The sequence below is a fragment of the Pinus tabuliformis genome, chromosome 8 (genome assembly GCF_031772625.1).
Source record: "Pinus tabuliformis cultivar Carrire ecotype Pingquan chromosome 8, CPIR1, whole genome shotgun sequence".
In the NCBI taxonomy this organism is placed as follows: domain Eukaryota; kingdom Viridiplantae; phylum Streptophyta; class Pinopsida; order Pinales; family Pinaceae; genus Pinus; species Pinus tabuliformis.
The window spans coordinates 551619858-551691946 of NC_142294.1; the positions used below are offsets into that span (position 1 = coordinate 551619858).

Below are 72089 nucleotides of genomic sequence, written 5' to 3' on the forward strand. Positions count from 1 at the left end.
TGCCAAAGGAAAACTTACAAGGGGACCATTCCCCTCAAGTAATAGAAATACCACAGATATATTGTAATTGATACACTCCAACATATCTAGTATGATGTCGTAAACTCTTTGGGAGTATACTTATATTATCTCACCTTTACGGATGGTTATTCCCACAAGACCTGGATCTAATTCTTGAAAAAGAAGGATGAAGTGTTCACCTGGTTACATCAATTCAAAGCCTTGATCAAAAGCCAATCCGAGAAGAAAATCAAGATATTGAGGACTGATAATGGGAGACTACAACACCATACACTCCTGAGCATAATGGTGTAGCTGAAAGGAAGATTTGTACTATTGTAGAAGTTGTTCATGCCATGCTTCATGATCAAGGGATTATGAATTTCCTATGGGCTGAAGTTGCAATTACCACTGTGTATGTTCAAAACTGATGCCCTCATCAAGCATTAGACTCCAAGACTCTCGAAGAAGTGTTCATTGGTAAGAAACCTGATGTCTCTGATTTTAGAATTTTTGGAAGTCTCATATATTTGCATGTGCCGAAAGAGAAAAGAAGCAAATTGGGTGCATCGGGGAAGAAAGGAATCTTTGTGGGCTACAGTGAAAATTATAAGGGTTATATAATTTATGTGGATGATCAAAGGGAAGTTGAGATAAGTCATGATGTCACCTTAGATGAAGATATGGCCCTCAGCAAGATCACCAACCTTCCTATCCGAAGGAAGGACAAAGAAGCTCACACCGGAAAACAGGGTGCAAAAGAAGATGAAATGATGATGAATGTTGATGAAACTATGGATCCTATTGATCCTCCTCTTCAAGAGCCCTCCTCCTCCAAGAGGAGACCCTCATGGCTTAGGGAGACTCTCGAAGATGTTGAGAGACATATTGCACCAAGGGGGACTTTTCATGAAAACAAGAAGCTGAACAGATATCAAGGATACTTGATCATCATGAGCACTATCATTCAAAATGAGCCTTCATCATTCGAAGAAGTCATGAAGCATAAAGTATGGAAGGATGTTATTAATGAAGAATAAGAGTCAATTATGAAGAATGATGTATGGGATGTGGTTCCTAGACCTCAAGACAATTCGGTTATCACCTCTAGGTGGCTCTACAAAATCAAGCATGGAGCTGATGGAAGTGAAAACCCTCTCATTCACAAATGTAAGAGGAAGTTGGCTTCTGCATTTGAGATGAAGGACCTAGGACCGATGCACTATTTCCTAGGGTTGGAGGTCTGGAAAAAATCAGGTGAAATTTTCCTCTCTCGAGGAAAATATGTTGTGAAGATATTGGAAAGATTTTGGATGGTGGACTGCAAGCATATGACTACCCCGATGGAACTTAACTTCAAGAAGTTATGTGGTAGTGTTGCTAGACCTGAATTAGGAAATGCTTCTAAGTATCATCATTTCATATGAGCACTGATGTTCTTGTTGCACTCTCGTCTGGACATATGTTATCCAGTTAACACATTGAGCCAATATATGGTTGAGCCTCATCATATACATTGGATTGGTGCCAAGAATATTCTGAGATATCTTTGGGGCACAATCACTCATGGATTAAGATACACTGTCGGAGATGTGATGTTGCATGGTTATTCCGATGTTGATTGGGCTGGAAGTGTGGTGGATCGCAAGAGTACTTCTGGATGTTGTTTTACTTTGGGTTCTTCTTCAATATCCTGAATTAGGAAGCAGAAATCGGTTGCCTTGAGCACCGCCAAGGCCGAATACATAGCTACTAGTATGACCTCCTGTGAAGTTGTCCAGTTGAGGAAGCTATTTAGTGAGTTGTTTGGACATATGCTGGATACCACCATGATCCTCTGTGATAACCAACGTGGGATCCGATTATAGAGAATCTCGTGTTTCACGATCGCTCCAAGCACATAGATATTAGGTACCAATTTATCGGAGATATGGTACAACGAGGAGTAATAAGGATCCATCACATTGGGACTAATGAGCAGGTCATCGATATTTTGACAAAGCCTCTAGGGAAGGTCAAATTCTTGGCCTTCCAAGAACGACTTGGAGTCGTGGAGAGACCTTCTTGTGAGGGTCTTGTATGATATGGACATTGAGCTCTGGGAGCTCCGGGGGGCTTGGGGTACTTCTTGGAGCGATGAGAAACCATAGGGCAAGTGGTTCAGCCTTTCCCTAGTGGTTTTCTATTTACAGGGTGAGTGGTTCAGCCTTCCCCTGTGATACCCTTTGCAACATGTCGTCTGGATGAGTGGTTCATCCTTCCCCTGCTGAGACATCCTACCCATGCAGTCTAGGACCCGTGGGAAGTACCTCTCATCTGGCCAATGAGTAGGGAAATGAGGATAGGGACCATAGTATTACCGATGGACACATCATGTACTACCGTACTCCCTATGCTATGATGACTGATATTGATCTGGGATCAATTGGAACTGACTTCAGGTCAGTAAGAGTGGTATGAGACACTCTCTTTTGATTGGAATTGACTTCGGGTTAGTAAGAGTGGTATGAGACACTCTCTTTTTATTTAGGACTGACTTCAAGTCAGTAGAGAATGGTATGATACATTCTCGATCACTTCTTCTTCTTCATAGTTTGGCATAGCAGTGCAAAGAAATGCATTGATGGCATATATAGTATAGATTGGCAAATGGATTAGCAGATGGAGTTCTCCCTAGTTGAGAGGGAGTGTTAAAATTGGAAACTAGGTCCAAACTCTACATGGGTCATCTTATTTATGACATATGATATTTTTCTTGGATTCCTCTCTCCAAGAGGTGTAGGAATGATCTAAGGATCATCTAATTCTGACATGTACAAATGAAGATATGAATTTACTTATATTATGGACAAATTGTCAAGGTCAGCCAGCAAGCAAAACAGACATTCAAACCCCTAACTCATCCACAACGTTGCATATAAAAGGAGGAGACCTCAAGTCATTTTCATCATCATCTCATCTCACATCTCTCTCTCTCCCCTCTTGTGATTGGGTACTCATATCTGGGCAGCGTTCTCTCACACGTGCGAAGGAAGAAGCATGAATTTTTGTTGACTGCGTTGACCAAGATGCAGGGAGGATGTTTAACTGCATTGACCTCAAGCATTTACCTGTTTTGACTTCGTTTTGGGTGAGGTGTCTCTATCCTAGCAGGCTGTAGATCTGGGCACTAAAATCGAGGCAATCTGACTTCTCCTTTTACTAGCATTGACTATCCTAGGGTTGGTCGCAAAGTTGACTTTCATTGACTAGTTTTGACTAGAATTTTTTGGATTGTTTTGGGCTGATTAGACTTGTTGTTGGAGACCGAAGTTGACCGGGTTTGACTAAGCTGAATAGGGGAAGAATTATTCCATTTTTTACCAGCGTTGACTTTTTTGGTTAGGTATTTTTGCTGCTATCATAAATTATCATATTTGTAAATTGTATTATCTCTCTCTCTACTGAACTATTGAAGAATATAAGAAGAATTGATCAACGGTTTCCCCACATTGGGGTTTGTCCCTCGCTGGTGCCACATCTTGTGTCCTCTTATCTTGGCTTGTCTTCTACTATTTATGTTTATGTTCTATCTGCATTTTACTATCATGTTGATGTGATTGTTAAACTGGATATTGATATTGGGCTAATAAAGAAACTGAAGTAAAATTGCTCTTAAGCATATAACATACCATTGTTCCCTAAAATTAACAGAGATGCTATTACAGGTGGATGATGCAGATCTACAGGAGTTGGAGATGATGGCTCAAGTGTCATTCATTTTGTTGAGTTGGCATCCTAGTTGAGTTGGAATCGAGGTCTTCATGCTTATGCTCATGGAGATGACTTGTTGCAGTGATGGTTTGGCCTCATGATGATTATAATTATGGTATTGAGATGTTACAATAGTGTACACATGTGTTGCAACTTGTGCAGGTGTTTGTGGATAGTGGAGGACTTATTAGCATTCATGTCAAACCTTGTTTGTTAGCTTCTAGGTCAAAATGGCAGTGACACTTGGGAGATGTGCTTAGGCTATTTGGAGAGGTGCCAAAGGAATTGACAAAGGTTTTGAGGCTTGTAAAGGAGTTATAGGAAAGGTTCCAACAAATGGTTGAGGTATTGAGTAGAGGATCTTTGGTTTTGACCATCCTCTGCCCCAATTTCACCCATCCAGGCTTGTGAGTGTGATTGAAAGGCTCCAATCACATGGAGAGAAGCCTATGCATGTGGTTGCATCTAGGATCATATAGTTTAGTGTGTGTGGTTGAGCTCCTTCACAAAAAATTCTATGGATTCCTCACACATATCGGATGTATTTCAACACAAAAATTCCCAAAAGCTTCTAAATAAATTAATTAAGGTCATGAATGGTTTAAAAAATTCCTCCAATGATGTGAACACCTTTAGTGCATAAGTAGTGTTGGTAGTGGTTGTATTTCGGCAAATTTGTGCACTCTTGATCCCAATCCAAAAGAGAATTTCACCCTACATGTTTTATATTATTCATTTTGGAGTTGGTTGAAGGTTGGATGACTGATGTTGTGAGTTAGAGAAGGTTTCATTTTGTGAATATGCTTCAAATCTATTGGTGAGAAGGATTTCTTCAATGTATGAGTTCTAATGGCACAAAAACGAGAAAATCTATTTGCTAAAGCAGTGTATTGATTCAGAACTCTAGATTAAGATTAGAGATGTAGAGAGTTGTAGCAGAGTGTGTTGGTAGATATGGAGAGCTTGGTATAGCTCCAAGTTTGTGACTCTCACATTTGTTTTGGCAGGAGTTGTTGGTGCATTTGGCACATAGCCATTGTGTTTTATGTTGATGATTATATTATGTAAAATTCATGTTTTGGAGTGAGGGTTTGATGTTCTTCTGAGTATGAGTTGTCTTTTAGTTGTTGATGATTATGTTATTCATATTTGATGTTTGCATTGTGGCCACTATTTGCTTGATTAGAGAGAATACTTGTTGTGGTGTTTCTATTTGTTGATGTTATCTTGTTGTTGGAGATTGTATTGCAGAGCTAAATCGAGTTGAGTAGAAAGTACTGGGATCCAGTATGAAACGAGGTTCGCATAGAGTAGAGGAGAAGTTACTTCATGAGAGTGGAGAAATGATTTCAAAGCTTCAGCGAAAGGAATAGTTTCTCCATCTAGTCGTAGTTGGATATTCCAATTGGAGTTAGGCAAGGATCATTGGACATGGTGGCTTTCAACGGATGGTAGTTTGTAGATCTATGTGAGAACATAGTATTCTGAGATGATCAGTAGAATCGAGTCTCATAGTTGATTGGGGTCATGTTATTATATTTGAGATCCAGTCTCCTAGCTGATGGGAGTTATCAATTCTATGTAAAAGACATATTTTGTTTAATAGAAGGTTTAGAGCAATGCAATAGCAGCAAGGGTGGTTTTTTTCCTGGAGAAGGGTTTTCCACAAGATATCTTGTGTCTCCTGTGTGGATGTGTTTTTAATATGGTGTTCATTGTTTCTCTCATGGTTATCTAGTTTAAGCTACTTATATGGTTTATGTGTATGAGACAATATAATGTGTTTTTGGTTAATACATGTGATTTAGTAGAGAAGTTTAAATTGGTGAAAATTGATAATAAGACACTATTGATTAAACCACCCCCCCCCCCCCCCCCCCCCCCTCCACCCCACCCCCAGTAGTGCTAAAAGGTTCCAACAATTGGTATTAGAGTGAGGATCTTGGTTGCAACTTGATTGTTGGAGAGTAGATATGGGATTTGTTGGCTAAAAGAAAATGATTTTTTTTTCTTAATGACTTCTCAAGGAGTGGTTGTCCTTACTACTGCAAATTTCAAGGTATGGAGAAAAAATGTTAAATATCAGTTTTTGTCTTGTGGATCTAACATTTGGAGACTGGTATGTGAAGGATGTGGCAAGGATCTAATTGCACCTAAAGTTTTATAGCATGATGCTCAATATAGATGCATAATCTACAAGAATATTCATGATGATGATTTGAAGAAGCTAGTAGGTTTGAAATACGCCAAAGAAATGTGGAACAAGTTAGAGTCCATATATGGAGATGGTACCCAATAACAATAAGGAGTTTGAGAAAAAGAGCAAAAAGAAGAATAAGAATAAGAAGGGACTACAAAGTCAATAATCTCAGCCAACAAAGTCTCATTATTCTAGTGCAAATGATTCAGCTAATGGTGAGAAGTAACCAAAAAATCTTGAATCCAAAGTTATAAATATTAATTATTTTCTATTAAGTTATAACTTTGATGATCCAAATTTTGATCATGTTGAAGTGCATAGTGAAGATGAGAATGATATTAAGGTTCTTAGAGCTGAGATTTCTAGACTAACAATTGCATGCAAGGATCAAGAAAAACTATTGCAGATTTGTGATGATAAGGAGGCCAAGATCAAGGAAGATATTGTTAGCTTAAAGATTAAGTTGGGATAATAATAAAAAAGTAGAGGAAGGTGTGAGGAAGTAGTACCAAGAAAAATAAAATGAGTGTGAGATATTAGAAGCTAAAGTGGTGTCCTTGAGAAAGCAATGAAAGATGGAGAAGAGCATTGTGGCCTTGGATAGTTTTCTTGAGATCCAGAGATCACCATTGGATAAATCTAGTCTTGGATTTCAAAAAGGTGAGTCCAGTTTGCATGCAGGAAAAAACAACAAAGAAGAACCCAAGAAGCCTGTAGCAAACAATACCAGTAGTAAGAGTGTGAACCAAGGAAACAAGAAGCAGAACCAACAATAGATCAAGCAATGAAACCAAAAAAAGAAAAGAAGAAAACCTCAGGGAGAACCTACTTTCAAAAAATATTTTTCTCCTAGAGAGGATCGTGGCAAACGTGTGAAGTTAGAAAAGGAATCAAAGTATTTTCATTACTATTGTGCATAAGGTAGAATGTTACAATTGTCACAAATTTGGGCATGTTGCAGCCAACTGCAAGAGAAAAATGAATAGATTCAGTCTGTTAACACCTAAAAAATGATCACCTAACCATTTCTAACTAGGTGGATCGAAATACACCATGTAGGATTAATTTTACCATAGTAAAATCACTTTCACCATAGGAAATGATTTAGTAAACCAATTTTATTAAATTATTTTTAATTAAAATTAGAAAACCTCGTGAGAATAATCGAATAAATCATTATTTATTTAATTTTGTATAGGAATAATTATTAAATCATTATTTGATAATTATTCCTTGTCACATTTGACTAAAATCACCTTGGAATAATTCAATAAATCATTATTTATTTATTATTACTTAATTGTGCTTTTGGAATAATTGTTAAATCACTATTTAATAATTATTTCAAATTCACACCTTTCTTAATCCTCATGAAATGATTAATAAATCATTTTATTTATTAATTATTTCTAAATAAAGATATTTGACCATTTTGAATATCTTTTCCCTCTTCAAAAAAATATAATAAAGTATTCCTAACATTTAGATTTTGATTTGGTCAATATTATTTTATTATTTTCCATTTTCAATATCAACCTAATAATTTGTTATAAATAAGAGATTTTTCCATTCATTCTTCACCATGATCACTATCATCGTCACCATGATCACTATCATCGTCACCATTATCATCTCATGTCATTTTAGCTCCCACTTGAGTTATATATTTGTTTGGGTTCTTATGCATATTGAGACAGAGAAACATATCGTTGAAGCACAAGGAGGGGGATTTATAGACCCATGTTGTAGATCATCTTCACCAAGTGTTATTAATAAAAGATTATTCATTAAAGTCTTATTTTAATTATTTCTTGTTGTTCTATGTTTTAAGTTGCACAAGATCTTTTTGTTGCAGGGTTTTCTCCTTTTGTAATTGCAAATTTGAAGCGTAAACAACCACATCTTATTGTTAGGGTCACTTGTCACCAGTGACTTAAGTGAAGTATTTTTGGTGCACTTGCTAAGAATTTTCATACCAACAAATGGCGACTCCATTGGGTTTTTAGCTACATTTGTCATCAACAAATGGTGACTCCATTGGTGTAGTATTTCAGATCCTTGGTGATTGTCATTTCAGTGATTTTCAATGTTTTTTCGAGCTATATTTAGCCTTTCAATTTCTATTTTTAGATCCACTTTGTTTTTTGGAAAAGTTTTTGGTTTCTGTTGGTTTTCTGCATGTTCCAGGTACATGCGAGAAGGAGACAACAAAATCTGGGCAATATCTGTCGAACGAGACTTCCGAGAGAAAAACACACTTGTTGGCCCCATACCTTCGTTATAGAACACACTTTTTAGCCAGTTTTCCGCATTCCAATGCTTTTTCCATGTCAGAAACTGTGTTTTGTGCTTTTTCAAAAAAAATTTCAAATATTTTTCAAATATGCTGACTGTGCTTTGTGTGTACTAGGAAGGGTTGTTGTTATTTCCATAGTCACCTCTAGGCCTAGATTCTCTTAGTAATTTCTCATTGAGGAATAAAAAATCCCCCTAGGGTTTAGAGTACACCTCCATCATTTAGAAGCATATTTGCTAAGTTGAGGAGTCTAGGGTACAAAGCTTTTAGCCACTAATTTATAGGGATTTTTCCATTGTTTTACAACCATACTGAATAGGTTTCTTCACCCTTTTACTCCCTTTATATTTTGGTGTTGCCTTATCCCTTAGAATACCCTTTAGTTTCATAGGTTTTTGGAGCTTCTTACTTATCTTTTGCGGCATTTTCACCTCTAATTTTTTTTTTTTTGTGTACACCATTTACAACATATTAGTGCCTCTAGATCACAATCCCTTAGACATTAGATCATTTGACCATTTATGTGTGTTTGATTATCTTGTTTGCCTCATCTCTTTTAGCTACTTGATAGCCTTCTTGGGTGGGGTTTTGTGTGCTTGATTTTTTGTTTATTTTTTGTACATTTTTAGCGTTATTTATAGTATTCCAACACTTTATTTTTAGAAGCAAATGGCATCATAAAACATGCTCAATTAACTCATCCACTTGACACATCATTTTGACACACACCCTAAGAAAATGTGAGCTTGGTTAACACCGCCAAGGAAATACTTGAAACACTACACCTTAATAATTCAACGCACATACATTAATCCCACTTGGGCACCAGGGCCAAACAACCTTTGTAGCTAGGTGTTGGATCAGTGGGATAGGCTTCCAATAACACCCATCAATCACTTACATTGAGACATAGAAGTTGACATATTAGGGAACTTAAAATCCTTCACCATCCCATGGTCCAAAGCTAGAGTGCATCAGAAACCCAATTCAGAGGGGGTTAGGCTAGTTCATCATGTGAGCGGTTCTCCTCGAGGCTACCCAACCCATGGCAGGGAATCTCGTGCGGTGGTTGATCACCAAGAAGCTCAAGACTCAACCACCCCCATGGGACGAAGGTAACCGTAGTGACTAATCTTAGGAAAACACCCTATAGGATTGGTTGTGGGTAGCAGTTGGTTTTCCACCCCACCATTCTCTGGACAACTCTTCTTGAGGGGATTGGATTTCGTCAAGTAAGAAGTCTTTTGGAAGACCATCTCAAAAGGTGGATTTAGGAATTGTTTGAGGATTTAGATAACCTATATGCTAGAGGTCATTTTTCTTTGATAGGATGTGTTTGCCTGAATTAGAGTATCATCTTAATATAGTTAGTTTACACTTGACACCATTTCACTAGGTGTTTCCTTGATTTTTTTTGCTCTTTTTCTCCTATCATCCCCTTTTAGTCTATTAAGTTGTCTTTGTCTTGACATCATTGTACCACCAGTTTCCTTTAGGACATCTTAATCCTCCCTATCAAGTTAGAGTTCATCCTTCTAGTCCTCCATTGTGTCCTCATTATGACTCTGGTTCTACTGATTCTTCTAGCTCTTCCTTTGATTCCATGTCTTCCCAACCCATTAGCGCCACTGTGTCAGGCACCAACATGGGTGCGAGAAACTAAGGTGGTAACCAAGTTGGTAACCCAGATAACCCCACAAGTGGAACCTCTACTGGTCACTCCTACTCCATTTCTTCCTTTTACGGATGGTTTGAGTCTCCCTGATTTAATCCATCTCATCAAGGACCCTCTTCTCCATGACCTCAGTTGTCCCGCTATGCCTACCAAGCTTCCTTCAAACATCCCAAAGTTCAAAGGTAATCCTGGAGAAGACCCCAAAAATCATTTTCACTCATTTCATATGTGATGTTCAGCTAATTATATCACTAAAGACTCCATTCGTCTTCATTTGTTCCACCGCACCCTTACTAGAGCTACCGCAAAATGGTATGTGGACCAGCCACATGCCTCCCATTCCACCTTCGTTACTCTCACCAAATATTATTTTTCATACTTCCTGTTATCCCTCCGCTATGACACTGGTATCGAACTATTGACCTCTTCCCGTCATTTTTCTGTCACTCGCATATCTGACCATGTTCAAGAATGGCATAGAAGGAGCATATGTAAATCTCCCAAATTTGAAGACTATGTCTATATGGATTGGTTCCTTAGATCGTTTTTGGCCCCCATTGCTAAAGATGTCACCTCTCACTTCCCCCAGTTTGAGGAATATGTGCTCCAAGTAGCTTTGAAATATGACCTGATCTAGGCGCAATCAGGATATGTTATACTGTCATTCCTTATCTTCCTGGCCTGGTGTTGCTAATGTGTCAAGGGCATCACATGCCGCTAATGGTTTCATTAGATCTATCTCACACCCTCCACCTCCACCTCCACCATGTCCTCAACCTCAAATGATTTATGGTCAACCCTAGGGGGGGAATAGTTCCACTTGCACCTATCCCCCTCCTCCTTCTTCCCAGGGCAACCCTTACCAAGGTTCAAGCACATCATACACATATCCCCATCCGCATAAATCAATTTTAGGGCTAGCTATTGCTTCACCTAGTTATCACAATTTTTATGCCACTCCTTTCTATCCTTATGCACCACCTAACACTCCATGCCCTTTAAAACCAACCCCCCAACCTCCCATGCCTCCTCCACCTCTGCCACAACAACAACCAACTCCTCAAGGTCAAGTGTATTCTCAACAAAGTGTAACCAATCCCCCCAACCCCAAGCGAAATAATAAGGGGAAGGGTAACCGAAACTATCCATCTCAAGGTAATCAAGGCAACCAGGGTCCACTACCTAATGCCCCTCAGGGTGACTTGCCTACTCCTGCAACCCAACAATTGGGTAGACAACCCAAGAAAAATAAGGCTCTTCGTACGAATAAACCTTGTGCTTGTTGCAGATTGTATGGCCAATATACTCATGAATGTCCCCTCTTACCTCAGATGCACCAAGCATGGGAAGCTCAAGAAACTTCTTCGAGAGGACTTAAGCCCATAGCTCCACCTCCTCCCCCTCCTTTTTCATCACAACCGCTTGTGCTTATCAATCATTTTCCTCATCAGGGATATATAGCCACCCAACCCACACGGGGTAATGAAACTCCTCCACCTACACAATCTAGATGGAACAATTACGAGATTATCATGATGAATACCAATGAAGTCAACACCGAACAATTCAACCTCCAGATTCGATCACGTCAATATGGCAAACCCCTTGAAAAGTTAGCATCTGATTCCCAAACCACAATATCCAATAAGCCTCTGTCATCACCAAATGGCACCTTACATATTCCTCCACCTAAAGTTTAGGTTTCCCCCAAGATCCCCAAAGTTCCATTACATCGAAATGATGCTTCTACTAAATCCCCCCATACCCATATTATAGTAGATGACTTAGCACAGTCCCCTGCTGTAATGTCAACACTAGAAGTCCTCTAGATGTGCCCATCCCAATGGAAAGCTCTACTCTTTGCTTTAGGCATTGTGGATCCTTCTGACAGTCGTCTAATTGTCTTTGACATTGACAAAGTGGAACATCCCCCCCTTCCTTCCTGAGTTGCCTTTCAAATACCAGTCTCCATATAGAATGCCACAGTCTAGTGGTGTATCATAAATGAAGGCGCCTCCACATGTGTCATGTATGCTAGCGTTTGGAAGCAAGTTGGTTCCCCTGACCTATCCCCATCCACTATTATTCTTCGTGCTTGGGATGGTCATCCCTCACAACCCCTCGGTTTGTATCGCAACTATACTATCAGCGTTGTCAGCAAGACTGTCTTAATTTATATTGAAGTCATTGATGCCCCAATAGATTATAATATCTTGTTGGGTCGTAGTTATACCTATGCCATGTTTTTTGTCTCATTTTCTATCTTTCGCAAGATGTGCTTTCCCTACAATGGAAATATCGCCACTATCGATCAATTGAATTACTATGACCCTCAGTCTCAGACCTGTCCTCATACCACTCTCTCATCAATGACTGGTAATAATATTATCACTTCCTTTACTGATGTGTCTCCTGGAGTCTATAAAGATTACACGTTGCATGGCTACTCCTTCTGAGTCTAGCTCGTATAGTGTTTGCATGCTTCAGGCATCATGAGCCACCCAAAAGCGCTATGCTACGCCTTCACAACAGCCATCTCCTCTGCAACCTCCTATGTAGGTTTTAACCTCGTACATAAATTACCAGCATACGAATTCTAAAACACAGAAAATAAACAATGCGAGATCATAACACATAAAACACATATACACAGAGATTTTCCCCTGGATCCCAAAACCAGGACTACCAGCTTGATTTTTCATTGTGTTCCTTTCAATGTTAAAATACATATTTATACATGCCGAAGCATCCAATACCATGGACCAAAAACCATCGCGTCCAATACCATGGACTGCAAATCATCGAATCCAAAAAACATGTGCAAAAATATGCACAAAACCATAGGTGGGTCCGCCCAACCTAACATAGGGTCCAAAACCAAAATTTTTCGGGCATTGCCCTAGACCCCATAAAGTGGGGTTACGGGTGCCCTTCAAACCCCCAGTTAACTATGTTTAAAGAATATAACACAACCCAACATTCTACCACTTGTTGTTTTCTTTCCACAGGGAGCCACAAGAGAGCTTAGTCATTTTCCCAACCCTGAAATGCCCATTGTCTCTCTACACCAAGAGAATTTCTCAGAGCTCACAGATTTTGTCAATGCATCTGCAGTATTCTTCAAAGTGTCCACCTTTACAAGCAACACCTTTTTTTCTTCTATCATATCCCTCACAAAGTGATACTGAACATCAATGTGCTTTGTCTTTGAATGATATGTAGGGTTCTTTGCCAAGAAAATTGCACTTTGGCTGCCACAGTCTATCCTTATAGCTTCCTGTACTAACCCCATACTTGAACACAATCTCTGCAACCAAACTTATTTCTTGCTTGCATGAGTGGCTGCCATGTATTCTGCCTCTGTAGTTGATAGTGCCACTAAAGATTGTTTCTTACTCATCCATTTGACTGCACCTCCAAATGGGTTAAAAACATACCCACTTGTAGATCTTCTCTGATCCAAATCTCTAGCCCAGTCTGCATCAACAAAGCCATGAATATCCAACACTCTATCCAATCCTGGTCTTCCTTGGTAGCACAGACCATAATCACTAATGCAATGAAAATACCTGAAAACCCGCTTCATTGTTGTCCAATGCTCCTTTCCTGGTTTTGACATAAACCTGCTCAATACTCCCACTACATGTGCAATTTCTGGTCTAGTATAAACCATTGCATACATCAGGCTACTGACTACACTTGCATATGGAACACGGGACATGTCCTCTTCCTCTTCTTGTGTCTTGGGACATTGTTCAGCAGATAACCTCACACCTACAAGAATAGGAACCTTGACCAATTTACTATCCTACATATTAAACCTCTGCAGTATTGTCTCCACATACTTCCTCTGGTTTAACGAGAGCTTCCTCTTTACCCAATCTCTTTTAATTTCCATGCCCAAAATATAGTTTACAGCACCAAGATCTTTCATGTCGAATTTGGAGGACAATTGGGTCTTCAAATCCTCGATAATTTCTTTATCATTTCCAAATAGCAACATATCATCCACATACAAGACCAAATAAATAACACGGTCACTAATTAATTTAAAATACACACAGTGATCTGCTTTGCTTCTGGTGAAGCCAAGTCCCCGTATAAATGTATCAAATTTCTGATACCACATCCTTGGTGACTGTTTTAACCCATACAGAGACTTATTTAACTTGCATACCAGTTCTTTCTTACCCTTCACTGCAAAGCCTTCAAGTTGCTTCATGTAGATTTCCTCTTCCAGATCCCTGTGAAGAAATGTTGTCTTCACATCCATCTGTTCTACCTCAAAATCAAAAGCAGCAGCAACAGATAAAAGTAATGCTTACCCCACCATTGTGCGGGTATAGCGCACATTGTCAATTCTAAAGCTTGGAAGTAGTGATCCTCAGGGACTTTGTACTCAAATTCATCCAAAAACATATCTGCATTAGTTAAACCATCATAATAGGGTAATTCCTTACCTCTAACGAAACACAGCACAACGACTTCATCATCATATTGCATCGTAGTGTAAATACTTCATGCAAGAGATTCTGCCAATGCTCCAACTCTTCATGTGAATTAGAGGTGTAGGAACTCTTCCGGTCTCATGCAATCTTCCCATCTACCGTCGGATTGATGTAGTCCTGGTCTCACGCTATTATTTTGTAGATTTTATCTAATTCATCATCACTTTCGTCATAATCATGGACTGGTTTAGTATAGTGCGACCCTTCATAGGATCCAACGATACTACAACCCGAAGCAATTTTCTTTCAAATGACATTGCCCTCTTCTTCAAATTGATGACCCCATTCATATCAATGGCCCAGTCAATTCCTAGGAGCGTGGGTATGGATTACTATCATCGACGATCTCTATAACCTCAAAGTTGGCCATCACACTCGCACCTTCTATATCAATTGTTACTCCATATAATCGTCCCATGGGGATGATTTTCTGCTGGTTCACCATTCTGAGCTGAATCAAAGATCATTGTAGCACAGGTCTCGCCATCCTTTCCCATGCTTGTTTTAGAAAAAAGTTCACATCAGACCCCAGATCCAAGATGACTTGGTCCATCTCATAATAACCTATTTGCACGGTGAGCTTCATCTCATGCTCGATTCTTACCTTATGTTTGCCAATATTTTTGACCACCTAGCGTCCATCAGGGACCTTCTCTTTGTTGGCGCATTTATTTATTAATTCTTGCAGGCCTTCCACAGCATTGCTATCGCGCAACAGTTTTATGCAGGTTTCCAAAAACTTAGTGAGGATAGAGGGATCAACCTCTACAAGCGCGCTTGTTTCTTGCATCTTGTCATGGCTTCCTGAGGTGGAGGCCTCAGCAAAGCTCTTCTTGGATTCCATAAAAGTCTCCTTAACGTGATTTAGATCAAAGCCAACTTCCTTCTCTGGGTCCTTGCGGACCTATCCTTCCTCTTTAGGTTTTTTACCCTTATCATCGCCAGTCATGATTCCACTTCTCAGCACTATATTCACACTTTGATCTTCCTTGCAGGACTCAGCTCTCATCATCTGTAAGGTCTGCATAGGATGTACTTTCTTCTCTTGCATTTTAGTTATCAGCACCGGTCATTCTTCTATAGTATGGTTAAACTGGTTGCAGTATTGACATGATGGGCATGTCTGATTCTGACATTCTCGCGCATATTGCCTTGGTTATCCATAGTTGTAGCAGATGATATGACCACAATCTCTACTAGGCCCTCATCCTCCTCGGCCCCGTCCTCATCCCTAATAACTTCTATGCGCCCCTCTGGCACCCTAATATAGAGGTCGAGTTTCTACTTGCATCTGATATGTAGGTGTTCTTTCCATCATCAGCTCGTAACTTCGACAATGGTGCTCATCGTGGCCCACAAATTTGCAGAAGTTACAAAACAACTGCTAAGGTGTCTGGATGAACTTTTGAAGTAAATGGAAATTATTTGTCACGTGTTGTCCAACAACCTGATAAATAGCACACCACAGCACAACCCCCACGCTTGGCCCTGTTGGGGCTTCTAGCTTCATGGGAATTGATCCCCCTTTGTAATATAATTCGGGTACATGATAGTGTGGTCTTTATCGTGCCCCTGGCTCTTGCACTTCAGACACTAGACTTTCATGCACATTTCTGGTTTAGTCTCCTTGTCTTTCTTTAAAAACTATGTAGTTCTAGGTGTAGGCTCTATAACTGAGAGTGGATCTGATGTACCCCCAAGGTTGCGTCTTGAATAGGTGATGCATGCAACCTCATTGTGATTTCCAAGGCTTTTGCCTGCGTTCCTATCTTCTGTTGTGGTAGAGCATATCTCAGGTGGGGTAGAAGTGAAGCTATGAACCATTCGCTATGCTGACTATATGTGAGCTACATGTTAGCTTCTCGAATTTGACACTTCAACCTTTGATCTGGTTACCAAGGTGTCTCATCGACCCTCATTGTGATTTCTTTGAATCCAATTACTGACTATGACTCAGACTTAGGCTTACTAAACACCTTGTTTAAAGCCACCTTAGTCTCTACTAGTGATGCAAGAGGCTTATCAGAACAATATTTAATATACCAAGTTAGCACACGGTCCTGCAGAGCAGTAACCAATTGTTCCTTCTTTATATTTTCATAAGTAATCTATTGCACTATCCACACATCATGCTTAACAAACCAAAACTGATCTATATCTTCACTTCCTATGACCTTGAAAATTGGCAGCTTCATGGCATTCGCCATTGAATGGTGGTGGTGGAGGTGGAGGTGTGGGCGAAGGTGCATACTGTGGAGGTGGAGTGGACGGATGATTTACTCGAGGAATCCCCTAAGTGATTAGCTGAACAGTGCTTCGCGATGGAGTCCGTTCCACCCCTTTTTCGTCACTTAAATGAGTTCCAATCAATGGACTATACTCTGGTCCTGATCCTTCGCAATTTTTAAAGAATCGTCCACTTCACGTAGCTTCGAAAATCAAGGTAAAGGCATCACCCATTTTTCACATAATAGCATTTTAATCCAAGTATTCAATGATCTTACGTACTTACCTCATGGTCCTTTGAAAAATATATGCTTTGCTTCGTTTACAAATTCTGTAACAAATCCTCCTATAATTCAATCGAGCTAGTGATCGACAACTCGCTCAATCTTGTTTTCATAGGCTTCTGACTATCGCACTAATTCTAGATTCCACACTATCGGATTATCGAGCATCCACCTTCCTTGAATGTCTGTTAATTTAGCTAACCACTCATACAATTCAATGGGAAAATTGCAGAAGAAGATCTCATCTATCTCCGTATACAGATACCTGTTCAACCACTCTTCGTTTGACGGGTGCAAATTTATGTTTTCTTGCGCCGAGAAATCGTGAATCTTCTGATCCAAACACTTTTCAATTTCTTTCTGGGCCAGATTCCAATGATGCGACATCACACATCTCTTTCAAGCAGATCTTGCTCCCAGCAACAGAACAATTTGTTGGATTAGGGCGTCCTGACCCAAGTTCAAAGTTAGTTGTGCTGACCAACAAAACCCTACACTACTGGCCCTTTCAGCAACAACATGCGTCGCGCAGGCTGTAGTCTCACCTGAAGTAGTATGGGGGGATGCAAGAACCACCTTTCCACATCCAAAGACTAGTGTGATGTCTTTCAGCGCCTCAGATTTGTCTTCGCACATATCGATAAACTCTTAGGGCACATTATCACAACTCTCTTAAAACAATCTTCATATCTTCGCGAAGGTCTACAATCAGTCTTTGTGGAGCTTTAACATTCAATTATCCACTTACGTGCATCAAATAACAACCCTAAATTAGTGTTCATGTAGATCTACTTGAGTTATTAGTAAACATAACAAAGTTCATTAGAGTCTTTGCAAAAGTACTTAAACATGCATTGTACATCATTAAGACTTATTCGAGAGAATCGTGCAACATTCGATCAACATTCCATAAAACACATTATTCATTGACATCATATAACATTAAAACAGATAAATAGAAAAACACAAGAATTCTTCAGAAACTGTCTTTAATGATCTTCAATTCAAGGTTACAGACTCAAAACCACCCTGCGCATTCAGTTGCAGGGGTCTACGCACTCAGTTGCGGACTCTACCTAGGCCTCTGCGCACTTAGTTGTGGAGCCTTTCTTCTATCTTGCCCACTTCTCTTTGCTATCACTTCCCTTTTATTATCATCAATTATCCATTACTATCCCTTAGACTTTCTAAGACACACCTATTTATATCCTTTTTCATACAATTCCATGGTCCACGGAACATGGGTGAATCTCAAAACTGACTCAAACTTTACATAAAATAAGGGGCTAAACCCCTTTGAATACTATTCATCTACACACTCTGCATCCACAAATCACAAGGACTTTACATTATTTACAAAAAATGTACCAAAACTTGGGTTATCTTAACCCCAAAACTGAGGCGGGGGACCCCATCCCAACAGAGGATTCTTTGCATTGTTTTTTCCAATGTTCATCCAAAGTGCGTTGACGACTTGGCTGGGAGGAAGTGGGATTAATAGAGGTAGTGGTGGTAGAGGATGAGAAATAACTCTATATTTTCAAAATATTTGTTCCTTTAGATTGTTGGCCTTGACGATAAGACCCAAGAGCAGGAGGAACATAGTGAAAGGGGTCATTGATGGAAGGGATAAAAGAGGAGTCTTGAATCTCAAAATAATCATACTGTTGGGTCCCTATAATACTAGTGATTACCCCATTACTATTGTAGTTATACCCCTTATTAATATTTTTGTGCCCCTATTTCCCCCATATTGTTATTATTGTGCCCCATAGAATCCCTCTATTGTTATTTTTGTGGCTTTATATTATTATTGTTAGGTCGGCTGGATTATATTGTGACTCCTTAGACTCCTATATATAGAAAGGAGGTTTTGTCATTTAAATCATCGAAGAATTGTTCATTTATGTAATGTAAAGGAGGTTTCCCCCTCGAAGAGGCTGAATTCTAAGGCGTTGATCTATCTTTTCTATCTTTTCTTGAGCTGGTTTCATAACATTTGGTATCAGAGCTTTGGATTCTAGGGTTTTGCTGCTCCAAACAGGTCATCGTGGCATTTTCGCTATAACTTTTTTTCTGTGAAGTTTCAGAAGTTGCAAAAAAAACCCATTTGAGAAGAAATTGCGTTGAACCTCAAGTCTAAATTTCAGAGCTTTTCGCACTATATTTGCGGAGATATGATCTGAGGAAGTTGGTCTTTTTGCAGACACCTGAATTACATTCCAAACAGGTGACCTGGGGAAAATCGTCATAACTTTCTTTCTGAGCATCGGATTGAAATTTCGTAAGAAGGTACAGAAAGAGGACGGACTATAGTTTTCTTGTATATGTTTTTTAGAGTCAAAGGTCAAAACAGTGACACGTGGCACTTCATACAAGTTCGCTCTACTGAACTAGTTTATAATCAGGTCACTGCGGGAGATTGTGCATAACTATTTCTTGGAGAATCCAATTTGGATCAGACTAGTGGCATTGGAAAGAGGACACAGAAGGCTACTACAAGTCACAATTTTAGAACTAGATGATTCAAAATTACAGAGATACATCAGATTCAATATCAGGCTTCTAAAAAGTGAAAAAAGGTGTGTAGTTTTTTTTAAATTTTTGCGTAAGCTTGGTTTGAAGGAATTCAAAGGGCATAGTAAAGCATTATTATCGGTAATTGATGCCCCGAGGAAAGAAAATGCAAACACCTAGTAAGCAACCTGAAAGCTCTAGCATGACTCATGAAGAAGAGGAAGAAATGCAACATGATATATCAAAATTACGAGACCAAGTGCAACAAGTGTCACTTGCACAAAAAGGAACAGAATCTAAGATGGATGGTTTAAAGAAAGATGTAGAAGCTAAGATGGATGGTTTAAAGAAAAGTGTAGAAGCTAAGATGGATGATTTGAAGATAGATGTGAAGACAGACATGGAATAATTGAAGAAGTTGCTACAAGAAAGGGTCACTAATGGTGAAAGGGTAGTAAAGGAAACTCATGATGAGAACAAAAGAAATGTTAATCATGATTCCATAGACTCTAATGTTGGATCGAAGACCCACCATATTCCAAAAATCGATATGAGGAAGTTTGATGGCAAGGATCCCGCAACATGGATATTACAGATGGAGCAATTCTTCGATCTCAATAATGTGCAAAACACACAAAAGGTAGTATGGCAACTTTATATTTGGAACCAAATCAGTTTGTATGGTATCAATGGCTTTGCTCTCGTAAACAATTTATCACTTGGGCAATTTTTACGGAAGAATTGATAGCACATTATGAGGATACAAAAAGCAACACTTTTTTTAGCCAATTGATAAGTCTCAAACAAAAGGGTTCAATAATGGAGCACATTGAGGAGTTCCAAAAATTGAACATAAGGGTAAAAGATATTCCAGAGGAGCATAGGATTGATGTGTTCATAGGGTCTTTAAAGGATAATATCCAACATGATGTTCACCTTTGGGAACCTGATTCATTAGAGAAGGCATTCAGGTTAGCAAGAAAAATGGAAAGCAAAATTATGGCAACCAGGAAGCATACCACTCACAACTATAAAGACGGAAGTGTTGTTGCCCCTAGTCTTCCACAACCTATAAGGTTGACACCACAACAATTGGAAGAAAAAAGAGCAAAAGGGCTTTGTTACAGTTGTGATAGCAAATACACTAAAGGTCATAAGTGTGCTGAGAAGAAATTATTCTACATAGATTGTGAAGAGGAAGAAGAAAAGGAGCAAGAAAGGTCAAAAGAAGAGGATATACTCCAGGAACAAAGCCTAGATGAAGAACAAATAAATCCAACCATATCTTGTAATGCATTGGCGGAATTACCACTCCTCAAACCATCAAGATAGAAGGACAAATCAAGAAGAAAAAGGTAATAGTGTTGATTGATTCAGGAAGCACCCACAATTTTATTCATTGTAAGGTAGCAAAAGAATTGAATTGCTTCCTATATCCAGCACCAGAGTGTCAAGTGATGATTGCAAATGGAGGAACAATAAATTGCTCTGGAAAGTGCCATAATATCAAGCTATCCATGGGAGAATATGTATTGACTAGCCCAATGCTTTCCATTCCAATGGGAGGTGTTGATGTTGTACTAGGAGTCCAATGGCTACAATCCTTGGGTACAATAGCTTTTAATTTTCAAGAACTTTTCATCAAATTTTCTACGGAAGGAAAGGAAGTTGAATTAAGGGGTATTGCAGGGAAACCAGGAAAGATAATCAGCTCTAATGGTATGACAAAGCTTCTAAAAAAGGAGCAAAGAGGTGTAATTGCACAATTATGTTCGCTAGATGTTTCCACATCGGAATCATCTATTTCTCCAGATCTCCAAAAAGTCCTGGACAATCATTCCAAGGTATTTGAGACTCCCAAAGGTCTCCCACCTATGCGTGATCATGATCATGCTATTCATCTGATTCCAGGAAGTGTTCCTCCAAACATCAGGCCGTACAGATATCCCTATGTCCAAAAAAGTGAAATTGAACGTATGGTTGCAGAAATGCTAGAGGCTGGTATAATTCAACCGAGTCAAAGTTCTTTCTCTGCTCCAGTAGTATTGGTGCACAAGAAGGATGGATCATGGCGCATGTGTCCGGATTATAGGGAGCTCAACAAGCTCACTATTAAAGATAAGTTCCCCATTCCTGTCATTGATGAATTACTGGATGAATTGCATGGATCAATTTACTTCACCAAGTTGGATCTTCGTTCAGGATATCATCAAATCAGAATGAAGACTGAAGACATTCCGAAAACAGCATTTAGAACTCATGAGGGTCATTATGAATTTTTGGTCATGCCTTTTGGCCTTACCAATGCACCTTCAACATTTCAAGGTTTGATGAATTCAATTTTCAAACCATTCCTTAGAAAATTTGTGTTAGTATTTTTTGATGATATACTAATCTACAGCAAGTCTTGGAAGGATCATGTTGAACATGTTGACAGGGTGCTACAACTATTGGAGGAGAAACAATTATATGCAAAAAGATCCAAATGTTTCTTTGGAGTCCAGGAGGTGGAATATTTGGGTCATATTGTATCTCATGAAGGAGTTAAGGTAGACCCTAGCAAAATTAAAGCCATTAAGGAATGGAAAATCCCCACATCCATAAAGCATCTGCGAGGATTTCTTGGGTTGACAGGGTATTATCGCAAGTTTGTTAAGAATTATGGGAGAATAGCAGCACCTCTAACAACATTATTGAAGAAAGATGCATTTTCATGGACTCCGGAAGCAACAAAGGCCTTTGAACATCTTAAAGAGGCAATGTGCCAAGCACCGGTCTTAGCTACACCGGACTTCACAAAAACCTTTATTGTGGAATGTGATGCTTCAGGAAATGGAATTGGTGTTGTTCTAATGCAAGATGAAAGACCCATTGCTTTTGAAAGTCGTCCAATCAAGGGAAAGTTTTTAAGCAAAGCTATTTATGAGAAGGAAATGTTGGCAATACTCCATGCACTTAAGAAATGGCGACCCTACCTAATGGGAAGACACTTCAAGGTAAAAACGGATCATGATAGCCTTAAATACTTTTTAGAACAAAGATTATCCTCTGAAGAGCAACAAAAGTGGGTCACAAAGATGTTGGGTTATGACTTTGAAATCATCTACAAAAAAGGGAAGCAAAATGTGGTGGCAGATGCACTCTCAAGAAAGGATGAGGATGTGGAAGCATTGTTGTGCGCCATTTCTATTATCCAACCAGATTGGATAAATGAAGCAAGGGAGGAATGGAAGAATGACGAAGAAGTGTGGGCACTTATTCGAAAGTTACAACAAGATTCCAGTACGTCTGATACATTTAGCTGGCAAAATGATTCGTTATGGTACAAAGATCGCTTATACCTCTGTAAGAATTCCCAGCTAAAACAAAAGATTCTTATGGAATTGCACACTTCTCCCTTAGGAGGGCACTCAGGATTTTTAAAAACTTACCACAGGGTTAAGAAGGAATTTTTTGGGGATGGCCTTAAATCAGATATTCAAAAGTTTGTGGCGGAATGTTTGGTTTGCCAACAAAATAAAGTTGAAACAATTAAGACACAGGGTCTATTACAACCTTTATCCATTCCAAGCCAACGTTGGGAGGAGGTTTCAATGGATTTTATCACAGGTTTACCCAAGTCTGAGGGAAAGAGTGTCATCATGGTGGTAGTTGACAGACTTACCAAGTATGCACACTTTTGTGCATTATCACATCCATTTAAAGCCAGTACAGTTTCTACTGCATTTATGGAAACAATTCAAAAGCTACATGGAAACCCAAAGATTATTGTAAGTGACAGAGATCCCATTTTCACTGGAAATTTTTGGACATAATTATTTTCTTGTCTTGGTACTCAGTTAGCTCATAGCTCATCTTATCATCCTCAATCTGATGGGAAAACTGAGATAGTAAACAAATGTTTGGAAGGATATCTTCGTTGCTTTGTATCTGATAAACAAACACAATGGGTCAAATGGTTGCCTCTGGCTGAATGGTGGTATAACACTTCCTTCCATACAGCAACAAAAATGACCCCATTTATGGCACTTTATGGGTATCAACCACCATCCATCACATCATATTTAAGAGAAAATTCTAAGGTTCAGGCAGTGGAACATCACATCGAACATCAACAACAAGTCCTCCAACTCTTAAAGGATAACCTCGTGTTGGCACAGAATAGAATGAAACAACAGGCAGATCAACATCGCAGTGAAAGAAGTTTTGATGTAGGTGACAGATATCCCATTTTCACTGGAAATTTTTGGACAGAATTATTTTCTTGTCTTGGTACTCAGTTAGCTCATAGCTCATCTTATCATCCTCAATCTGATGGGCAAACTGAGATAGTAAACAAATGTTTGGAAGGATATCTTTGTTGCTTTGTATCTGATAAACAGACACAATGAGTCAAATGGTTGCCTCTGGCTGAATGGTGGTATAACACTTCCTTCCATACAGCGACAAAAATGACCCCATTTATTATTATTGTTAGGTCGGATGGATTATATTGTGACTCCTTAGACTCCTATATATATAAAGGAGGTTTTGTCATTTGAATCATCGAAGAATTGTTCATTTATGTAATGTAAAGGAGGTTGCCCCCTCGAAGAGGCTAAATTCTAAGGCGTTGATCTATCTTTTCTATCTTTTCTTGAGCTGGTTTCATAACACATACCCACTCTCTTTCATGGCTTGTAAATTTTCCTTCTTCCTTGAAATTTCTTCTTGGATAGACCTCTCCCTAGCCTTATTCTCCTTAAACTTCTCAAACTTGGCAATGTATTCTACCCTAACAGGACCTATCACTTCCTTTGATGCATCACATGGATTTACTTGGCCTCTTATTCCAGCTAAGTGTTGTTTAAACCTAAGAATACCCCCACCTCCAATAGATTGATTGAAAAAATTTCATATCATTTTGCCATCAATCCCATCATAATGATCCCATGCATTGTCCTTGGCTTTTGGAGACATGGTGGCTAGAAATATTTGAAATTTGCAAAGAAATTTTCCATCTAAAAAATTGCAGCTAAGAAAAATGGAAAAACTAAGATAAAATTGGGAAAAAAAATGGACATATTTAGCCTACAAAATTTGATAGCAAAGAACTAGAGATTTGATAACAATGTAGCATTAAAACACAAAAAAATGAAAAATAAAAATAAAAATAAAAAAATAACATGGACAACAGTGAAATATGGATTTTTTTCAAGTGAAATCCTTACCTAGAAATGCAAACTAGCTTCCTTAGCCTCCTCTTGAAGATGCCAAGTCTACTAACAGCTCCAAACTATCTCCAAAATAGCTCCAAGTCCAACTCCAAGCCTCCAAGATGACTACTCCAGCAAACACTCAACACTCTCCAAGCTCCCAATGAAACTCACAAAAACTCCAAATGAGATGTGTGAGACAAATGACAGTGAAGACCTCCTTTTATTGGCTTGGAGGGGGTGTTTTTGGAGGGAAACAACCCTTAGTTTCCCTCCAAACCACCTTTGAAGCTGTAAAACAGCCTCCCAGTGAGTTTGCGGCCGACGTGGCAATGAACTGACCGGTTTATGATGGAACCATCTGATTTACTCATAAACTGGCCAATTTTATCATAAACCGACCGACTAGGGCCAGTTTTTGTGAAAAAAAAAGGATAAATCGACCCTCTAACCCGATTTTTCGCCTAGTCTAGCTGGGCTTGCTAGTGAACCAACTGGTTTGACCAGTTTTCAGTTTAGACCGATTGATTTTTAAAATTATGGTCTTAACAAGTGATGTTGTTCTATAATTCAGTTTGCATATATCTTTTCCTAATTTTTTTTCACCAACCTCTTCCCATTTTGCACAAAATCATACAATGGCTTCTAGAGTGTGCTTTCTTCACCAAAATTTGACCATACATTTCAAGATTTACACATCTAATCCTAATACATTTTAAAATACTATATCCATATGCTATATAACAATACCAAATATTAACCAAATTTACAGAACTTAATATTATGTTTAAACCACAAATTGGTTCAATTATCAATTAGCATGCACAAAAGGGGATGGGTAATAATATTGAATATTTTTGAAAAATGCATTCCCAACAAGAAAATAATTAAGATTGTATGAAATATCATTTTGTGTAAAATTAATTTTTGCCATGCCTTCTTGGAAAATGATCGGACCAAACCAAATAGTACCATGTTTGACAATTTCCTTTTGGATATTTTCAATAGAGTCTTTTAAGTTTTATTGCTTTTAACTTTTTGCATTTGTAATTTCCTCTGTTGAGATGCCAAATTTCAATATTAAAAGTGTTAGATCACTTGGATGAGGGGTTATTTTTGTTAGAAAATCAAAGACAAAAATATTTTCGTATTCTTGATAATTACTTGTGACATTCTTGATTTGTTATTATGATTCTTTATATCTTATTACTTTTAGTCCACCAAGCAATTACCAAAGAAATAGCACATAGAACAATGGACACCAGATGTAGGCACTATGCTAGGGAAAAACCCCCCTCGAGGGGAAAACCCAATCAAGAAAATTATTCCTTTCAATAGTATTCTTTAAGACTTTTCACCCTAGACAAAGACTAAACCTTCCCTCCACACCAAGTAAGCCTTCCAGATCTTCGACCTCTTTCCATCAACTTCGACTAGGCAACAAATTCCGACATCAAGTAACTTTCAACATCAGTGAAACTTGGAAGGCTTTGATCTCCCAATCTAGGACATGAAACAGAGAGAGAGGCACCAAAATTTCGTTTTTCTTCTTCTCCTTAGACTCCACCCAACTTGCACTTCTTTTGGCTTCCGGGCTTCAAACTTCACGCTTCCCAGCTTCCTTAGAGATATTGAACTTGCTTGATATGAAGTGCTCCAAATGAATTCGACTTGCTTGTATTTATAGGCTTCATGTGAGGTTGAATTAGTGTCCCTAGACCGACTTGATGTGGAGGATACATAAATTACATTTGACTTAATACTTAACCTTTTTACATGATTCAAAAGCCCAAGAAGGGTCTTTTTAAAAGTACAATGACTCTATTGACTCAGAATAAATCCTAGAAGTCCTCAATGGGGACTTTGACCTAAACAATGGTGACCCAAGCATGAAACCCATGCTTTAGTAAGTCACAAAAATAATAATAAAATTTATTTTCTTTATTCTTTTGACAAGTACATTATAAGATGACTCATATACATTAAATGTAGACCAAACCTAGTTACATTTTCCAACAACTTTCCCAATTGAGTCAATGTATCTGACTTTTACGCCATAAGGTGTTTTCCTTTGAAAAAAACTCCCCTAGTTGCCACTCTACATCGGTCTGTAGTGTAGGATTGAATGTTAGATGATTGAAGAATATTGTGATGTCGAATTGATACAATTTCAATCGTTTCAAATTGATATAGATACAAGACATGCCATATAACCCTTGATGATTGTGAGCTTGACCTTCACATTTGCGTTTGATAGCTCGGATTCATAGATGTGGGAGACAATGAAGGGGGTTTATTAGTAGAGATGGAAACACCAATGAACCTTGGTTTTGGAGGAAATAATGGGAAGAAGGCTCCTTTTGGAGGAACGAAGACTTTGATGCATTGATGGAGGAAACCAAGCCTAGAAAGATGTATGATATCCAATGTCTCCAGACCTCCATTTCTCTATCGAGATTTATCTGTTGAATACTGATAATGCCCAAAACCCAAGAGGGTGCCAGGTTTATGTACCCAAGCTCATGCAATGGACTGGAGACTGTAGGTTTTAACCCCATACAGAAATTACCTGCATGCGAATTCTAAAACACAGAAAATAAACAATGCGAGATCATAACACATAAAACACATATACACAGAGATTTTCCCCTGGATCCCAAAACCGGGACTACCAACTTGATTTTTCATTATGTTCCTTTCAATGTTACATTACATATTTATACATGCCAAAGCATCCAATACCATGGACCGAAAACCATCGCGTCCAATACCATGGACCGAAAAACCATCGCATCCAATACCATGGACCGAAAAACCATCGTGTCCAAAAAACATGTGCGAAAATCATGCACAAAACCATAGGTGGGTCCGCCCAACCTAACATAGGGTCCAAAACCAAAATTTTCTGGGGCGCTACCCCAAACCCCATAAATTGGGTTACGGGTGCCCTTCAAACCCCCTGTTAACTACGTGGAAAGAATATAACACAACTCAACATTCTCCCACTTGTTGTTTTCTTTCCACATGGGGCCACAAGAGAGCTTAGTCATTTTCCCAGCCATAAAATGGTCATTGTCTCTCTACACCAATAGAACTTCTTAGAGCTCATAGATTTTGTCAATGCATCTGCAGTATTCTTCAGTGTCCACCTTTACTAGCAACACCTTTTTGTCTTCTATCATAGCCCTCACAAAGTGATAATGAACATAAATGTGCTTTGTCTTTGAATAATATGCAGGGTTCTTTGCCAAGAAAATTGCACTTTGGCTATCACAGTCTATCCTTATAGCTTCCTGTACTAACCCCATACTTGAACACAATCTCTACAACCAAACTTCCTTGCTTGCTTGCATGAATGGCTGCCATGTATTCTGCCTTTGTATTTGATAGTGCCACTACAGATTGTTTCTTACTCATCCAACTGACTGCACCTCCAAATAGGTTAAACACATACCCACTTGTAGATCTTCGCTGATCCAGATCTCCAGCCCAGTCTGCATCAACAAAGCCACGAATATCCAACACTCTGTCCAACCCTGGTCTTCCTTGGTAGCACAAACCATAATCATTAGTGCCACACAAATACCTGAAAACCCACTTCACTGTTGTCCAATGCTCCTTTCCTGGTTTTGACATAAACTTGCTCAATACTCCCATTGCATGTGCAATGTCTGGTCTAGTATAGACCATTGCATACATCAGGCTACCGATTGCACTTGCATATGGAACACAGGACATGTCCTCTTCCTCTTCTTGTGTCTTGGGACAGTGTTCAGCAAATATCCTCACACCTACAGTAATAGGAACCTTCACCGGTTTACTATCCTACATATTAAACCTCTGTAGTATTGTCTCAACATACTTCCTCTAGTTTAACCAGAGCTTCCTCTTTGCCCGATCTCTTTTAATTTCCATGCCCAAAATATAGTTTGTAGCACCAATATCTTTCATGTCGAATTTGGAGGACAATTGGGTCTTCAAATCCTCGATAATTTCTTTGTCATTTCCAACCAGCAATATATCATCCACACACAAGACCAGATAAATAACACGGTCACCAATTAATTTAAAATACACATAGTGATCTGCTTTGCTTCTAGTGAAGCCAAGTCCCCGTATAAATGTATCAAATTTCTGATACCACATCCTTGGTGACTGTTTTAACCCATACAGAGACTTCTTTAATCTGCATACCATTTCTTTCTTACCCTTCACTGCAAAGCTGTCAGGTTGCTTCATGTAGATTTCCTCTTCCAAATCCCCGTGAAGAAATTTTGTCTTCACATCCATCTGTTCTACCAAATCAAAAGCAGCAGCAATAGATAAAAGTAATCTAATAGAAGTTACCTTGGCAACAGGAGAAAAAATATCACCAAAATCAATTCTCGACACCTAGGAATAACCTTTTGATACCAACCGAGCTTTGTATTTTTCCACTTTTCCTTTTGCATTTGTCTTCTTTTTGAACACCCATTTGCTGCCAATGGGTTTCCTTCCAGCTGACAACTCCACCAGATCCCAAGTCTCATTTTTGTGCAAAGATTCCATTTCATCAACCATGGCCTCTTTCCAGAGTTCTGGGATCATCGTCAGTAATAGATAAAGCAAAATTTGAATAGAAAGAAGATGGACTATACCTTTCAGGCTGCCTTCTTTCTCGAACTGATCTTCTCACAGCCGGAGTTTGTGGCCCTTCATCTTCTGATTCCTCCTCTGTTGCAGTGTTTGATTCTTCCTCCTTTAGCTCAAACTCTATCTTCTCATGTTCCTTTCGTTGGACTTCATGTTTAATAACATCTTTCGTCTCTCTAAACACCACATCTCGGCTATACACAACCCTCCGTGTGACTGGGTTCCAAAGCTTATAACCCTTTAAACCATCCTTATACCCAATAAAGATGCACTTTTCAGATTTACTATCCAACTTGGTTCGTTTCTCCTTTGGAACATGTACGTATGCATCACATCCAAATACCCTCAGATGTGAAAGAGAGGGTTTCCTACCAGTCCATGACTCTTGTGGAGTCTTATCCTCCAATGTTGATGAAGGTGACCTGTTGACCAGGTAAGATGTAGTATCCACTGCCTCTACCCAGAATTCCTGTCCTAACCTGGCACTACTGAGCATGCTTCTTGCCCTTTCCATCAACGTCTTATTCATTCTTTCTGCAACTCCATTTTGCTGAGGTGTATATGGAGTAGTCTTTTGCCATGCTATACCACACTTCTTACAGAATTCTTCAAATTCCTTACTACAAAACTCTCCACCGTTATCTGTCATCAGCACCTTTATCTTCTTCCCTGTCTGGTTTTCCACTAGAGCCTTAAATTCTTTAAACCTGTCAAAGACTTCAGATTTCTTCTTAAGGAAATATATCCATGTATTCCTTGAGAAGTCATCTATAAATGATACATAGTACACAGACTTACCCAGTGATGGAACCTTCACAGGTCTAAACACATCACTGTGCACAAGTTCTAATATTTGTTTCGCCCTCTTATTACCAGAGGGGAAACTCACCCAATTCTGCTTCCCATGTAGACAATTTTCACAGAAATCAAAATCCAGAGAGCTATTACTCATACCTTCTACCATACCTTTACCATGAAGTATCCGAAGGCCCTTTTCTCCAATATGTCCAAGCCTTTGATGCCACAGCATGGTTTTCTCTCCAGAGACCACTAGATTTTCTGCTCCACTTTCAGGAACCACAGAACAATTGCACCCATCAATAACAGTGCTACCTCGTAGCTTGTATAGAGTTCTAATCCGAACTCCCTGCATCAATACTAGTGCTCCTCGAACCATCTTGTAGGTATCCTTCTCGAAAACTGTTTTTACACCTGCATCATCCAGCTTGCTAAGAGAAATCAGATTTCTGGCTAATGCAGGAATATGTAGAACACCTGGAAGCGTTCTAACCCTTCGACCTTGCAAATTCAACTTTACTTTTCCACGACCAATGATTCTAGCCTTCCTATCATCCCCCAAGAAGACATCACTACCATCATATTTCTTATACTGGCAAAACCACTCTCTATGGGGATTGAAGTGAAAGGATGCACCTGAGTCAATCAACCATGCCTCATGATCTACATGTGTACTTGAAGAAGCCAAGTACACATCCCCACCTTCATCTAAGGTGGTTTTCGCCTCTGCAGAAGGAGCCTCATCAGATCCCTTTCCTTTGTCAGGAGATTTAGATTTACAGTCCCTTTTGTAGTGCCCTTCTTTTCCACATTTCCAGCACACCACCTTTAGAGGTTTTCCTGGAGATTTAGATCTCCCACTCAATGACTTATTTTGTTTCTGTTCTGGGTCCGCCCTCGTATAGACAAGGCATCACCATTTTGGCTCTCAATATTTTTCCATCTCATCTCCTCTGTCAGCAAGGATGAGACTATTTCATCAAAATGAAAGGCAGTTGCATTGCTACCTATTGCAATAACCAGACTATCCCACGAATCTGGTAGAGAACACAACAAACTGATGCACTTATCTTCATCTGAAATTTTAATATCAACAGATGCTAACTGACTTAGCACAGTATTAAATGCATTCAGATTCTTTGTCACCAAGTCTCCATCTTTCATCCTTAGGTTATACAGCTTTTTCCGCAGGAACAGTTTATTCACTAGAGACTTAAATTGGTACAAAATCCCTAACTTGTCCCACAAAGCCTTCGTCGTAGCTTCCCCTGATACATTCAGCAATACTGAATCTGAGACACACAATCGTATTGTGCTCTTTGCCTTCCGATCCAACTTCTTCCATTCTTCATCGGACACTCCCGTTCGTTTAGTACCCAGATCTACTGTGATCCACTGGTCTTTATCCACCAACAGATCCTCCATCTTGAGTTTCCACAACTCAAAACTCTGACCATTAAATTTCTCGATCTCTATCTTTCCACTGCTCGCCATCTTCTTTCACCACCAGAATCGATCTCGCAGATCTCCCACTAAACAGGGTCTACCACAGGCCTGAGCAAAACCCCTCAGCAACAAAGGCGTCCCCTTGAAGCCAAAACAGCTCTGATACCAAATGTAGGTTTTAACCCCGTACAGAAATTACCTGCATATGAATTCTAAAACACAGAAAATAAACAATGTGAGATCATAACACATATACACAGAGATTTTCCCCCTGGATCCCAAAACCGGGACTACCAACTTGATTTTTCATTATGTTACAATACATATTTATACATGCCGAAGCATCCAATACCATGGACCGAAAGCCATCGCTTCCAATACCATGGACCGAAAAACCATCACATCCAATACCATGGACCAAAAAACCATCGCGTCCAAAAAACATGTGCGAAAATCATGCACAAAACCATAGGTGGGTTCGCCCAACCTAACATAGGGTCCAAAACCAAAATTTTCCGGGGTGATGCCCCAGACCCCATAAAGTGGGTTACGGGTGCCCTTCAAACCCCCTGTTAACTATGTGGAAAGAATATAACACAACCCAACAGAGACAAGATCAAAACCCCTGCAATGTCACCATGTCGGAGCTCAAAGGAATGACCTACAATAATGAGATGGTTTTCAAGCTTAGCGTCATGGGATTTGGCATCTGCTGAAAAATCTTGCCATTCATTTCCAACAACACCAATTTACACTCCCTCGACTTGTTGGAAAATTATTTAACCTACGAGATACCGATGGAGCTGGTATCTAGTCAATCTTGCAGTCTGATTCCCCCATCGTGAATTCTCTGTGCTTATCTAAATGTCAGAGATCTCCACAATAATAGGCTCACAGGAAAAGGTGGCAGACTTTGGACATTCAAATACTAGACCCACTCGATATCAAACTCATGTAAGTACTGCAGTGAAAGGTAGTTTTGGGTACCTTGATCCTGAATACTTCAGAAGGCAGCAACTGACAGAGAAATCTGATGTGTATTCTTTTGGAGTAGTGTTACTGGAGGTCTTGTGTGCAAGGCCAACTCTTAATCTTGTTATGCCCAAAGAACAAGTCAATATAGCAGAGTGGGCAATGCACTGGAAGAAAAAGGGCAAGCTTGAAAAAATCATTGACCCTCACCTCATTGACCCTCACCTTGTTGGGACCATCAACCCTGGTTCTCTGAAAAGCTTGGGAAAACTACCGAAAAGTGCTTGGAAGAGCAAACCATCGATTGGCCTGCCATGGGAGATGTTTAATGGAACTTGGAATATGAATTTCAATTCCAGGAGACAACCATGCAAAATGATCCAGATGAGAATAGTACAAATCATATCGCATATGTTCCTTTGCGCTACCCAAAGCCTGAGCCTTTTGGTCCAAGTTTAGTGTGACTTCAAGTCTTGTACGAAGTTCTTAATTTATAGGTTTCATTAATGAGCGTGTGGAATTTTGGAGTTCTCAACATCCCACGGAGGGATAGTTGCGAGAATTTACCAGTTGTTTGGAATGTTTTCTCCTTCAGTGTATGACAAATAGTGGATCCATACCTTAGTGCAACATTTCCTTACCTTAGGATGGTTGCACAGGATTCATGGCAAAGTAAACACGCAAAACTAGTGGCTTTGGTTTGGGAGGAGAGCTACAGTTATGTAGAAGAGATTGAGGGCACATGCATTATGTTCCTTTGTGGTGCCCAGAGCCTAAGACCTTTTATACTAGCGTTATTGGCAAAGGTGTTGGTGTAAGTGATGATGATTTAAAAGATGCAACCACAAATGTTGTGTTCTGACAATTGGTGAATCCTTGCAGGAGGTGATCACAGAACAATTTAAATTTGGAATGTGACTAACTAAATGTAGATTACTGCAAAACTTTATAGTTGGCTCTGTGAATTCAGGTGCTCTATCCGATCTCCTGGTTACATCAAACACGAGAACCAAACTTTATGCTGCAAAGTTAAAGCTTCAAAGTGAGCTATATCCATGCTATTTGATTTTCATATTTTTTCCTATGTCTACCTGTTTTTTTCAATCTTATATTATTTCATATTTTAAATGTTTATTTTTTGATGATTTATTTTAAATTTCAAGTCTGTCAAACGTATTGTAGCTTTGCTTGGGAAAAATATCCCATCACTAAGTTGCATTTCACTTTTAGACTTTATATACTCTTTTTGCCTCTTTATGAATGATCCATTAGGTGGAAATAAAAATTTAATGATATTTGTGGTGCTTTAGTTTTTTTTTGGGTATTCACACAGTATGATTTAAATTTTGACCCCTTCTCCAAGGTAGCTAATTATAACTATCACACTTAGACCCATCTTCCAAGCAGCTGCTTTAAGCTTTCTAAAGATACGATCATTGATATTACATGTCCTTGCTAAGGATGTTTAACATTTAAGAGTGTGTAACTTTTTCCTCTGTTTCTTTCTTCAATCTTTCCGGTCAGTGGAAGGGTGCAAGATTGGTTGAAGCTCCACTGAAAATAATTATGGAACTATTAGTTTTATTTGTTGCTCAGGCTTATTTTCTAGAAGCTTCCTTGTTTTCTCTCTACACAAGTCTTAGAGTGTTAGTAAGGGAGATAAAAATGTGAGCTCTTGTTTTGAGTTAATATGTGGAGTTCTGAGTGTTGTACATTTCTGCTTTTTGATTCATATATTTAATTAGCTAGGCATTCATTGATCTAGCATAAGGACTATTTCCCTTTCTGAATTGAGTTATGTTGCCACTTTATCCCCAATGAGGGGTTGTCAGTCCAAATAATCAGCATAGGAAGAGGGGATAACAGAGAAGGATCATACATATTTAATTAGGCAATCACAACCAGGAAATAAAAGAATTAAAAAATATTGACAAATTCTTGTAAGTATATAGTTGCCACTGAACATCCGACCATTTTAAAGTCTTAATATCACATTAACAATAAAGCGTTAGTCCATTATATAAACTATCATGTGTCGTAAATTCCGAAAACATCTTAGAAGGTTTTGGGCACTTTCTAGAGCTTTTCCACCCTAGTAGCTTCAAGAATAGGGAACGATAATATGGATATGCTATGGGAAAGTATTAAGAATGGTGAAATATTTCTTAGGGTCCCAACATCCTTTATAGCCATGAGATTGGATACCCTATCCAATTTCAAATTCTAGCTTCTTGAGACACATCCAAAGCTAATTGATTCATCCTTCCTTGACCTTTTTAATGCGGGTGCAAGTATTTTGAAGATAGTGATGATATTGGCTAGCATATCCAATTTCAAGTTCAATTTTCTTTAGACATGTCCAAAACTAACAAAATTAACCTTCCTTGACATGTATGATGTAGGTGCATGTCCTTTGCGAATGTTATTTAATCTCTTAAGTATTAATCATTAAGGTTGAATTTCCTGATATTGTCTAACCTATGCAATTTCAAATGCAAATTTCTTGAGACATGTCTAATGTAAATTCAGTCAACCCACCTTGAAATATCTTTGAACACGAGCTCTTTGCAAAATTATGATGTTAGGATGTGATTTAGTCTATAAATAATAAGCATTAACATTGAATTGCCTATGCATTAGACATTTTTAGGGCTAGCTCAAGCCCTTTATGCATGTCATGTTGGTTTGCCTTAATGTTTGGTTGTATTTATTAGGTTCAATTCAAATTTAAATAATTCCATTAGCCCCAACTCTCCTCAAATTCCTTTCAACTTAAATATCTTCCTAGGTGTTGAATGAGCCCCTTATCCCCATCTCTCCTTAGGTTTCCTTTCAACTTAAATACATTACCAGGTGTCAAATAATCCCCTTAACACCAGCCCTCCTTAGATGTTATTTCACCACTTTTTCTAGAAGGATTGTGTCCACATTCAAGAGTGGAGTATTCTAAAATAGTTGTTTCTTTTGCCATTAACCCCATGGACCAATTGCCTAGTCTACACCTTTAGGTCTAAGAGATGTAGTTTGATTGGTAATTTGGTAGTCTTCTTGCTCATGAACCTCGGGAAAGTTTCACTTTATGGAGTTATAAGCCCAATTCTTAAGTCTTTTGACATAAAGAAATATTATGTCCACATTCATGGGTGAGGTAAATAGAAACATTTGTTTCTTTTACCTTTTTTGCCCCTTGGGCCAATTTGTTAGTCCACACCTTTGGATTTAGGATATTTTCTTTGATTGGTATTCATCTTGTTCATGAGTCATGCGATAGATTGATTTTATGGACTCATAAACCATGTTCTTAAGTTTGTTGATTTTACCACTGAGAATGGATGGTTTATTGCTAATGATAATTTTGTTTATTGCTATCTAAATTGTTGTCCAATTATGACATCTTAAATAAGGATTCTTTTTTCTAAATATTATTTTTCCATAAGTGAATAAAGTAAAACATTTATTTCTTTTGCCATTTTTCTGTTAGGACCAATTTCCCAATCCACACCTTTCGATTTAGGGGATCTAATTTGATTGGTATTCTCTTGTTCAAAGAACAAGTTGGATTATTTCATCATAATTGGACATTGTGTGAATTCACTGACTTGTCATTATTATTGATTTCCTACCTTATTTACATATTTTTCAAGAAACCCAACTTATCAAAATTAAACCCCGAGGAAACCATTTTCTGGGGAAACACTTAAGGTATTGAACCTTGAATCAATCATTTTTTGGGGAAACACTTTACATAATGTTATTGTTCTTCTGAAAACATATAGGAATTATTAAATAGCAAAGATTATTTAATGGTATTTAGCATATGCTTGTTGAATATAGTTAATTTTTTGTACTTACTAGTTCCCTCTCCTTGAATCGCTCTTCCCTAGTGTAGTTGTAATGATGGATGTATAAGCTAGGAAACCAGTTATTTAGATAAGGTATGATAATTTGTCCATATTTTTATTGGTGTGGTAGAACACTAATAATGTTGCATGGCCTTATCACTTGGACCAAGAACTTCTATGAGTTGATTACTTTCGCTGTTAAAATTTCCACTTTATTAACAAATGTTACAATTAGTGCAAGAGAAACCAGGTTATCTAAATCAATGGCAACGTGGTTGTAATTGGTTGGCCAAGTTTCCAATGCTAGAAATACTAGAAGAAGTCAATTGCCATCACTTGAATTTGCATCTCATCGCTCTTCACCAAAATGTTTTTATGGTATGATATGTCAATTAAATTGTATCAACAATTTCTTGGAAAACACCTTCTAGTAATTGGAAAAGGTGTTCCAACACTTGTTTATGGCCTTCACATACGATTATTGAATTACAACCTTCACATTCCAATACAATCCGACATAATGTAGGAAGCAAGAATTGAAAATAATGCCTTTCTTCATTTTCTCTGGTAGTAAAGAGATTATATGGGAGAATAGTATTCCATGATTGTTGCCATTACACATTTTGAACACGGTGCAAGATACGTTGTTGTGGTTGTTGCTGCAGCAAGTTCTGTGATTAACATTAACGAATATGTTGTGGATTCCCTTGATACTGAAAATTTTGACTTCTAATAGTCATTGTGGCATAAATTAAATGTTTTAATGGTTGAAATTTTGAAGGTTCGTTTGAAGGGTTAACACTCCTATTTATTTAAATTATGCTTCAACCACTACATTTTACACATCTAATTTGATTCCTGTTAGAAAAGATTCAATTCTTTGTCGCAGCTAGATCTAAGTATTCATGCCTAGTCCTTGAAAGTATAAACCTTCAGATGCCAACTCCCAATTATCTTCTCCCATCCACCTAGAAGTTGTATTCACATTTCCATAATTCATGGGTTCTTAGCTTGGCTGTAAGATATAAACAACCACATAATGGGTATCCCAGATAAATTTTGGTAAAATTGAGTAGGTTGTTGTAGTTGAGACTTCCCACTCTTATCCTAGAAACCCAAACTGGGAAAAACTAATAAATCATTTAGAGTTGCACCTCTAGCTTTTATCATCAATCAACTTTGTTGTCCATTATTGAATCTAGGGGATATACTTTGATTTGTATTAATCTTGTTCAAAGAATAAGTTGGATTATTTCATCCTAATTGGAAATTGTGGGAATTCACTCACTTGTCATTATTATTGAATGCCTTCCTTATTTACATATTTTTCAAGAAACCAAACTTATCAAAATTAAACCCTGAGGCAACCATTTTATGGGAAAACACTTAAGGTAATGAACCTTGAATCAACCATTTTCCAGGGAAACACTTCAGATAATGTTATTGTTCTTGTGAAAATATGTAGGAATTATTAAACGGTAGTTAGTATATGCTTGTTGGAATATAGTTATTTTTTTGTACTTAATTGTTCCCTCCCCTTGAATTGTTATTCCCCAATGCAATTGTAATGATGGATGCATAATCTAGGAAACCAGATATTTAGATAGGTATGATAATTTGTCAATTTTATTGTTGTGGTAGCACACTAATAAGGAAACATATCCTTATCACTTGGACCAAGAACCACTATGAGTTGATTACTTTCATTGTTTAAAATTTCCACTTTGTTGACAAAGGCTCCAATTAGTGCAAGAGAACCCAATTTGTCTAAATCAATGGAAATGCAGTAGTAATTGGTTGGCCAAGTTTCCAATGCTAGAAAAACTAGAAGAAATTAATTGCTGTCACTTGAATTTGCATCTCATTTCTCTTCAACAAAATGTTTTTATGATATATGTCAATTAAATTGTATCAATAAATTTCTTAGAAAACACCTTCTAGTAATTGGAAAAGGTGTTCCAACACTTGTTCATGGGCTTCACATACGTTGAAAGCATTGAAACCTTCACATTTCAATACAATTTGGCATAATGAAGGAAGAAAGAACTGAAAATAATTCTTTTCTTTTCTTCTTTTTCTCTGGTAGCCGAGAGATTATATGGGAGAAGATTATTCTATGATTGTTTCCATTACCCATTTTGAACATGGTGCAAAATATGTTGTTGTTGCAGCAAGTTCTGTGCTTAACATTGAAGAATATGTTGTGGGTTCCCTTTATGCTGAAAATTTTGACTTCTAATAGTCGTTATAACACAAATTAAAGTTGTTGAAACCAAACAGTTTTTAGTGGTTGAAATTTTGAAGGTTGGTTTGAAGGTTTAACACCTATTTCTTTAAAATTTGATTTAACCATTACACTTTACACATCTAGTTTGATTCCTGTTACACAAGATTCAAATATTTGTTGCGTCTATAACTAAGTATTCATGCCTAGTCTTGAAAGTCTAAACCTTTAGATGCCAACTCCCCATTATCTTCTCCCATCCAACTAGAAGTTGTATTCACATTACCGTAATTCATGGGTTCTTAGCTTGGCTATAGGATATAAACAACCACATAATGGGTAACACAAATTAATTTTGGTGAAATTAAATAGGTTGTAGTAGTTGAGACTTCCTCTCAGGCTTCTCCCTCAACAACCTAAGAAGACATTGAGACTCAATCTCAAAGGAACCTAATCTCCATCAAAGGCATATGAAAGGAATGGTGATCATGACATTTTGGGGATGCCTCATCAAGGCTCATAATGACATAGTAGCTAATATTCTACTTCAATGAACAATTTCGCCTTAGATTCCCCTCACCTAAATGCATTCAAGAGATAATAGAGCTATATAATGAGGCAATGCCTAGTGGAATCATTATCTAAAAGTTTTAGATGGATGTTCAAGATTTATTTGAAAATTAAAATTGTATTTTTTTTCATCTTCAAATCGAACGACTTATTGTTTCTTAATGGTTGTGTATTGCAAGGGATATTACAAAACAGGGAAACTTTCCATTTTCAGAATAAATATTGAATATTTTTATTATTTGTTAACATCTCCCAATAAGGCTCTTGCTTCATGTAATTCAAGAGGCATATCGGAGTTCTCATAACAATCAGTTTTGTACAGATTCAAGTCATGTTGAATTCAATAATCATTTCCAAGGTTCTTAATGTTATAATTCTTTCTTATCAATAAAAGCATGCAATTCCAACTCACCATCTCCCGCATACTTCAAGCCATTATTAACTATGCCCTTCAAGTATCCACATGCTTAACAGGTTTATAGTTAGTCTGCTTGAGTTAAACCATCAATAGGGTTGAAGTATTCAATGAAAAACATATGTTAGGCCTAGTGTTCATGAGATACATTATGGAACCAATCAACTACATATACAAAAAAGAATCTACCAAATGTGAAGCTAAATTAACATAGAAATTCAGATTTGGAACCACACCAGTAGCCAAGGGTTTGCATATAAATCATAAAGGTTATGTTCTAGAACAGTATTGGGGAAACCCAAACTCAGTAAGTACTCATCAACCCATGAGTCTTATGCATGTGTTGCTTGCTTCAACCCATAAAGGACCCTTTCAACCTCTCAATTGATTAAGGTACACTTCATATTCAATCAGGTCATTTATAAAAGAAGTCTTTAGAAGGTTCTTGTCCTATCAAAAAGTGGCTGTGATATATGATATCTAAGAGCATAAATAACTTGCAACAAATATTGTTATGATGTTGGTATGATGTTGTCACAAAGGGTGTTGGGCCTCCAAAGGAGAGTGTTGATGTTTCAGATTTTTGTGCATGCTATAGGATGAAAATATCATGCTCTAATTTGATCTAGAATCTGCAGCACGGGTAATATTACACCTGTTCACAGTGCTTTATTTTTGGGCTCAATTTCATCAAAACTTGTTGGAAATGAGAATTGGACACTTTTGGGTCTTTTCTCCTAGTCTGACCTATTTTTGGCTAATTATTAAGCTTTCCTTTCTTTCAACTAATCCTTTTTCATTAACAGGTCCAAAACAAACCTTGTTTTTTTCAAAGCTAACTCATCAGTACGTGTCATCACCATGCATGAGAGGCTTATGAGCAGAAATATCATCGTCAATGAGCATAAATGGGCCTAGTTATGGAAGGTGGCAGTTATCACTTCCCATCATGGCAACTTTGCATCGTCTCACAAGATATATATTTTTTGAATTGAGTGATAAAAAAGAAACTAATCCTCTCTTTGATATGGAGTCAATTTAGACAGTAAAAGCATTGAACATGTGCATACTAGGTATTATGAAGTCTATGCCCAGCGATTTTTTGTTTCAATCTTTGTTCATCTACTTGTTTTCTCTTGTCACAACTGTTATTGCTGCAATCATTTTCATACTTTTACTGACATGTCTATTTTAACAACAGGAGGACCAAAGTTTGAGCCTTTGTACCGAGATATGGAGAAGGGTGATGAAGACTGGAATGAATTCAATGATATTAATAAGCTTATTATCCACTCTCCACTTTGGATAGAGTATATAATTTCCTTTCCTCATCTCTACAACAACATGCCTAGGAAAGTTAAGATTTGTGTATATCACAGTCCCATGGTGATGTACATAAAAAACTAAAGATCCAGATTTACCAACATTTTATTTTGATCCTCTAATTCATCTAATTTATTTTCATAAGACTAATCACCGTGAGAGAAAAACTTACGAGGAGGATGATGAGAATAATTTTTTTGTTCTAGAAGGTGTGGAACCTTTATTGCACGATACACAACTTAATTGTCACTCCTATAAATTGTGTTATTTCAAAGATTTGACTTCCAAATTTTCATAAATACAATGTCCTCAAAAAGATAGTTGAACACTTTTGTATTCATAGTTAGATCATATTCCAAGAATATATACATTTCTTGTACGGATCAACAATTGTCTCATGAAGAGAAATCACATCACAAGCAGTAATTGAACTTGGTTGGGGAGGATATTAATTTATCCTCTCAATTTCTTGAGTTCTTTCTGTTGTCAAAGCAGGAGTTTTTGTAGCACAAGCTGGAGGAAATAATGGTCCATATCCCAAAATAATGGTATCATTTAGTCCATGGATAACTTCAGTAGCAGCCGATGTAGATGTTCCTAGCTACAAAAATACACTTTTTCTAGGAAATGGAAAATCTCTTCCAGGGATTGGATTTCACCCCCAACACGCAAAGGTTAGTCTTATGCTCTCGTTGCAGGAACTGATGCAATGCTAAATTCTTCTTATGTGATATCCAGTCCATTTGACTGCCAAAACCCTGAAGCTTTTAACAAGACTATGATTCAGGGGAACATTCTAGTTTGTGGATATTCATACAACTTTGCATATGGTGTTGCATCTGTAAGATGTCTATTAGAAACTACAAAGAGTTTAGGTGTAGCTAAGTTCGTTCTGGCTTTCAAGAATCCGTCTCCGGGAGCTAAATTTGATCCAGTTCCAGTGGGAATTCTAGGAATTGTTATAATTGAAGTAGATCAAACAGAAATTCTTGTAGATTACTATAATATATCAACAATAAGGGATCAATCAGGTCAAATCACAAGGTTTGGAGCTAAGGCTTCCATTGGAAGTGGGTTGAAACCTACATATCAAGGTACAACTCCTCAGGTAGCATTCTATTCTTCTAGATGGCCAGATATTAAGGATTCCAGCTTTCAGGACATCAATGTTTTAAAGCCAGATATTCTAGCTCCTAGTTCTCTTATATGGGCAACATGGTCTCCTAATGGCACTAATGAAGTCAATTATCAAGGAGAAGGATTTCTCATGATATCAGGGACAAGGATGGTGACACCACATATAGATGGCATTGTAGCTTCGGTGAAGAAAAAGCATCCTAATTGGAGCCCTGCTGCCATCAAGTCAACTTTACAAACAACATCAACAGTCGTTGACCACATGGGGAAGCCCGTGCAAGCACAAAATCAATCTTTTCAAAAGTACTTGTTTTTTCCAAATATTTTAAATCCAATCAATTAAATGTGTTTTCTATTTTCTCAGGATAATTTCCTAATTAATGTAAAATTTATACATGAATTATCCAAAATCCTTAGTAATTGAGTATGATTATACATAGTTTTCTTGGCTTATCTCAGGCACTTGAGAGGATAAATTAATATCCTCCCCAACCATACTCAATCACTAAGTATTTTTTATAGTTTATCTCTATATTGGACTCCTTAAACTTTCTCAATTGGCAACAAATAATGATTGTTAAAATCCTCTGATACAAACTTCCATTTATATTTTTATGACCACTTACAATTACCACGAGTCACTATTAGTGGTTTTCTTGTCATTCCAAGCACTATCATGATTTCACATGCACATAATTACTATCCTCATGGACTTTTATTCCTCTCTTACCATATACAAAAAAGGAAAATTGATGGGTTCCAACATATCCCTAGTTTAGATTTTCATTATTTTTATAAAATTATTATGCCTTCCACATGAAGAAGAGGAGCAACAATATGACATACATACTAAATTTTTTGGCACAATTCTTAGTGATATTTCATTAAACTTGGAGACTATCTGCTATAGAGATGATAATACCACAGTGGTACCAAATGAAGCAGAATAACCAAATCATGAGAACGATATACATAGAACAGTGAGTGGAGGGTCGAGCCTTCTATTTCCAGGAATTTCAAATTGTCTTAAATTACAGATGGAGAATGAAACCACATGTAAATGAGCTTAATGAAACCCTTAAAAGAATGAAGCAAACTTCCAATCCATAAATTGATTTGGAGATATATATGGTAGGCCCATTTACAATGATTACTACAAACCCCTTAAAATGCATCATGATCTTTAGACAAAGAAACTCTTACAACTAAATTTTGACACCCCAACTATTGTTGGCTTGTTGTGGCCTGACCTAGGTTCGGAGTTAATTATTCAAACAAATCCCAGTACTACTGGCCCTTTCGGCAACAGTCCGCGAGGCGTGGACTGAGGTCTCACCCGAAGTACTATGGGAGAGTGCTCGAACCAGGTTTCCGCACCCTTGAGATGTCTGAGAGGTAAGACTGGTGCTCTGTTTGTTCCTGCACGCAAGTCGCTTCGCACACTTCCCTTTCCTCGCGGCCTGATACACTGCCTTCGCATAGCCCTAACCAGGGGTTGTGCGCGCTCTGCGCTAATACCCGAGATCTTACTTATCTTCTAATGTTAATTAATTGCCTTCGCTTACTTGAATGTCTTAAGTTATAATTAGCAATACAAAACATTCATACAGGTTCACGCAGTAAATAAACAATATACTTGCAAATTATATCCAATCATGCATTAAACCAGGAAAATATACACAGAATTATAGCAAAAATTCTCTTTATTGATTCTCCCAATGGTTACAGACTCAACCTACCCTGCGCACTCAACTGCAAGGGTCCGCGCACTCAGTTGTGAACTACTAGGCCTCTACGCACTCAGCTGCAGGGGTCTGCACACTCAACTGCAGGGGTCCGCGCACCGAGCTGCAAAGCCTTCTCCTTTCTATGACCCACAGACACACTTTACACTTCGACTCAATCACTTAGACTTATCATGCTTTTCTTCCATTCGTTATTGGTTCATTAGTTATCTTTTACACTTAGAGCCTCGCTCAGGTCTATCCAGCCAACATTACATTACAAAAACTAGGGTGGACAACCCTGTGACTCTATTACACTTTCGCACCCGCAATTCGTGGAGCTTTTACAAAAAGATTCGGTCAAAACTAGGCTTTAAGCCCCAAAACATGCCTTGGGGGGATTCCATGCCCAACAGGCCCCCAACACAAACATCGTGACTCGCCCTTGAGTCACTCTGATGGCGCGGAGATCTTTGCGCAGAATCCCTCCAAATGTTCTCGAATTGTGGCAAGGTCAGCAATGCACTGAGCTGTTGCTTGCTGGATCTGCTGCATCCATTGTTTCGAGACCTCTATGTCGAAAGTGCTTCTCTCCATCAATGCATGCATCCCCTGCATGTGTGCGAGCTTGCCTTCAATTTCTGTTGCGATGGTGAAGGCATCATCGATCCAAGGCTAAACGCGATCCTTCAGGACTGCTTCCTTGTGTCATGCCGCATCCACCTGCTCTTTCAGTGCTTTAGCCTATTGCATTTGCGTGAGCCTCTAAGTGAGGGCCACTGTCTGCGCAGTTCCTCTAATGCTATCATACTATTGTTGGAGTTCTCGCGCCTCTGTCTCTAAGCACTAGATGTTGTGGTCCTCCTGCAGATTTGTGAGGACCTCAAATGATTCTTCCAACAAGCTGGTGCAGTCTCGCACTACACTGCCAATTTCGTCCAGTCTCGCTGTGATAGAACTAGTGTGTTGTTATTTGACTTCTGAAGAGGTGGATGGCTATGCCTTCAATCGCAACTCAGTGATCTGAAGGTTCAGCTCCAACTGAACCTTTGTGATTTCTTCCCGTGCCTCACGCACCCCTACTGCTAACCTGTGGATGCGCGCCTCTATTGGTATGTCTGTTGTGATGGCCAGCTCCGGGAGGCTTTGGCAAGCTTCATCTATCACCTATACCAGTGGATGATTCTGCAACACCACTTCATCGCGCTGCAAGCTCAATTGTTCCATATTGATTTTCTGCTCACTGAGGACTTGCAATGCACGGATCTCCCTAGCTCACAGCTCTGTAGTTATCCCATCCTGCAAAACATATAAGGTGTCCCGCGGGAGTGCAACGAGGCTGATGCCAAGACCCTTCAGCACGCTAATCATAGGCCCGTCAGCCTCATATGTCGTCACTAGTGCCCCTTCCGGCAGCACTATGGTATTTTTCATTTGCGTGTGCAACATCTGTTCTACTAGCGTTGTTCCGACTGCAAGACTAGTCAAAAGGGTACCAGCCTAAGGAGGGCGCACCTGTAATTCCTGCAACTCCGTTCTAAGGGCCCCCAACACAATCTAGTTCTCCTACATGAAATTTTGGAGAGCCTTAGAGGTAACATCGCGCATTATCTCGCCGATGTCGTGCAGATCACCCTTAGTTAGGGTGATCAGGTCAATAGACAACTTCGATGCCGTGACCTTCTTACACAACCCTGTACGCTCGGCTGGCTGCTGGTGCTTCAACTGTGTGGACACGGTTTGTGGGTTCGCACCTCTCTCTTCTTCCTCTGCTTCCTGCCCATGTGAAGACAACATTTGGCCCTCGCTCACCTTTGCGGCTACCTCCTATGTTGTTGCGGCCTTTTCCTGCTCTGTCGTCGTTTGTGCAGCGTCCCACGCTGCCCGTACTTTTGCTGCCGCTGCTTCCTTTCTTCTAGACTTTTCTGCCAACTGTGCAATGCGCAGCTTGGCCTCATCTTTATTCCTTTGTGCTGCTGACTTTTCTATCTCCACGATGTTTCAAGCACGCCACTCTGGCGGCCATGTCTCCAGGACATTAAAGATGACATCATCTGTGGCTACAAAAGGTAGCTTCCTCCATTACTTGGTCAAGTCTTTGCACGCTCTAATGTAAATGCTATGCATGTCCGCTTTAAATTTTGCAAAACCCTAGAGGCTATTGTAGACAGTGGGCGACAACCGCGGCTTGCGGTTGATCCCCAATCTGAAGTTCATCTCCATGAACATGCAAAATATTGTGTTGTTGCAGATCCTCTTGGCATCCTTTGTGGCCCAGAGCGAAGCGTACTTCGCGAACTCTGGCAGATCTCTGTCAATTAGGGAGAATTGACTATCCTTCGGTAATTCCCCTTCCACAAGCACTATGAACAGCAGAAGCCATGCATAGTGGAACGTTTTGCCCTGTTCCTGAGCTTTGTGGCAATTCTCTAAAAACTCCTTGCAAAGGAACTCGGACCAATTAAATTGGAGCCCCTCCACGCATTGCTCTGCCAGTGCTACTACTGGCGCGGGTACCTCCTCTGCGCGGCACTTGCGCATAACCTTACCGGCCAGTATTTGGGTTGCCACTTTCACTGCTTTGTCACTGATGTTGGATATGGCGTAGCCCCTTTTCTTCTTCACCAGCTGTTATTTTTCCTTCATGGCCTCCATGATGGCCAAGTCACTGCTTTTCCCCTCTGAGATGTTCGCAGGGTTCTATCCTTTGCATGGAAGCCAGGAAATGCGATGAATCAAGTCTGCAGTGATGGGGATGGGCTCCTCCAGCCATAAACACCCATCATGCACCAAGCAGAGCAGCTACCTGATGACGAAAATGGTTATTGGGGCAAGGTGGAAATGTGGCACCCAAAGCAGGTTCAGTAGCCTAGCCTTTTCTACTCTGCGCAACCACTTTCACGGCTCTAACTCTATAACCCCTGTTGCGGTGTTCTACGTGGGCTTCATGAGGTGCGAGGTCCCAAGGTGAGGGAACTTATCATGGTCAGCGAGGTCCCAATCTTCGAATTTTAAGCTTGACACATGTCCCAAGTGCGTGCCCTAAAAAATAATATTGTCTGGGAGGAGTGGGGTCTAGAGCGAGCTCTTGGCCTCGTCAAGGTCCTCGGGTACTCTAGCCTTTCCTTTCCGCGGGGGGACATAGGTGGGCAGATTTTTCGGGGGGGTGTGCAAGCTCAGTCTCCTCCTCCATGCCTTCGTCCTCGTCTTCTGTGATGATTAGGTCCTCCACATCTTCCTCTTCTTCATCAGTCTCTATGGTAATAGCTTTCCCCTTCTCCATCATTGACAGCTTGGTGCGCAGCGGGTTCCGCAAGGACACACGTACGGGAACCATCATTTGTTTGTCCTGGGTCTTGGCGTGCGTGGTGATTACGGAATTTATGCCTCAATCCCGGCACCTTCCGGAGCATCCCTCACAGTCAAGGCCTCTACGGCCTCTTGAGCGATCATTTCTGTTATCTCCATAATGTCCTCAACTGTTGCCACCGTATTCATCCAGAAATATAGCACTCGTGAACTCAAGGGCTCAATCAATGCTTGGTACACAACAATCATGGCTCTGCTTAATGACCAAGTGTTGTTTGCTAGGAATCCCTCTATAATTTATAGCACTTTTTGAGTTTGAATTCGATTGCTCCCCCCAAATCTGGTTCATTAATGCTCCCTTAGCAGTATATTTTCCCAAATCTTGTCCATAATTTGCGTCTTAAATGCTTGTCACCCGCTCCATTTTGTCTCAAGTTGAGCATCCCATCATGAATAGTGACTTCAACGGTCACTTTCTGGCCAACCCACGCAGCAGCGCAGCTCCCCGTGTGCGATCACAGACCTTATGATTCTTTGCTTCTGCGTGCAGCTCCAACATCGCGCAGCTCCCAGCATAATAGTTTATAGTCCCGTGCTTCCTTTCAACTGCCTAGAGCGCTAAGATTTTACTTCCTTCAACTAGTTAGGTGGTTGCACCACTCGTGTAAATCTTCATCCTGTCGTCCAACGTGTTTTCTGGACCCTTTTATTGTTACGGTCGACATCGCGCACCTTACCATTTGCAACGCGCTACCCTGGTTAATATGTTTAGCAATGTGCGGTCCAAGCCAAGGCATCAGTCTGATCAATTCGCGACGATAGGCCTTAAACTTGTCATCACGATCGTACGCATCCTGCCTTATCACCCTGGTCTTTTTGTCGAGAAAATCTTCCTTTACCTCGTCCCCCCGCTTCTTGATTTCCACGTCCACCACAGTGATTTTCTTCCTTAATCATACCCTTTCTTCTTCAAGTTCTTGGAGTCGAAAATTTCCCTATTGGATTTCTGCTTCCAAGGTTCCACGACCCATCGTATCTACCGATGCTATCATGCATGGTATAAGCTCTCCAAGTACTATAGGGCTTACTACGGTTGCTTCATAGTCCAGCCTTGGCAATGCCTGCGTGGTCAAGTTTTTGCACGCGGTTCTATAAGCCCAGAGAACCGCTCGTACATGCAGGTCCCAATCAGTCCGCTTCAAATTGTGGACCTTGTTCAATGCTTTACATACTTTATTAAAAGCTTCTACGTGGATATTCTTCTGCACACTTGGTCTTTCCATACTTTGTGGTCCCAATCGTAGGGTTTGTTCGCGCCATTGACTTACCCGCACCTGCTTATTGATCGTGTTCCCTACCGCGAGGACAATGTGCATTCATACAGGTTTTGCACCATGTGCCTGTATCCACCTAAATAGGTGGGTGCACAGGATGGTTTGTTTGACAATTTTGTCTGTTAATCGCATCGAAGGCTTCCCAAACCGCATGCGCATCATACATCTGCATTCGCACCAATCCTAAAAACTTTGTTGGTGCATACCCCACCATATTGTGAACGTAGCTCGCAGTACCCATTTTAGAGCGTCGAAACACTGTTGTTCCGGTACTTCTCTTTCAAATTTTCTTAGGAAATCATCCACCTTGCTTAACCCGTCATACGTAGGCAGGTCTCTTACCTCTGTTGCTACGCAGTGCAGTGACCTTGTCATTATGTTACAGTTGAGTTTGGTTACCTCGTGTAATCATTTTTGCCATCGTTTTATCTCCTCGTTAGAATTGGATGTGCAGGAGCTTTCGCGCTCCCATGAGATTCGGCCATCCGCGGTTGGATTTACACAATCCTGCTCCCATCCGGTTATCTTGTAAATGCAGTCCAAGTCATCATCGCTCTCGTAGTCACGCACCGGCTCCGTGTAGCACGATCCCTCTGCGGGGTATAAAGGTACCACTACGCGCAGAGAATTTTTCTCAAATATCATCTTGCGCTTCTTTAGATTTATCACCCCATTCATGTCAGTTTCCCAATCTATTCCCAATAGCACAGGGAAGGGATTGTTGTCATCAACAATCTCTATCACTTCAAAATCTGATAGCGCGCTTGCTCCTTTAATATCTACCGCAATTCCCTGTAATCTCCCCATAGGTAGCATCTTTTGTTGGTTCACCATTCACAGTTGGATAGGAGACCATTGCAACGCGGGCTTGCCCATGCACTCCCATGTCTGCTTTGGAAAGATGTTCACATCCGATCCTAGATCCAAAATCACTTGGTCCATCTCATACTCCCCAATCTGCATGGTCAATCTCATCTCCCTTCCTGTTCGCGTCGTGTGCTTCCCGAGCTTCTGGAGTACACGCAGTTCTCCTGGTGCGGTCCCAATGCATCTAGTTATGAGTTCTTGCAGCCTCTTTATAGCCTTTCTGTCGTGCAATAGCTTCATGCATGATTCCAAGAACGTAGTGAGCATCGATGGGTCCATTTTTGGCTCCAGTCTGTCTTTATTTCCTGAAGTGGAGGCATCAGCGAAGCTCTCTTAGCTTCCATGAAGATCCCCTTAGCACGCTCCAAATCAAATTTTGGTTCCTTTGTTGGAGCCTTGCAAACCCAAATACTTTCTTCAGGTTGCTTGCCTTTGCCATCCCCTGTCGTAATACCACTCCGAAGCACGATATTTACATTAGGGTCTTCCTTGCGTGGCTCAGACCTCATCATTTGAAAGTTCTGAGTCGGGGGAGGTTGGAGTGCTCCTTTATCGCGCAACCTTGATATCAATGTGGGACAATCCTCCGTCTTATGATCAAACAACATAGAATACAAGCATGATGGTCGCATTGGATTCATACAATCGCAGGGCATAATGCCCTGACCCTCCACAATTGTAACATATCAGTTGTCTGCGACCTCTTCTTGGCCCGCCTCCACCTTTACCTCGTTTGCGCTCTTGAAATCGGGTACGCGCCATCACTAAATTTTGATCGAGGGGCCATGTTTCAGCCTGGACTCTGTAGGTAGGACTTCGATCCATCATCAGCTCATAACTTCAATAGGTGCGCTCGTCATGTCCTACTGACCTGCAAAAATTACAGAACAACTATTGTGAACTCTGTTTATACTTCTGTAATAGATGGTAGTTATCTGTAGCATACTTCCTCCTATCTAACAAATCGCACACCATAGTGCAGGTGCTGCGCTTGATCCTGCTTGTGCCTCCGGTTTTAGTGGCATTGGCCCTCCTCCCACAAGGTAATTCGTGAACACTGGGCAGTGGTCCTTGTTGTGCCCTTGGCCCTTGTATTTTACGCACCATACCTCATCGCGCATCTCTGGGTAGGTTGTCCTGTCTTGTTTCAAACTCTGCATTTCCAAGCACAAATTTTTCAACTACGCATGAATCTGCTGAAATCCCAGGTTAGGATCTTGTATTGGAGTCTTGTGCAATCTCATTGCAACCTCCAAAGCCTCAACTTGAGTGGTTAGCCTTTGTTGCAACAACGTGTTCCATAGATGCGGCATTAACGATGCCACAAACCATTCGTGGTGTTGCCCATCTGTTAATGTCATGTTCGCTTTGCGGATTGTGCACTTCAGTCTTTGATCCAACTCCCACAGGGTTTCGCCTGGTAGAACTATGATTTCCTTGAATCCAATGATCGACTATGCCTCTAACTTTGGCCTGCTAAATTCTTTGTTTAACGTAGCTTGGATATCCATGATCCCTGCATTCGGATTGTCATTAGAATGCTTAATGTACTAGGTCAGCGCGTGATCCTACAGAGTGTTGACCAATGTCGCCTTCTTTATATTTTCGTCTGTGACACCCTGTGCTTCCCATTCGGCTTTTATTACAAACCAAAATTGGTCTGGATCCTCATTCCCTACTCCCTTGAACACTGGTAGCTTTATCGCGCTTGCCATACTGCTTCGCGATGGTGGCGGAGGTGGTATGGGCGAAGACGAGGATGAAGACGGTGAAACTGGTGGTGGTGTGGGTGGGGGTGGTATGCACAGAATTCTCTGCTTTATCAGATTGATCGCACTTCTTGGCGAGACCTTCGCAAGCTCTTCTTCGCCCCCTCGCGGAGGTGAAATTAAGGGGCTAGTCTCTAGTTTTGCACTACCTTCGTTTCTGTAGATTCTCCCACTCCACGTAGCCCTAAACATCAATTTATTCGCATAACCTGCTTTTCACACAATAGAATTTTAATCCAATTGTTCAAGGATTTAATGTACTTACCTCATAGTCCATTGAGGAAGCGTCATTCTGCCTCGCTATAGCTGACTAAAGTATCTACTGTGAATTCAGTGATGAATCCTCCTATGATTTGATTGAGCCAGTGATCAATAGCCCGCGTGATCTTGTCTTCCGATGCTTCCAGTCTGCGCATCAATTTTGGAGTCCACACAATAGGTTTGTCGAGTTTACACCTTCCTTGGCTTTCTATTAGCTTCGTGATCCACTCGTATAATTCAGTGGGAAAGGATGCAAAGAAAATTTTGTGGATCTCCGTATACAAGTAGCAGTCTAACCACTCTTCCTTTGATAGTCGCGGATTCCTGTTTTCCTGCACCGCGAACTCGTGAATCTTTCTGTCCAACCAATCTTCAATTCCTTTCTTTGTCAGATTCCAGTGATACGACATCAAACATCTCTATGCAGATCCTGGTCCCAGCAACGGAACCATTTGTTGGCTTGTTGGGGCCTGACCCAGGTTCAAAGTTAATTAGCCAAAAAAATCCTGGTACTACTGGCCCTTTCGGCAACAGTGCGCAGAGCGCAAACTGAGGTCTCACCCAAAGTAGTATGGGAGGGTTCTAGAACTAGGTTTCCACACCCTTGAGATGTCTGAGAGGTAAGATTGGTGCTTTGTTTGTTCCTGTGCGTAGATCGCTTCGCGCACTTCTCGTTCCTCGCGGCCTGATACACTGCCTTCACGCAGTCCTAACCAGGGGTTGTGCGTGCTCTGCGCTAATACCTGAGATCTTACTTATCTTCTAATGTTAATTAATTTCCTTTGCCTACTTGAATGTCTTAAGTTATAATTAGCAATACAAAACATTCATACAGGTTCGCGCAGTAAATAAACATTATACTTTCAAATTATATCCAATCATGCATTAAACCAATAAAATATACATATAATTATAGGAAAACTTCTCTTTATTGACTCTCCCAACGGTTACAAACTCGACCTGCGCTGTGCACTCAGCTACAGGGGTCCGCGCACTCAGCTGTGGACTACTAGGCCTCTGCACACTCAGTTGCAGAGCCTTCTCCTACTCTACGACCCACAGGCACACTTTACACTTTGACTCAATCACTTAGACTTCTCATGCTTTTCTTCCATTCGTTATTGGTTCATTAGTTATCTTTTACACTTAGAGCATCGCTCTATTTATACAATCCCATGGTCCACAGATCATGGGTAGGTCTATCCAACCGACATTACATTATAAAAGCTAGGGTGGACAAAATTGTGACTCTATTACACTTTCGTGCCCTGCGCCCACAATTCGTGGAGCTTTTACAAAAGAATTCAGTCAAAACTTGGGCTTTAAGCCCCAAAACATGCCTTGGGGGGATTCCATGCCCAACAACTACAAACATACCTTTTTTGCTGCTTCAATTTTCAATATTTTGATTGAGTAGATTTTTGTACCTTTACAGTGTTGCAAAAACAATCTTACTGACAAATGTTGCTATAGAAGAATTATAACAGTGAAACCTCCTTAAATGATGAAATTTTGTCTCACTTCAAATCCTTACTGCATAACTATGAAGTACTGATGACAACAAATGCCCAGAAGTATGCCACAATAGAGTGCATTGATTATGTCCCTTACTGCTTGATACTGCTAAAGATTAAGCAAGAAGAGGGCCTAAAATAAATAAATAAATAAATATATATATATATATATATATATATATATATTGGTTTGCTGCAAAGGTTGTCTGCTTCAGGTATATGTTACTTCTAGTTGCATACATGTTCAATGATATGCTTTATACTAATGCAACAACACATATTTAGAACTAGAATTTTCGTACGATTATTCATAATTGTAAACATACCTCTGTCTATTCAATATGCTGCCCTAGAGTCATCTCGGTCTTGCTTCTATAGTCTACCTCTATCAGAATCTTGAGAAATATGACTTATTTAAAGTTTCATGCTCACATAGATCTAAAGGTAATAGCCAATGAACTTATGAGTTGTAGGATGGTATAATGATTCAGTTCTCTCTCAAAAAGGATAGAGTTATGTTAATGACAAGGTTATCATGCTTCAGTCAACGAGCAAGTTCAATATGCCATAGGGTTCATATATGAACCTTCCAAATAATAATAACCAAGTCTACATAGTTACTGCAACTTTCACGAACAATAATATACTATGATTTCATTGCAACAATGATCTTCAAGGAGGCCGAGAGATTGTGTAAAATGACCATCGAGTGCCCAATTTTGACTAATTGAACCTTCCCCTGCTTAGATTATCGATAATCTTGTTTTAGGGATACCTCCAACATAACTGTAATCTGTCTCTTGAGATCAATATGATCATTCTTTAAATTTTCTCTTACGCAATCCCTCGGCCTTATTCCTACAACAAGTCAGATGATTCGATCCTTCAATCAAGGCATCATAGTGACTTGACCCTGTCACAGAAAATTTCTATCTTCAAAGCAAAATATCCTTCCAAACCAGAGGCACTGATAGAGAGAATAGGTGTTGAATAGTTGATGTTAATCAATGATCATGGTGGTCATGCTCAGAATTTGATCGAGGAATTTTAGATTATGGGACCCTTCTGAAATATGTTTTGGTTAGGATTTGGTACTCTTGATCGATGCCCAAGACTGTAACTTCTTAGGAAAAAATATATACTTCAAAAGTAATGATAGAATGAATGCAAGCCTATGCCTATTATCTAAATTATTCTAGATATCTTAGATATATATCTCTTACACTTCATCAGTACTTCAAACAGAGATTTGTAGAGGATTTAACTTACCTCCAGGGATCATAGAAAATATATTTCCATAAGCTTACACTGATGATACAATCTTAAGCTTGCTAAATAGGATTTTTATAAAGTACAGGAACATACCTTGATGTCTTCCAACTTTTACCTGTGATAGTTGAATATCTTTAGGATTGGTGCCCATGTTTACTGATTAGGGCTTGAAGAAGGTTGTAAGAAATAACCAAGATTTGAACTCTGACTTGATTTACCATAGAGAGATGGAGGTATCAATGAAATTATTCAATGATTGAAATCTCTTTAAGCTTGGGATTGTCCTCACCTGATCTCTGATACCATGTTAATTTTCAGTTAACATGTTCCTTGCGTAGGTTAGATACTTCATTCAACCATATGCCCATTGATCCATTTACCAATTACATTAGACATTATATAAAAATAATTGACAAAAGAACATAAATGATAGATGCAGAAGACAAGCCAAGACAAAAAGACACTAGAATATGGCTCAAGCCAGGAAAAAACCCCAAGATGGGGAAAACCCTTGCTCAAATCTTCTTATTATTATCATCAAATGTTCAATGAAGAAAGAGAGATAGTACAATGATATAAAATAAACTTCCAATATGAAGATCAGGCATCGTTGCTCTTAGATCCATTCAATCCTGTAATCTGGGCAGTATGTTCATAGAGGAAAATTCATTTTGTTGTAGAAGATCAATCTCGTTAGGGCAACAACAGTCCACTGCTTTCTAAGTTGACTAATCTAAAAATCCTCCTTTCTACTGCAACCTTCCTTATTTCACATGATGCTCCCTTTCATTGGCTTAAGGAGCTAGTTTATGACCACATTAAGGTCATCGTTGATATTATCTATGTGGTTCTAGATTAGGGCTTCTGGAGCATGCTTCTCCAACAGTTGAATATCTGCAAATAGTGTGGCCTTTTTCTTCTTACAAGGGCTCTATTATTTGTAGTAGTCCTCTCGAAAAGAGGAATTCAATGCCACAGTTACCTTCCCCAAAGGAGTTGTTCAAAGTGGAATTTGGCCCTAGTAGCCATTTTTAACAAAAATAACCATCAATATTTTTTTCTAGCATTTTGGGTTGAATTCACAATAGTATGCTAAAAAGTGTCATTTCATTGTCTAGAAATTAGGATATATAAATGTGAGATATATAATCTACATATTTGGGTTATCTCCTTTTCAACTCTGAAATTTTTTAGGCTACATGTTAATTGTTTGAACTTTGAACTTTGAAGAAATTCCTGAATGGATTTCATAAATACTCAAATGAATAGACTTTGTAAGGCAGTGGTACCATAAATTGTGTTATTTCAAAGATTTTAGTTCCATATTTTCACAAAATACAATGTCCTCAATAAATACTTATATGTATAGATACTTATGTTTAGGATTATATATGTGTTGGAGCGGTTCCTTTATGTTTCACTATAATCCTGATGTTGACAAGCCTGACTTTTTTCATTAATAGCTCATAGAATATGCAAAAGGAAATGATTGTCAAAATGTGGCAAAATTTACATTTCTCCTGATTTTTTTTTTTGTTCATGACAAGATACTCATGTTGCAGGAATGAGTTATCCTAGAGTCTGTTTCAATACATGGATTTTTTTTCCTCCCATTTTTTTACAAGGATGTAGATTTCATTTTCATGTTGATGGTTTATGCATGTATTTTATCTAGCCCCAAATGTTGGTAATGGCAGGAATCTTGAGAAGTAGTCATAGACACGGACTCTATCAGATGTTAATGTTACAATACCACTTCCACCTCGTATTAGAAAAATTTTAATGGTCAGTGACATAAAGAAGAGTTATTTAATGACAGGGTTGAAAGGACAACCTCATGTCTTAGTTGTAAGTCATTTATTTGTGTTTCTTAGCTGTAAGTCAACTGTTTGATTTTGAGCTTTATCATATCAATTATTTCACTAATCCAATATGCATGGCCTGTATTTCTCACTCGATGTTACTTACTTGACATGGTTGATATAACATTCAATTCTAGGCCACTTTTATTTTAAGACCGAGATTTTATTGATTAAAAGGATGTTCATATTTTGATTGATTTACTTGGAGCTTGATTTTTTTTTGTAAATTCCATGTGAATGTTATTTTTTCAGGGTGATGTCTTGTTGAAGCCTCGAAAATCGCTGCAACAACATCGGGGATAACCACCCGGTCCGGACCTTAGTACAGCTCCTTTTCCGTTTGGAATAGTGGCTCCGACTGGGGATAATGGGACCAGTTTCCCAGAAGTGGATAAATGGGATGGATGGGTGATTATAAACTACGCTAGCGACGAGCGAATAACTAAAACTATCAGCAAGAATATAATAACTATGATCTATCCCGGGGACTTATTGAGCTTTAAAGCGTAGCGTTTGATGGTCTGTGTCTAAAGACAGGCATATAGATGACTCCATCTTTAAGGCATAGATATTAATTCATTCAAGATTGTTGTGCCTAAATAGTTAAACAGAGCGATTAAAACAAAATTACCACACTTTATCATTTATATCATTGTCACATGCATGATTGAAAGGAAAGGCACATCGTAAAACATCCAATAGTGGAATGAATAAAGATCTGTTGTTACAGCGCATGCATATAATCAACAATAGCAAGAATAATCACATAACAATTCATATAAAAGGAATGAATTCAGACATAGATAGAAATACCATATGAGCTGCTTGACACTCCCGAATATCAATCGCTATTTGTAGTTCTTTCTTCAACGCAAAAACATCCTCAACAACGACAATAGTGCACAATTGCATAAAGAAGCTTCCTTGTTAAATTAAGAACAATTGGCCCAGTTTCATAAAAGAATATTGACTGAAGCACAATAGTGCAAACTTCAGTCTATTAAGTCTGTTACAAAACTTTACGACCCTTTCCAAAACAACGAAAGGGTCTATAAATACTAAACTAATCTAAATATCTAATAAACAGAAATCCTACATAATTGGCATCAATAAATACTGATCCTATTTCCTGGAGCGATCTGGCAATTGGCGACATGATTCATCAGGTAGGCTGCTTGCCTTTAAACCTGAGCTGACTTGTCGCAAGCATTGGCTCTACTTCAGGTGGTTTGTTGAGAAGCGAACTGAGCTGGGCAGCATAGGTGGCATCCTGAATGTCGGGAATTATACACCCGATTGCATCTGTTAAACACTTAAGGGCGGCTCTCTGTGTGTGCGGCTTAATCAGGAAAAGCCAATATGCATCGAAGGTCAAACTGTTAACCCCAGCGATTAATCTCCCCTTTTCCTCCAAGTCAGGATAACACGTTTGCTCCAACATGTTTGTTGTTGTTATCTTTCCAGGCGTACATTGGGAGATCATATTCGCTAAGTAGAGAGTGTTGTTAACCAGATCAACTAGGTTGTTGGAGGTTGATTTACACCTTGAAGCTGCCCTTTCTGCTTTCATCACCTGAGTGTGCCATTCTGTGAAAAGTATGTCTTTATATGTTTCTGAAATCTTGGGCAAATTTGCTTCTCTCCCTTGATCAGAATCTTGCCAGTCAAGATATCCACTTATGATCTCTTCGGCCTGGTCTAACTCATTCCTGGCCTTCTCTACCTGCTGATTAATGGATGTAGTTAACTCACACAATGGCTCTGCCTCAGTGAGTTGTTGACAAAGGAGCCTAATTTGTGATATCAATGCATTTTTTATTAGTGATGCTTCCTTTCTGAACTCATCCACCTGTGGAGCGCCCTTGATTATTTCAAGCTGTGATGATAATTGAGCGATTTGCTCATCTTTCGTTTTCATCATTTGCTCATTTGCTGCTCTCAATTGTGCCAATGCCTCCGACAATTCCTTTTGTTTCTGGATTGCATTTTGGTCAATCTTTTGCCTTTCTTCCTACAATTGGTGGGTTAATTGATCATTCATTTGCTGTTGTGCCAGCAATTACTCCTCTGCTTGCACTGCTTTCTGCTTTGCCTCGGCCAATTCTGCCTGTAGTGCAAAAATTTCTTGGTCCTTAGTCTTCAGTAGAAGACTTACCTCCGATGCCTTGTCGATTGTTGCTGCGGAATAGGCTCCTGCATACTGTGACAGCTTTGTTAGGTCATCGGAGGGGTCCAATTCTTCCTTCCATACTACATTACCCGTGACTGTTTGCTCTGGAAAGATAGAAGGTTGATCAGTCCTTTGTCTTTTCCTTGATCGCTTTACAACTGCTCTATGCATCGGGCTGTAGAAAACATCCAGGAGAGGAATATCTTCTACCTGAAGAATGATTTGGTCGGAGGGGTCCTTTGGTATTACTTCAACATCCTTAGAAATGGGTGGGCCGCTGGTTCCACTTAGAACCGGAGGTGAAGTGATGTCCTGCGTATCATTTGTCTTGGAAGTGTCCCCATCTTTTGAACATTCCAATCCACTGATGATGGAATGAAATTACTGCCATTCTTGGAATAGTTTGGGGTCTATAGTAGTGTCCACATTGACATCGGTGGTGGTCTGTTTCTCCTTTTCGGCTTGGGACTCTTCCCGTTCTTTTTCCTGCTCTTTCTTCTGTTGTTCCTCTTGTTCCCTCCGTTGCCTTTCCTCATGTTCTTTCTTTAGCTGTTCCTCTTTCTCTTTCCTCTGTTGCTCCTCGTGTGCTCTCTTCTGCCGTTCTTCTTTTTCTTTTCTCTGCCTTTCCTCCTGTTCCTTTTTATGGTCCTTTGTTACCACCGGAGGTTCCTTTGATTATTGCCGAACAGGCCCGCTTGATGATGTCGCTGGGGTTGTTGCTAGTAAATCTAGAGGCAGAGTTTGCAACCTCTGTTCTCTAAGCTTATTAAACTCAATCAGCCCTTCATCATTATATTTCATTCGAGCGAGTTCTTTAGCCTGACCTATTGTTTCGACTGAAACGAATAGGTCGTCAAATATATCTTCTTTGTGCTCAAATTTTGTCAATTTGGCCTGCTCGAGCGCATTGTAGGCAACTTTGCTTGGATCATATGGCCTGTTTGGGATAGTCGCCAGAGTTAAAGATTGAAGCTTTGTGGCTTCCTTTTCTGCATGTTTGAGATCATGCAGAGTATAGACACCACACCTGAAGGGAAAAGAGGGCCAGCCCCTCTTCTTTTCTTTCTTGAGAGTTTGTGTAACACTCTCAGCCGTAATCTGATAGGCGATTTCTCTTGCTAGCAACTTATCTGGTATATACAAAGGGAGAACATGTGGGTCGGCTTGGCTGCCGAAAACTCTTATGTAGGTAAATCTCTCCTCCCCAAACCAACTTGCTACCGTTGTTATATCAAACGAAGCTTGATATGAAATCTTGGGAATGGGTTTGTCAAAAATAGAATAGTGAATAGGCACCATAAAGCCATTGCAGACTTGGTACAGATGGTGCTTGTAAGAGGTCTTCCATAGTTTCTGATGGTATATGTGGATGGCCGTGGGATCTTGTGGCGTCCACCTCCAGCCGAGCACGGGGAATTCAGAATTGAAACATAGTGTATCTAAGATATATGCACTGTAATAAAATGGGGGAATTTTCCTTTCTGTGACGATAGTCTGATGTCTAAAGTCACGCACAGCCTGTGCTAATTTGTCAGAAAGGATGGTGGCCCAATCCATAATTATACCGTTTACAGCTGCCTCCATTAGAGGAACCATCTCTATGGTAAAATTAGCAGAGTCATGCAATCCCCATAATCTACACATCATTATCCCCGCATAGCAATAAGGAGAAGCCAGAGAGTCGACTGAGTACTTACCCGAAGATTCGTGCTTGTGTTTGGCTGGATTTTGTCTCCAATCCTGGATGGGTTCGGATTCAACTTCATTTTCATTTGCAAACTTCTCCAGGAATGCTTTATTATATATCTTCTCCGGCTCGGGCAAATGATACATTTGTCTTAGATCATCCGGCCTGAACGATCCGAAGATTCTCCCATCTCTAGTGTTGAAAGTTCTGTCCAAAATTGGGATTTCTTGAATCGCCCATCGCACTACATCTGTGTATGGGAGGATTTGTTCCCTAGCCGCTATTCTGTGAAGGAAAGAGTCGGCTAAATCTTTGAGAGTACAATCAGACTTGCGAGTAGGATCAGCAGTAGCTTCTATTACTGTCTTTTCTGGTTGTTCGGCTTCAATCAAATTGTAAGTGCCTTGCCAAGTGACTCTGGTGAGGCCCGTGCATGTAGTATCGGAAATTAAGCCCTTCTTCTTGTCCACAAGAGCCTGTCCTGCTGCTGATGTAGTGGAGGCGCCTGCGGTCTTCTTAGATTTCTTCCCCATCTTGTTTGAGTTTTCTCTTTCGGATGGATTCTGCACAGAGAGACAAATGTGCGTAATACAGAGACAGCAATGAAAACTTGCAAGTGATGAGAACGTAAGCATAGGTGCATAATAAGGGATTAGTCTTTAAAAATAGGTGCGGACACAATCCATGGAAAGATTTTAAGAATTATGATCTCATTGATTGGCCGTTTAAAACCTGTCATCCCTTAAATGCCCATTATATCGTTATTCGGCTGAATGATTCTCTTAAGCGTGCAGTGGGCGTTTTGGCGGTTGAGTGCAGGTAAATGACTGCTTAACCGATCAAGCTTTAAATATGAATGAATTGCAATATCCCATCACTTAACGGCTTTTTATTGAAAACTGCGCTTTATCACATCACGTCGGGGGAATGAGGATTATAAAGTGCACATATAGTGTATCGCCGATCGCCGATAGCGATATCGGATCGCATCGGGGGTATGACCTGTGCGCCTTAATGATGTGAATTGGATATTTCCGATTGTCGACTGCCGATTGCATCGCATCGGGGGAAAAAGCTTTGAACACATTAAGACTTAAGTAAAGATTACCGCCGATATCCGATCGCCGATTTCACATCGCATCGGGACTACTGGCATGGGGCGCTTTTAAAATGTGCATGGAGTTTTGCCGATCGCCGATTGCGATATCGCATCGGCGGAAATGAATGTGTCGTTTATTTATATTTCTTATGTCATTGCGATATGCGATCTTGCGATCGCTTTATCGCAATGACCAAGATTTGCCTTATTTCTTTAAATGGGTTTTTCAAAAAGGGTTTTATGAAATGAGTTCATTTGATTATCGGACCTCTTTTGAACAATAAAAGTATTGATACCAATTAAACTTTAAAGGGACCCATTTCATATGTTAATATTTATAAATAAAAATGATATGAAATGGGGGGTTGTTGTAGAGCACAACATGTCTTTACACCAGTAAGGTCAGATAAGTCTTAGAACATAGGTATACAGAAAGCACATCTTTGGCCTTTATTGTGTATCTATTATTCTTTATATTATTGATGAATGGTTATTGATTGATGTAAACTAGAGGATGGGAAGGTCATACCAATTCTCTTGACAAAACAAAATCAAATAGAGTGGTAGAATTGTGTTTTAAAGGGTGAGCCAGAAATCAGTACTAGAAAGGTAGAATTTGAGAATAGCAAGCTATCTGATCTGGATCTAGAGACACAACAAACTGTGGAAAAAAAATGATGGTATTGACGAGTCTCCCCTACAAATAAGCTCTAACTATCAGACCACTGCCCAAATTTTAGTTATCTGCAATGGCAATAGTGACTCTAGATTTATTTGTATGAATAACGACTTTGGCCATTGTCCCGTTCATTTCCTATGAATGATTTTGATTTTCAAACTCCAACTAGTTTGTTGCTAAACTAATTAAATCTTTGATGACAAACATATAGTTTTCAAAGTTATTTTCTAAATCTATTATCTTGAGAAAAATTGTCTTTTTACTTTAGGTACTATAGATTACTATTGTGTGACATATGCTATGATATAATTGCCTGGATAAATAGACAAAAGTGTTGTACAATGTAGTCTTTTTCAAATCTAAATAAACAAAATTTCCAAATACAAAGTTTATTAATTAGGAACATCTTTTATACTTCTTAGCTAAGTTATGATTATATGTCGGTAGGGGATTTTGTCTATGATAAGATTGTGTTGTCTCTTTGGTTTCTATCACGTAAAAATGGTTAATAAGGAATGTGTTCTTGAGCAGCAGGCACACATATTATTCTACTATCGACATGTATCTCCATGGTTTTAGGCATGGCAACAAAAACACAAATGTCAATGGGATCTCCAAAGTCCGTGTTGGATGAATTTAATATTAGTGATGATTTTGATTCCTTGTCAGATAAAGAATGTCACAAGTCAAATTCAAATAAACAGAAGCAACTCAAGAATGAAGGTGAAGCTATTTATTTTTGTCTAAGTCAATTTTTTTTATTTGTTAGTAGTAAAATATTGCCGAGACTAATTTATTGAAAGTTGTAGAATTTACAATTTATGAAGTTTCAAGGTCTAATTTTTAAAAGTCTAATTCTTTAAATAGTGCTAGATCATTGGAAGAGCACCTGCTTTACAAGCAGGAGGTTGGTGGTTCAATTCCATTATGTCCTGATATCCATATGGAATGGTGACGATCATTTTTTGGTGACAGAAGCTCTTTTTCCCATCACCAATGATCTTATGGTGACATTTTTCGACCCTCACCAAAATATGAAATGGTGATGATCAACGAACGCCACCATATATACGCATCAATAGTGACGACCATGAAAGGTCTGTAACCATAAATTATTGTTGTTGATATGAAATGGCGACGGTCACTGTCTATCACTATAGTCATTATTCGTGACAAACCTTGAATGTCACCACAACACCTATACTTTTGGTAATGCAGATTTTGGTGATGGTCAATGAACATCACCGTATATATTCACTAATAGTAATGACCATGAAATATCCATCACAATAAATCGTTGTTTTTCATATGAAATGGAGGCGGTCACTATCTGTCATTATAATCAATATTCGTGATAGACCTTGAATGTCATCATAACACTTTTACTTTTGGCGACGCCACCTTTGGTGACGTTCAGTTTTTGGTGACCGAGGCTATGGTCCGTCACCATTGCTCATATGAAATGGTGATAGTTGTTATCTTTCACTATAAATCATTATTGGTGATAGAATTTGAATGTCACCAAAACACCTATACTTTTGGTGACACTGCCTTTGGTGACATTTAGCTTTTTGTGACGAAGGCTCTTTTGACCGTCACCAATGAGCTTATGGTGACATTTTTCGTGCCTCACCAATGTCCCTTTTTCTTGTAGTGTAAGGTGCTGAAGTCAAAGAAAGGGAATCTAATTAAAGAGACACTCAAAGATCAAGTTTCAAGAAAGGAATCAAGGCAAGTCAAAGGTTATCAAAGCAAAAGATCAAGTTCTACATTGAAGAATCAAACCCTAGATCGAAGAGGAAATCTACAACAAAAAAAGTTTTGGATCCTATAGTCATCATAAAAATACCACAAATATCCTCATCAAGTTATCTACAAATCAATGTAGCTCGAAGTACTTTAAATTTGAATATTACATCATCTTGGAGAGGACATTGATGAATTCAGACTCTTAGCTCAGTCACACAACAATTTGGATCTATGTGTTGATGGATAGTTTTAGATGTCATATCACAATATATAGTTCGAACTAAACAGAAGTGAAAACAAGGGTTTATTTAGGGTAAAGTTGATATCTCCACAGTGAAAGAAGTTTTGATATGCCTCTCTATAATTTCAGCTAGATGATGTGAAAGAGCTTCCATTAACAGAAGCATTACAGTTTCTTGCTAATGCTACATAAAGGAAATTTTTGTGTCAAGACAATAATGTAGTTCCATCTCAAGTGTGTCAACAGTTCGTTTCTATCATATTATGCTCAGAAAGGAAATGATCTCAATGCATAATAAGAACTGAAAGGAGGAAGGAGAAGATAATCAAGAGAGCTAGATCTAAGGGTGTTGTCCTTATAAAAGGAGTAATCCCCTCTCACTGAAGAAGGGTTCTTCATTTGGAATGAGATCATTCAAAAGGGAGCACTAATACATATTCTTCAACCATCATTAAAGTGATCAAGTTGAAGATTTCATCTTCACTTTTCAAGTAAGTATCTTTCATTCTTTAATCAATTTGGTAAAATGACATCGTGTTTGCAAGGAGATCTATAAGCTATTTGGGTCATCAAAATTCCTTCCATGGAAAAGGAGGACAAACATAATCCTCAAAGAAAGTGAAGTCATTGAACATATCAATGGAAAGGTATCCTCTGAATATATGGAAAGGGATCAAAGTGTAGAAATTTTGAATAATTTAACACATATTCAATGGAGATTATCCTGATCATGTACTAATGCGGAAAACATACACAATACATAAGCTCCTCTACGTTGATCAAGAATATAGCAGCATCAATAACAATAAAACATCAAGAGCATTCACACATTAACACAGTATGTATCACGGGGAAAGCATCTCGCTAAAAACCCCACACTATCTGTATATTAATGATTGAGTCATGTAACATTACACAGCATAATACTTCTCACAAGTATCTCCACCTCTGTTACACACAATACAGCTCAGATCTGATCTCCAAATCTCTTCCACTGCTTGCCTGCCTCCACTGCTCAATACCTGCTCAAGAACTGATGAGAATTGCTTCCCAAACTCGATTTTCACCTGCAAAATAGTCACTCACTCTTTGTGGACGTGAGCAAAGGCTAAAATGCGGGCCAAATACGTGAGCAAACTCATTGGCATACTCAATCCTTTGATTGTGCAAGATCTGGTGCACAACTATAGTCACAACTGATAGCAATCTGATTCTCTACCACCTGTCCCTGTTGAACTGAACATGCACTGACATGCAACTGAGTTAACTGATGTATTCTTTAGTTGTATTATGAGTTAATAATTAGTTTAACAACTCATCATTAGTCTATCTGCAGTTAGACTAACTACAACCAGTTTAACTAAGTTAAACTGAACACAACTCCATCAACTGTACCTCCAGTCCACTAAACTCAACTCACTTGAGTTCTAACTGAAGTCATGCATGCAACAACTCAACTGACTCATAAGAAAAACGAATTTCCTTCTGACAGCTGCATGTGCCACTTCCGTAGCTCAAACTGAAGTGCTCCAAGAGAATAAGATTAAGTTTATAGTCCAAATATTATTGTGAGATAATAATATTTGACTTTTCTATTTTTGACAGCCAGTCTAAAAATAGACTTGATCACTCACACTGTGATCACTCACACTTTCATCAAAAATAGAAGTCCATCTATTTTCCCAACTTGATCAATCATCCATAAACATAGACATGATCCATATGTCTAAAAATAGACATAGTCTAAAAATAGACTTGCGCCAAAAATAGCCTGCGGGCCCACTTAGTGAAGGCGACTCTTTTCACTAAGCTCCATCATCTTGTTGCAATCTCAACACAAAGGGCTCAAGGGATTCTTATGTAATCAGTAAAAGATCCCTCATCCCTATATAACAATATTGGAGACATCAAAGAGATATATATGATAGGTTGGTAGAGCTATTCTATGAAGATAGGATAAAGAAGGTGACATCACTTAGATCTGATCTGCACAAATTGAGGGTATCAATCGATAAAGGGTTAATATTCATAAGATCTCAATTGCGAGATTTGGAAGAGATAATCCTCATTGTTCTAAATGCACTAACTAATGAACAAGGTAACAAATGTCCACAGGGATAAGAAAGTTACCTCATTCCACAACTTGTAGGTTATATGAAAGATAGAAGAAGACAAGTTGGGGGGAAAAGTGTTGAAGGTTAAAGGACTCAAACATTTGCAGGAAGGAAAGGGAAGTTTGGAAAATTTTGGTCCTCAGAAAAGAAAGAAGAGCATAGTTGAGATTCAATGCTATGGATGTAAATTATTGACATTACAGGAAATATTTTCTTAAAGGGACAATATCAAAAGAAGAAAAGAATCCCATATCACCGAGGAAGTGGAGGAAGTTGGAGAGAATAAGTCCAAGAAAAGCGGAAGTAAGAGATCTCTATTGAGATAGTCTCCCTCACAAAAGGTCTTGACATAGCTTCTAAATCTTATGTTATAGCATATGGCTATAATAAATAATAAAGATGCATCATGGCATCATGGAAGCATTAGAAAAAATAGCTCATGACATCACCAAAGGAAACATGAAGGATGTCTAGAACAAAATCCATGGAAATAAAATATGAAGGATATAGCTCTTGGGAACCTCATTGCAAACTTAAGGAAATGAAGAAGTCATCTAGGAAAAGGCTCATCATACATCAAGTCAAAATGGAAACATTTGTCCGATAGGGATATACAATATCCTCAAGATTCTTGGATGGAATTATCATCGGAGGGTTCACTAATCTAGAGAGGAAACAAGTGTTTCATCAAGAACTCCAACTTGTGGAGTTCATGGGATGATGGTATGATGACATAAGAGATGAAGAAGATCAAGGGTTTGAAGATATTTTCAATCAAGGAATCTACTAAAAGAAGCTTAGATGACCTAAATGTAAATGAGGTATGTATGCTTGTATTTAATATTATAATGTCATGTCATATGGTTGTAGGTAACATGGATCACTACTTCTATATTGAGAAGCGTGATCAAGGGAAAAGGATCTCCTCCTCTGAAAGGATGCAGGAAAGCATAAGTCACACTAGATGAAATCAACATAATATGTCCTCATATGAAGTATGAGGTGGTTGACTACAATTTAGGAACTCTGATTAGAAGCTCCTAGGAATGGAATGTGTGAAGAAAGGAAGGAAGAGATCGTGAGATATGCAACCATGATAAAGGAAATCAACATCCAAAAGACCAAGAATATTTGACTAGGAAATCTCCCAGAAAGATATGAAGACTCTGATGGAATTCTGAAAAAGATGGAGACCCTTAACAATGGATATATTTGGGAGATGTGTCAACATGTATGCGGGATGCTAATACCTACAGGAAGATGTCATGATGAAAGACCATCATAAAGGTAATTTTGATTTAAGTGTTCATTTCTTATAATTTTTGAACAAATAGCTGGATGGGCTTATGCAGGACTTCCAAAGGGAAGAACTGTGGATGACTTCCATGAGGACCATAGAAGGTTGTAAGATCCTTCCGGAAAACATGGCATGAAGAAAGAAGCATGACATGAAGCAAGGCTATATGAAAACTAATGGATCACTTTCTGACGAAAGGAATGATGACATGACTGACTCGTGGATGAAAATGACGGAGGATCTATGCCCTATGTAGAAGCCACAAAAGATGAAGACTCCTAGACAAAGAAATTCATGGCATTGAAGGAAGGAGCTCTTCAAGCAGCTGGTCGAGGAGTTGTTGTAGGTCCCTAATTAAGAGGAATCCTGGAAGCAAGTTTCTTACTTGGAAGAAACTTGAAAAATCCTAAGCCAAGAGGGAGATTAGATATATTCCTTGTTTAGGAATGAGTACATTCCTTTATTAGAATAGATATGTCCTCCCTAATTAGGAGGGAGAGATAGACACATAATTCTAGTCTTCACCTAGGAAGACAAAATGGAGGATTGGGTAATCATCTGACATCTTATACTCTTTGAGGATGAGATAGGGCATCCAAGAAAAATGTAGTTGTGGACCAATATTCTTTCAGGATTGGTTATCTGAGATAAGAATAGTCAAAGAAGGTCATACTTTGTGAACACCCAGGTGGAGTATGTACCTTAATATACAATGATTTTGGTGTCTATGAATCATTGGTATCAGCAACATTGTGCTTTGATCATGTGGATAAAGATGTTAGTCAAGGCCTTGCTATGTGACAATTATGGTTGATATGATGCTAGACAAAAGGGTTACCAATCTGATTCTTCTTATGAGAAATTATTCAGATTGAGAATGACCAAGTACCATTATGAATACCTCCCTAGTTAAGAGGGAGTGCTGAAAAGTGTAACTAGGTTTGGTATTCATAATGACATGTCATTGTGACTTTTGTAAATGGCGTAATGAAGAAAAATAAAAGTATTATTGTAAGCCTTGCTTCATGGGTTTCATGAGAAAGTGATTTTATTTTTAGATGGATCCCATTGAGAGCCTTGGGATTGGTAATTAAAGTCAAAGAGTCTATGTCATGTCTGAATAACCCTTCTTGGGGATATATCAATGTATATGAGTCTACAAAATGTCTAGATAGCCCTCCAACAACAAGCACTAGCCATCCTCTTCAAGTTGGCCTCCAAATGAATAAATTAAACTCATGTTGACTCAATTAAAGGGACACATCCCTTCGATAGATCATGTCAGCTTATTTATGGAGACAAACTACTATATATACACAGCTAGGCTCTTCACATTTACACACAGAAAATTTTGGATCTCTCTGAGTTTTTCAGATGGGTATATCAGAGACAAGTTTGATGGAAGGGACAACAGAGAATTCGTATACATCTCTGTAATTTTGGATGATAATTATAGTGAAGAAGTTCAGAGGAAGAGGATATGTTTAAGGGTAATCATAGTTTAGAAACTCAAATTCTCTGAGATTCAGATCACAGAAAGAAGGTACTGAAAGGGCAGCGAAGGTATCTCATGATAAAGGGAATGTAAGGACTTTTCAAGGGACAACAAGGAGTCAAGGAGCTCAGATATAATCACAGTCAAGGAGTTCAATAGCATGAAGTTCGGACTTATGGAAGCCACATATCAGTGTTCTAATGAAGCCACATAAATTTGGTATGGTGTTATGACAATAATGAGTTTCCATGTCACTACAGTTCGATAGAAGATCTCAGTTCATGGTGATAAGAGAAGAAATCCAAAGTGGAAGAGGAGGAGTCAAGCAGAAGGCTGACTATCAAGAGAGCTGGTGTCTTGGTCTTGGAGTGGCTAGTAGGTCAAGGGTCTTGGTCTTGGTATTCATGAATTGTAATTTCTATAGGAATAATTTGCGCGAGTTTTCCTCTCAAGAGGGAGAGGTTTTGGCCCTGGATCATAGCCTACATGTTATGTCTCTTGTCTCTTTATGTCCATGAAATGGTGACTATTTGATGAAGAATAATACTAATAATCTAACATGAAGAAGATTCTAATATAAATAAGGTAAAATCATTCACAAGCAGTTACTAATAGAAGAGAAATCACCTAATGTTAATGCCCTAGATTTCTCAACAGAACTAAACAACATGTTGTTGAACATAGGCCCCTAAAGGGCTAGGGTGTTTTGGGCCTTAAAAGAACTGAAATGAAGCAGTCAAGGTAAGAAAATCAAGGATTTGAGACAATCATGCTTAGGGTTTTGTGTAGGGATGATGGCAAGGTATTCATGGATGTTGATTGATCCAATTTTTAGGCCTATTGACCAGATTTGACAAAATGGCCTATAACAGATTGCCCCCTAAAGAGAAAAGTCATAAATTGTTGGGAATCATGATTGGCGTTAGACCAAAACCCGCAGGTGTTAGTCAACGATCACATCGCCAGAGATAAGGATCCATGAGAGGTAGTTAGTCCATGTTACAAAACACACAGGGAGCGTTGGTTTATCTAATGTCCAACAATCCCCCCCCAACACGAGTCGGGTGTTTATCAAAATCGTGACCTACCCTCTAATACAACTTTTTGGGAATCAAGATTGTCGTTAGACCAAAACCCGTAGGTGTTAGTCAATGATCACATCACCAGAGATAAGGATCCATGAGAGGCAATCGGTCCATGTCGCGAAACACACAGGGAGTGTTGGTTTATCCAATGTCCGATTGTTAATCAAGGTTGTCATTGATGTCAATATGGCATTGGCCGGTGTTGGCTCAGGGGGTCCTGACCCAAGTTCAAAGTTAGTTGATCCAACCAACAAAACCTTACACTACTAGCCATTTCGGCAACAACCCACGTAGCGCAGGCTACAGTCTCACCTGAAACAGTATGGGGGGATGCAAGAACCAATTTTCTACATCCAAAGATGAGTGTGATGTCTTTTAGTGCCTCATATTTGCATTTGCACATATCGATAAGCCCTTAGGGCTCTGTACTGCAACTCTACTAAGATAGTCTTCAGGCCTTCACGAAGGTCTACAATCAGCCTTTGTAGACCCTTAACAGTTAATTTCCACTTACGTGCACCGTAGAACAACCCTTGATTAGTGTTCGCACAGATCTACTTAAGTTATTTAGTAAACATAACAAAATTCATCACAGTCTTCACGAAAGTACTTAACATGCATTGTGTACATTTATTAAGACTTATTCAAGAGAATCATGCATCATTAGATCAATATTCCATAAACACATTATTCATCAACAACATATATCATAAACAGAAGTAAACAGAGATAAACAGATATACACAGGAATTCTTCGGTAACTTTCTTTATTGATCTTCAGTTCAACTTTACAAACTCAAAACTACCCTGTGCACTCAGCTGCAGGGGTCCGTGCACTCAATTGCGAACTCTACCTAGGCCTCTGTGCACTCAGCTGCAGAGCCTTTCTTCTCCTATCTGACCCACTTCTCTGAACTATCACTACTCTTCTATTAACCCATCACATACATAGGCATCTCCAAAAACATGCCTTAGACTCTCTAAGACACACCTATTTATAGCCTTTTTCATACAATCCCATGGTGCACGGACCATGGGTGGATCTCAAAACCGACTCAAAATTTACATAAACAAGGGGCTACAACCCCTTTGCCTCCTAATCATATGCGCACTCCGCATCCACAAATCACATAGACTTTACATTTCTTACAAAAAAATACATCAAAACTTCGGTTATCTTAACCCCAAAATTGACCCACGGGACCCCATCCCAACAGGCCCCCAACACAAAGATCGTGACTTGCCCTCAAGTCACTCGGCTAGCGTTTTGATCTTGCTATGAAGATCCCCCATCTCTACCTGAATTACTGCAACCTCGGAAGTGCTTTGCATAGCTTCCTGCTTGACCTCCTTGACTAACTTTTCTGTAGCTGGTCCTTCTGTGGCCAACCTCATTGTCTGATGTGTTTGCTGCGAACCCTTAAGCTTATCTTGGATGCTTTTCATGACTTGATAAGCCTCTTCGAACCATGGCTGCAACCTGGCCTTTAGCAAGGCCTCCTTCTTCCTTTCTCCCTATACCTGCACGAAGAGCTGCTTTCTCTCCTGTAATTTGGCAAGGCGCTGCACTAGTGCAATGGAGCGCGCGGTTTCCTTGACCTCATTGCAGCTCCTTGACCTCTGTATTTAGTGTCTGTGGGTTTGGATCCTCCTACAGGTTGGTCACAAATTCCATTGATTGCTTAAATAATTTCGTGCAATCAGCGAATGTGGCATCCAGAGTGGCCATTCCTTCTTTGATCGCGACTCCACGCTACTCCCGGACCTCGGGCGGAGTCGTGGGATGCAACTTTAGCTGCAGCTCTGCGATCTTCATATTCAGTTCAAACTGAACTCGACCAACCTCAACTTTGACTTCGCTCACACCAACAACTAATTTTCTAATCTTTGCTTCTGGATGTGCATCCTCAGGGATATGAAGCTCATGCACTGTCCTACATGCCTCTATGACTGCTGACTCTAGTTGTGAACTTTGCGTCTTTAGCAACTATTTTTCCTTAGCCCGCATCTTCTCAGCAAACATCTGCTCATTGTTCACTTTGTACTCGCGGATGAGGTTTAGAGCGTGCTACTCCCGAGCTCTCAATTCATCTATCACCCCTACATGTAGTGCGTGGAGGATATCGTTGGGGAGCGTTGCTATGTTCAACCCAATGTTCTTGAGTGTGCTCAGGATGATGCAATCATTGGCTGACTCCGCGCGAAGGGACCCATCTGGTAGTGCAATAGTCCTAAGCTCTAGGGTCCTTACCAACTCAGTTTCTTGGCTCGTCCCAACTACTAGGCTCACTTGTTATGTGCTTGCTTGTCTGGTGCCCACCTATATTATGCTTTCCTAGTTCTACAGCTCACACAAATCCTTTTGGATGATCCCACCATCTGCATATATTGCTGCTTTAACTGCTGCAACACTTCAGTCATGGTATCCCTAATTTTATCCCTAATCTCATTGAGATCGCCCTCCATCAAGACCATGGGATCACCCTACGACCTGTCTGATTTCTGCTTCTTCCTTGAACCTCCCTATTGTTCCTTGCTGCGTCCCTTC

The 72089-nt window shown here is 39.2% G+C and overlaps 1 pseudogene; it reads left to right on the top strand.

The window, feature by feature from the left end:
- Window positions 1–41585: 41585 nt before the first annotated feature.
- Window positions 41586–42356, top strand: LOC149236628 (subtilisin-like protease SBT2.5 pseudogene; annotated as a pseudogene).
- Window positions 42357–72089: the final 29733 nt, after the last annotated feature.